The sequence below is a fragment of the Myodes glareolus genome, chromosome 1 (genome assembly GCF_982192425.1).
Source record: "Myodes glareolus chromosome 1, mMyoGla1.1, whole genome shotgun sequence".
NCBI classification, from domain to species: Eukaryota; Metazoa; Chordata; class Mammalia; order Rodentia; family Cricetidae; genus Myodes; species Myodes glareolus.
Window position 1 is genome coordinate 65,919,081 of NC_142026.1, and position 72,089 is coordinate 65,991,169.

At 39.8% G+C, this 72,089-nt stretch overlaps 2 protein-coding genes across 4 annotated transcripts; both read right to left on the minus strand.

The window, feature by feature from the left end:
* Positions 1 to 12,936: 12,936 nt before the first annotated feature.
* LOC125405129 (pregnancy-specific glycoprotein 22-like) lies at positions 12,937 to 18,241 on the minus strand. Of its 3 annotated transcripts, XM_048441480.2 has the most exons (5): positions 18,169 to 18,241; positions 16,686 to 17,045; positions 15,793 to 16,149; positions 14,215 to 14,574; positions 12,937 to 13,220 (listed from the first exon to the last, which is right to left on the minus strand). In XM_048441480.2, exons 1-5 carry the CDS (start codon positions 18,230 to 18,232, stop codon positions 12,937 to 12,939), a joined length of 1,425 nt encoding a protein of 474 aa, XP_048297437.2. In that variant the 5' UTR covers positions 18,233 to 18,241. The 3 variants fall into 3 exon arrangements, with proteins under 3 accessions (XP_048297437.2, XP_085549150.1, XP_085549147.1); XM_085693024.1 differs by lacking the exon at positions 16,686 to 17,045 and having other exon boundaries at positions 18,169 to 18,232; XM_085693021.1 differs by lacking the exon at positions 14,215 to 14,574 and having other exon boundaries at positions 18,169 to 18,232.
* Positions 18,242 to 28,897: 10,656 nt separating this feature from the next.
* Positions 28,898 to 36,623, minus strand: LOC146895973 (pregnancy-specific glycoprotein 22-like). The gene is made up of 5 exons (XM_085692997.1): positions 36,560 to 36,623; positions 34,908 to 35,267; positions 31,690 to 32,049; positions 30,208 to 30,567; positions 28,898 to 29,169 (listed from the first exon to the last, which is right to left on the minus strand). The coding sequence occupies exons 1-5, from the start codon at positions 36,621 to 36,623 to the stop codon at positions 28,898 to 28,900; spliced, it is 1,416 nt and encodes a 471-aa protein (XP_085549123.1).
* Between the last annotated feature and the right edge of the window lie 35,466 nt (positions 36,624 to 72,089).

Here is a 72,089-nt window from a genome sequence, read left to right on the forward strand (position 1 = left end):
TTTTGGAGAAATGAGAAGAAAACTGATAAATGGTATATCCCAGAAATGAAGAATGCTGTCCAGAAAGGCTCCTTTGCCTCCTTCCATGATCACTCTCAGGGTAGCTATTTCTCATTCCCTCACTCTACCTAGCTCTCCCTCATTTTCTCTCTTTTTTTATATTTTTTTATTCCTGCATTGCTTGTGGGAGTACAAGCTTGTATAGCCCCTTTGGATATCAGTATGGCTATTTATCAGAAAATTAGAAAACACTCTTCCTCTATACCTGCAATACCACTTTTGGGTATAAACTCAAAGGATGCTCAATCGTGCCACAAGGACATGTGCTCAACTATTTTCACAGCAGCATTGTTTGTCATAGCGAGATCCTGGAAACAACCTAAATGCCCCTCAACTGAAGAATGGATAAAGAAAATGTGTTACATTTACACAATGGAGTGTTAAACAGCAGAAAAAAGAATAATGACATCTTGAAATTTGTAGGCAAATGGATAAAGCTAGAAAACATCATTTTGAGTTACGTAACCCAGACCCAGAAAGACAATTATCTTAAGTACTCACTCATTAGTGGTTTTTAAACACAAAGCAAAGAAAATTAGCCTACATATCACAATCTCAGAGAACCTAGACAACAATGAGGCCCCCAAGAGAAGCATACATGAATCTAATTTACATGGGAAGTAGGAAAATATATGATCTCCTTAGTAAATTTGGAGCATGGGAGAGGGTTAAAGGGGAGGTGAGAGGAAAGGATGGGAGCATAGAAAATGTATAGCTCAATAAAATCAATAAAAAAGAAAAAAATTAACATGCTTATTGTATTTACACAATTTTCTCCTCTGGCTCTCCCATTCTACTCCTCCTATACCTTCCACTCAGTCTCAACTTTATGACTTCTTCTTTAATGTTTAATATCACACTTATTTATATACAATTAATAAGTATGTAAATACAATCTGTTAGGCCCATCTACTATTGCTCATATAAACTTATGTTTATACCTGACCAATTTTGATTGGATGACATATTGAGGGCCCATTCCTAAAGAATACTGATTATCCCCCTCTCAGCACTCATTAACTGCTTACAGCTCTTCATTTTGGGGTACCATCCCATGAGATTTATTCATCCATAATGGAATCTCAATTGGAATTTGGTGGTATTCTGAGTTATGTGGGACCATAAAAGAAAGAAAGTAACTCCAGAACATAATCTGACTGTGTGGCAGCAGAGAGGAACAGCCTCTGATACACCGAACCTCAAACAGTTATGCAGAAGCATATTTATTGAATGTTACAAAAAACTTGGTTTTTTGGGGGGAGGGGGTAGAACAGATTCCTAATACCAAAGCCCCTGACTGAATCTATGCTTTATGAAGAAAAACACCACACCCCTACTACTTAAGTTCTTATTGTGTACTCTTTGCTGTACCCCGGGTTTGGAACACAAAGTTTTGAGGATTATAAGTGAATTTGACCCATACATCTTCTCCCTGAAAAATAGATATTAGAATAGTTAGAGTTTCTATGAGTCCTAGAAACAGAGGGAAATAATCAGTAGTCCTATATAGTGATATTTATTTTATGTTCTAACAAATAAAACTTGCCTGAATATTAAAAGGGCAAAGCTTTTAATAGAGTTCAGACAGTGGTGACACAACATTTTAGCCCCAGAATTTGGGAGACATAGGCAGATGGATCTCTGTGAGTTCAAAGATACCCTGGACTACACTAGATCAATACAAAAGCAAATCAACATGGTAGTGGCTTATATCTTTAATCCCAGTACTAGGGAGTCATACATCTTTAGTTCCAGAACTAAAGGGAATACAAAAATGAGAGGAAAGAGAGGTTTAGTCTATTTAGTCTACTTAGACTATAATCACTTTGACTTGGTGGCTTGGCTGCTTTGCTTTTCTTATTTTTAGACAAGATTTATTTATTAAAACAAAAATAAAATAGCACTATAGTCCTACTCAGTTCTGATATCTGCAAATCTCAGTAAAATAGCATGTGCAGATAAACATAGTTTCTAGGAAGACACTTATTTCTTGAAGGTAACAGACAGCTATCTATAAGATATGCTTGACAGGAGTGAGATCATTTCTGGTATTGGAGTCCTAGACAGTTTCATTTGGCTAGTAAGGTCATAGACCCTAGAAGAATGCATAGTATGGCCACTTTCCTAAACTAATATAATTTCTAGATAAATCTAAGCATGAATCATTATGCCTACAGCTAATTGTACCCCTCATAATGCTCAACAAAGCCTCTATTTGCACAGATGAAGGCCAACAAAGAATTCCAAAATTTGTCAAAATATTTAGAACTACAGATATTGCAGGTTGTCCAGTCCCAGTGATTTATCTGTATCACAATATCCTTGTTTAGAATCAGGGATCATCTCTCAAGCTGAGATGGAAAGATTGTAAAAGTCAGAGGACCGACATGCCTACTGTGAGATTCTGTGTTCAATATATGACAAGCACTCTATACCTAAGCATTCTCAACTGTATGTCTGATTCAACAAGACCTAAATAATGACAACACTGACTTAAATCCTAGAATGGATGAGGAAATATTCAATGGCTCCACCCAAAAGTAATGTGTTAGAGTAATTAATGAATGCTGAAAGACATAAAATCAGTATTCTCCATGAATGAGCCTCTGATAGATCATTCAATCCTAAATTGTCAGTCATAAGCACATACACACATGAGCAACACTAAGAAGACCCAACAGAATGTATTCATACATTGATAAATTTTATATAAATACATGTACTCTAATAATGATTATAAAAGTGATTTGAATCCCCAGTCTCTCCAACACCTTTATCATAAATGGGTGTTGAATTTTGTCAAATGCTTTTTCAGCATCTAGTGAGATGATCATATGGTTTTTTTCTTTCAGTTTATTTATATGATGGATTACATTGATAGATTTGCGTATGTTGAACCAGCCCTGCATCTCTGGAATGAAGCCGACTTGATCATAATGGATAATTTTTCTAATGTGCTCTTGGATTCGGTTTGCCAGTATTTTATTGAGAATTTTCGCGTCGATGTTCATGAGTGAGATTGGCCTGTAATTCTCTTTCTTGGTTGTGTCTTTGTGTGGTTTTGGTATTAGGGTAACTGTAGCTTCATAAAAGGAGTTAGGCAGTGACTCTTCTGTTTCTATATTGTGGAATACGTTAAGGAGTATAGGTATTAGCTCTTCCTGGAAGTTCTGGTAGAATTCTGCATTGAAACCATCTGGTCCTGGGCTTTTTTTGGTAGGGAGATTTTTGATAACAGCTTCTAACTCTTCGCGACTAACAGGTCTATTTAGATTGTTCACCTGTTCTTGGTTCAACTTTGGTATATGGTATTTATCTAAAAAATGTCCATTTCTTTTACATTTTCCAACTTTGTGGCATATAAACTTTCATAGTAAGATCTAATGATTCTCTGAATTTCCTCTGTGTCTGTGGTTATGTCCCCCTTTTCATTTCTGATCTTATTAATTTGCATGTTCTCTCTCTGCCGTTTGACTAACTTGGATAGGGGTTTGTCAATCTTGTTGATTTTCTCCAAGAACCAGCTTTTTGATTCATTGATTCTTTTTTTTTTTTTGTAATTTTATTAAATTATAAAAAGTTTCCATTTACGCCCCTCCTCCCAATGCCCTCCCACTCCCCCCCTCCCTCTCCTCCTCCCTCTTTGTCCCCTAGGGAAGTCAGGGTCTCCTGCCCTGTGGGAAGTCCAAGTTCCTCCCCCCTCACTCCAGGTCCAGGAAGGTGAGCATCCAAACAGACTGGATCCCAAAAATCCAGTATATGCAGAGGAAACCAGTCCCAGTGTCATTGTCAATGGCTTCTCGGAAAGACTGCAGGCCAGCCACATTCAGAAAATCCGGCCACATTCAGAGAATCTGGTTGGATCACATGCTCGTTCAGTCACGGTCCATCTGGCCTTGGTAAACTCTCATTAGATCCGACCCCTTGTATCAGTGGGTGATAGTATCCCTCGCAGTCCTTCGTCATTTTCTTCCTCCTTTTGCTCCTCGTTTGGATCTTGGGGGGCTCAGTTTGGTGCTCCAACGCGGGCCTCCAGATCTGTATCGTCATCCAACGCCAGATGAGGGATCTATGGTGATAAGCAAAATATTCATCAGTATGGTCACGGGCCAAGGCCGGTTCAGGCACCCCCTCCTCTGTCCAGAGAACAATCTGGGGATCTCTCCTTGGACCTGGGATCCCATATATAATCAAGTTTCCTGTAAACTCTAATATGACTCCCTTAGTTGAAATATATTCTTCCCTGATCCCACATTCATCCTTCCTCCCTGATTCATTGATTCTTTGGATTGTTTTCTCTGTTTCTATTTTGTTGATTTCAGCCCTCAGTTTGATTATTTCCAGTCTTCTAGACCTCCTGGGTGAATCAGCTTCTTTTTTTTCTAGATCTTTCAAGTGTGCTGTTAAGTCTCCAATGTGTGCTTTCTCCGCTTTCTTTAATTGGGCACTTAGTGCTATGAACATTCCTCTTAGCACTGCTTTCATAGTGTCCCATAGGTTTGAGTATGTTGTGTCTTTGTTTTCATTAAATTCAAGGAAGAGATTAATTTCTTTCTTTATTTCTTCCTTGACCCAGGGGTGATTTAGTAGTTGACTGTTCAGTTTCCATGAGTTTGTTGGCTTCCTGGGGGGAGCATTGTTGTTGAATTCTAATTTTAGTCCATGGTGATCTGACAAGACACAGGTAGTTACTAATATTTTTCTGTATCTGTGGAAGTTTGCTTTGTTACCGAGTATGTGGTCAATTTTCGAGAAGGTTCCATGAGCTGCAGAGAAAAAGGTATATTCTTTCCTATTTGGGTGGAGTGTTCTATAGATGTCTGTTAAGTCCATTTGATTCAATACCTCCAATAGGTCTCTCAATTCTCTGTTTGGTTTCTGTCTGATTGACCTGTCCATTGGTGAGAGAGGAGTGTTGAAGTCTCCTACTATTAGTGTGTGTAGTTTGATGACCGCCTTGAGTTCTAGAAGAGTTTCTTTTACATATGTGGGTGCCTTTATATTAGGAGCATAGATATTCAGGATTGAGACATCCTCCTGATGAATTGTTCCAGTTGGGATACAAGGATCATACCTAAATATAATAAAAGCAATATACACCAAGCCGACAGCTAACATCAAACTGAATGGAGAGAAACTCAAAGCCTTTCCACTAAAATCAGGAACGCGACAAGGCTGTCCACTCTCTCCATACCTCTTCAATATAGTGCTTGAAGCTCTAGCAATAGCAATAAGACAACATAAGGGGATCACGGGGATTCGAATTGGAAAGGATGAAGTTAAACTTTCGTTATTTGCTGACGATATGATAGTGTACATAAGCGACCCCAAAAACTCTACCAAAGAACTCCTACAGCTGATAAACACCTTTAGTAACGTGGCAGGATACAAGATCAACTCCAAAAAATCAGTGGCCCTCCTATACACAAAGGATAAAGAAGCAGAGAGGGAAATCAGAGAAGCATCACCTTTCATGATAGCCACAAATAGCATAAAATATCTTGGGGTTACTCTAACCAAGGAAGTGAAAGACCTATTTGACAAAAACTTTAAGTCTTTGAAGAAAGAAATTGAGGAGGATACCAGAAAATGGAAAGACCTCCCCTGCTCTTGGATTGGGAGAATCAACATAGTAAAAATGGCAATTCTACCAAAAGCAATCTATAGATTCAATGCAATCCCCATCAAAATCCCATCAAACTTCTTCACAGACCTTGAGAGAACAATAATCAAGTTTATATGGCAAAACAAAAAACCCAGGATAGCCAAAACAATCTTATACAATAAAAGAACTTCTGGAGGCATTACCATCCCTGACTTCAAACTCTATTATAGAGCTACAGTATTGAAAACAGCTTGGTATTGGCATAACAACAGAGAAGTCGACCTATGGAATCGAATAGAAGACCCAGATATTAACCCACAAACTTATGAACACCTAATTTTCGACAAGGGAGCTAAAGGTATACAATGGAAGAAGGAAAGCATCTTTAACAAATGGTGCTGGCATAACTGGATGTCAACCTGTAAAAAAATGAAAGTAGATCCATATCTATCACCATGCACAAAAATCAAGTCCAAATGGATTAAAGACATCAACATTAATCCGTCCACTTTGAACCTGATAGAAGAGAAAGTGGGAAGTAGTCTACAAGATTTAGGCACAGGAGGCCTCTTCCTAAGTAGGACCCCAGCAGCACAGACAATAAGAGAAACAATGAATAAATGGGATCTACTGAAACTGGGAAGCTTCTGTAAAGCAAAGGACACTGTCAGTAGGACAAAAGGGCTGCCTTCTGACTGGGAGAAGATCTTCACCAAGCCCTCATCAGACAAAGGTCTGATCTCTAAAATATACAAAGAACTCAAGAAACTAGGCACTAAAACTCTAATTAACCCAATTAAAAAATGGGGTACTGATCTGAACAGAGAATTCACAACAGATGAACTTCGAATGGCCAGAAGAAACTTAAGGTCATGCTCAACCTCCTTAGCGATCAGGGAAATGCAAATCAAAACCACTTTGAGATACCATCTTACACCTGTCAGAATAGCTAAAGTCAAAAACACCAATGATAGCCTATGCTGGAGAGGATGTGGGGTGAGGGGAACACTCATCCATTGTTGGTGGGAATGCAAACTCGTGCAGCCACTGTGGAAATCAGTGTGGCGGTTTCTCAGGAAACTGGGAGTCAACCTCCCTCAGGACCCAGCAATACCACTCTTGGGAATATACCCTAAAGATTCCCTAACATACTACAAAAGCATTTGTTCAACTATGTTCATAGCTGCACTATTTGTAATAGCCAGAACATGGAAACAACCTAGGTGCCCCTCAATAGAAGAATGGTTAAAAAAGGTGTGGAACATATATACATTAGAGTTTTACTCGGCGGTTAAAAACAATGACATCTTGAATTTTGCATGCAAATGGATGGAAATAGAAAACGCTTTACTGAGTGAGGTAAGCCAGACCCAAAAAGAGGAACACGGTATGTATTCACTCATAAGTGGATTCTAACCATAATTAAAGGTCTTTGAGCCTATTATTCGTGATCCTAGAGAAGCTAAATAAGAAGATGAACCTGATGAAGATTATTTAGCTATCCACCAGGAGGTAGGAAATAGACAAGAGTCCCAGGTAACCTCGGGTGCATGGGGGGGGTGGGAGGGTCGATGGAGGGGGAGAGGGCTAGAGAGAAGGGAGTAGGGGAGGAACGGGGAAAGCTTGGTGGCCGGGGATGGGGGGGGAGGGAGGTAGGATGAATATGGGATCAGGGAACAATATATTTCAACTAAGGGAGCCATTTTAGGGTTTACAGGAGACTTGATTATATATGGGATCCCAGGTCCAAGGAGAAATCCCCCAGATTGCTCTCTGGACAGAGGAGAGGGTGCCTGAATCGGCCGTCGCCCATGACCATACTGATGTATATTTTGCTTATCACCATAGATCCTTCGTCTGGCCAAGGACGGCTATGCAGTTGGAGGCCCACATTGGAGCAACGGATTGAGCCCCCCGAGGTCCGGAGGGGGAGCGGAAGGAGGAGGAACATGAAAGACGAAATCAGTACTGCGAGGGATGCTATCACCCACTGATACAATGGAACGGATCTGATGAGAGTTTACCAGGGCCAGTCGGTCTGGGACTGAACGAGGACGTGATCTAGCCAGATTCTCGGAATTTGGCCGGATTCTCTGACTGTGGCTGGCCCGGGGTCTTTCTGAAAAGCCATTGGCTATGACACTGGGACCTGTTTCCTCTGCATCTGCTGGATTTTGGGGATCCAGTCTGTTTGGACGCTCGCCTTCCTGGACCTGGAGGGAGGGGGAGGGAGCTGGAGCTTCCCACAGGGCAGGAAACCCTGACTGCCCTGGAGGACGGAGGGGAAGGAGGGGGGGAGTGGGGGGAGTGGGAGGGTGTTGGGAGGGGGGGGCGGAAATGGAAACTTTTATAATTTAATAAAATTTACTAAAAAAAAATAAAAGTGATTTGCATTATAGAGGTTGTGGAAGACTTGGAAAGGGGTAGAAGGTGAGAATGAGGCATGAAAATGGTGTAGATGCAAGAAGCATGCAAGGAAATTATAAAAAATACTTCTAAAAGTTTTAAAAGGGAGGGAAACAAGAGAAAGCTAGTGAGAGTGAGAGAACAAAAAACAGCTGCCATGAGAGTGATCATGGAGGGAATCGAAGTAGCCTCTTCTGTGAGCACTCTCCAGTTCTGGGCATCATCATCAAGCAGACTTCCCCCAATTCCTCGAACATCAGAAAGTTACAGAGGAAAGTTTCACATCATTTATTCAGTTCAGTGTAGTGTAAATGACAAGGAACATGGAGGAGCCAAGTATTGTAAACTGAGAGTATACGGGTCACAGCACAGACAGCTCCTACACTCCTAGAAGGAGCTGCAAGAGATGTGGTTTGATTAAAGCTATGGGGACATGACCTAAAGCTGCAGATTTGTGTCCTAACACAAAGTGGTGGAGATAATGCCTCAACAGTGAATGGGAAACTCAGAGTATGGCAGGAGTCTTCTATGATAGCAGCTTGAGAGGTGACTAAGTATTTGTTCTTACAGCCTAAAGGGAGAGGATGGAGAGTTACAAATGTTTGACAGATGGAAGGCCTTGGGGAAATGGAAACAGTAAGGGGAGGAGGAACCAGATTGTTTTATTGTCAAAGTTTATCATCTTTGGCAATTATTTTCTGAAAACTGTTGTTCTCAACTATGACATGATTTCCCTATAAATGAAAATCAGATCATGGTGGGCCACCAAAATTGCTCAGTGGGTAAAGGTACAAACTACCAAGGTGAAAATACTGAGTTCAATCCCCAGCTTCAACTTGGTGGATGGGGAGAACCAATTCACTCACATATTGTACTTTTATTATATGTAAAGTAGAATTTTTGTACCCAAGCACTGATGTACGCATGAATAAAGATGCACATATTCTCTCACTCTCTCACAAACATACATAAATACATAGGTAACTGCAAATAAAAGTTATGTTCTAATATAATCCTATTTTATTATCAACCAAAATGATAATCCTTTCAAAGTCAGTGCCCTTGTATAATCATTCATTCATTAATTCATTCATTCATCCACAGATGGCTCTGCTTTTTTGAGGTACTGAAGCATCCCAAAACAACAAAAATGTTCTCTCCTTTAAAAGCCCTAGGTGAAATGGACTGGAAGGCAGAAAGTTATTTAGAAGGTGAATTCAGGGTTTGACTAAATCTAAAAGGGAACAAAGACGAGAATGAGAAATGGAGGGTTGAAAGATAATCCAGTGTTTAATAGCACTTGTTGCTGGTCTTCCAGAGGACCTGAGTTCAGTCCCTCCACCTCCTATGTGAAGAGTAATCACAACCTCTCTTAACTCTAACCCCAGGGATTCCACACAATCCCTGGGTACCCAATAGTCAATTGGGCATTTTCTACTCAGTCTCAGCATAAACATCCAAGCTGCACTGGTGTCCTGGCCATTAGTCAATAGTCAATTGGCTTATAAGACTTCACAAGATGGTCATGGTCTCTAAGTGGAGGGACAGAGAACATAGGTTCCCTTGATGATTGCATGTGCTTAGAGTCTTGTGAATTTTCTCCTTCAGGCAAGCAGTAACAGATGTTGCTCATCCATACAGCTGGTCTTTCCAAGTATTAGGACCATGTTTATATGTGAGGCTACGTTATCACCATGTCAACATTCATTAACCATATGTACTATCATTGGGAAACTGAGACACAGAAAACTCATTGTGTAGATCTGCCTCACATGAGCCATAGGTTACAGACAAGCTCTCTGCATATAACATGTGTGCAGTGTCTTCACCCTGGAGACATTTTCAGGTTTCTGTGGAGGAAGACGTGCTGTGTTTCAGAGGTGTTAATCTCAGGAATCAGCATCTTGAGCAAATGTGTGCTCCATGTGTCACAAACAAATGGACAACTACATATGACTTAACTACCTCCCTCAGGAGATTTTTTGCAAAATTCCATGACTGCAGCCTACCTGATGGACAGGAAATCATGTGTTTTCTGGAATGTTATTGCTACTACTACAGAAAGGCAGATAGAAAGACTTTGCTTTATTCCTTCCAATGGATCCTGCATCTAACTTAGGACTCTCTATGCATATGAAGTCACTATTTCAGGCAATTTTACACCTGTCTTTCATCAAACACCCTTGTACTCCTTACAGAAGTAACCCTTTCAGGGACTGGCCTTAGGTAAAGAACAATGGTCTCATATGGAAAATGTTAAAGTTCAAAATCACTAATGTAGTTCTGCCAAACATACCTCTACCTTCTACCAGTAATATTTGCCTGTGTAAACATCCATCTGGGAGTGCTGGAGAGATGATTCAGTGGTTTAAAACAATGACTGTACTTTTAGAGGACTGGCGTTCTGTTCCCAGGACACCCATGACAGCTCATAAGCAAATGATCATTGGATAATTTTCAGGAGATCCAATGGCTCCTTCTTGTTTTGGTGGGTGATGGAGATGGGGAACATCTCAGAACTGACTCCATCCATACATGTACACTGCACAGTGTATAATGAGACTGTGTTTTGTGTTATGCTGAAAATGAATCAGGAATTGTTCATGCTACATGAGTACTCTTCTACTAATTTGCACTCCAGCCCTGGGTCGACCTGTTCAACTAAGGCTATACCAGAGATATGATAGCCTTTTATAGACCAGGACTGGTAGCAGACAAGAATGCCTGACAAAATTTGGGAGCATGGGGGCAATGTGTAGAAGGAAGGGTAGAAGAGGATGGCTAAGGGGAACTTGAGGGAATGGGATAGTTGGGATGCTGGAAAGACAAATATGAGAGCAAGGAAAGAGATATCCTGATTGGGGGCTCCTTTGCAGGGTTAACAAAAAACCTGGCTCAAGAAAAATGCCCAGAAAACCACAAGGATAACCCAAGCTAAGACCCTAAACAATAGAGGAGAGGGTTCTGAACTGGTCTTGTCCTGTAGTCAGACTGATGGTTATCTCAAATATCACCATAGAACCTTCATCCAACAACAGATGGAAACAGAGGCAAAGTCCCACATCAGAGCACTGGACCAAGCTCCCAAGATCCAGTTGAAGAGTGGAAGGAGTGAGAGTATGAGTAATGAAGCCAAGACCATGAGGGGTTCACCCACTGAAACAGTTTACCTGACTGTTGTTTAGCTAACCAACTCCAAGTGGACTGGGAGTGAATGGGCACGGGAACAAACTACTCTCTTACTGCTCTTAGGTGAACCTGGACTAGTATTTGAATTTGTACGATGCAATCCTCCTAAGAGAGAGGAACTTCCCAGGCAAAGAGTTTACTTAAGGTCAAGTACATATTTCTGTTCCTAACTCATGTTTTCAAGTTTCCTCCATTTCTTTTCATGATCATCATGACACAGAGGATAACCCAAAGCTCCTGTAGTCCAGTCAAAGAGAGGGAGGAGGGATTATATGAGCAAGAAGATTGAATATCATAATGGGGAAACCCACAGAGATGGCTTACCTGAACTAGTGGGAGTTCATGATCTCTGGACTGACCACTGGGGAGACTGCGTGAGAATGAAGTAGACTCTCTGACTGTAGATGACAGTTTTGTGACTTGGTCTTCTTGAGGGACCAGGATTTATTCCTGGTGCATGAACTGTCTATTGTAGCCCATTCTCTATGGTAGAATACGTTGCTCAGCCTTGATTTAGGAGGGAGGGACTTAGTCATGCCTAATTCAATATGTAAGAATAGTTAACTTCTCATGGGAGGGTTTACCCTCTCTGCAAAGTGGATGAGGAATGGGGGGATGTAGGGAGGATGACAAGAGGTGAGAGAGGGGGAACTTTGATATGTAAAATTACTAAGAAAAAAAAAGAAAAGAAAAAGATTAATAATACAAGTGACAGCTCATGCTGGCGATGATGTGGTGCAAAGGGAACACTCCTCTATTGTTGGTGGGAGTACAAACTTGTACAACCATTATAGAAAACAATAAGGCTTATACTCAGATAGCTGGGTATCATTCTACCTCAATATTCATCTCTACCACTCTTGGGACAAATTATAGTCAACCAATGTCTGATTTCACTTAAGATTCACTTCACAAGAAGGAACTCATACCTATCACTGCTTGGGTAACCTAGAACAAGAGACTGGATAGCCAAAAGGTGTAGGATAAAAACAAGTAAGACTGCTAAAATTAAAAAATAAAAAATCATAAAATAGTTCCTAATGATACTCTGCTGTCCTCAAAGATCATTTTAAAATCCAGCCATCATCAATGAGGCTTTTCTCTGGCAGCACATGAAAACAGAACAAATGCAGAAATCCCAGACAGACATTATGCAGAGAGAAACCAGTTATGTCCACAGTGAAGCATTGACAAATTCTTCTTTTGTCACTCATCCTCACTGAATGGATTGCTTGTGGCCATGCAGCATCAATGTTAGGTGAATTAGTTAAACATAAAATGTATCTGAGCACATGAGAAAAAAAACATTTATTTCTATGCAAACACTGCCCCATTTTTACAGCAGATTCAGAGCATCAAAAAGGTTGAGGGTTCCTGATATGATTTCCCAGGTATTCTGAGGGTTGGCTATATATTTGATACACAACATAAGCTCTTAATGACTTTACATTTTTGTTTACTTTATTTATGTCCTTATTTTCCTTTAGAGACAGAGTCTCACTTTAAATCTTTGCCTGCCCTTATAGATATATGTATCCCAAGAGTAGAGGCATGAGTGAACTTTCTGGCTGTACCTGACTGAGAGTAAACTGATCATTTTCATCACAAAGTTTTTTTCCTTGTTGTAACCCATTGATAAATTAATGCCCTCATTTACTGTGGGAGGAGAGGGAAGGTCATTTATTCCTCACAGATAGGGTGACTGGGAGACTTGTCTTCGAACTGACTGGGTTGGAGACCTCACACTGATACTCTCCAGCATCCTCCCTCCTGACAGGATCTATGCTGAGTTCACACTTGGTTGGGGACAGTGACATCCTCTCTGTCAGCTGAAGACTCTGATTATTGAAGATCCAACGGATGAATATCCCTGTGTCAGTTGAGAGGCAGGTAAGGATCACAGAGCTCTCTACTGTAACTGTGGTGTTGGTGACTCGAATGAAGGGCTGTGTCACGGGCTCTGAAAAGAAACAGAGGAGACCAAATGATAGCATCCGTTCAGAGAGCTCAATCACCTCTATAATTCATGCTTAATAAATCCTCCAGGATAGATAAGTTAGTTCTGTGATTATATACATAACTTGTGCTTTTGATCTATCACACATGGTCTGTGTGACCCTGATTCAGTCACTGTTTTCCCTGAGTCTCAATTTTCCTATATCATGACAAATTGTAAATGATCACTGTTGTATCTAAGAGTTAAGCTTAGTTATGAGCAGTGCCCTGATCTTGGGATGTAGGAGCTGCTCAAATCAGCAGCATCTGTAACTGTTTACATGTAGAAGAGAATTCCCTAGGTTGGGCTCCGGACATTGTCTGAAGTAGCAAGTTCCTCCGTTTCTGCCATGAGACCACTGATCTTCCTTTAAGTTTCCTAAGCCTGGAAGAAAAATAGGCTATGACCTAGGCACCTGTCTACTGAAACCCAGGAGAAAGAGATGCTCAGATGTTCTACCTAACTGCACCTGTCATGGCAGTGCACAGCGTGTTGCACACTCTATGGGACTTGGAAAGTCAGTAAAGCCTTGTTCTCTGTCAGTTCTAACATGAAGTGAAAACCAAGCACTGTTAACCTGGAGTCAATCCTGGGAGAGAGTTCTGGAGTCGGGGCTTTCTAGTGCTCTCTGTTAGAACCCCATGGATTCCTCAGCCAGGGTCTGACTGAAAACCATAGAGTTTCTTTTGGGACTGTATTCATAACCACAAGAGCCTGTGGCGAGGCTGACATCCTTGTGCTGAGTTATCCAGCACACATTCTCCTCTGTGCAGGTGAAGACTGGTGAAGGATTCTACTCTACTGCAGTTTGTCTAGCACATGTGTGTCACACAGTAAGGGATCCAAACTCCACTGTGGGGACCCAATGCAATGGGGAGCAAACAAGCATAACTCAATATTGATAGTCCAGTGTATGAAGTAGCATAAGCCACACCCAGCAGGTGGAAAAATTACTTACTGCTCACATGAAGTTTAACATCTACTTTTTCAATTTTGAAATCTCTACTTAAAATTTCTAGTGTGTACAATCCTGCATCTTTCTCAGTGACATCCTGGAGCATCAGGGATCCATTGGTGTACACCATCTCTCTTCTGCTGTGTTCGCTCCCCCAGGTGGTGGAATTCATGGCTCTGCTGTATTCTACAACTTTAAGGACCTGGGTCCTAGACATCGATTTGTACCAGGTAAAGGCTTGCATTTCTTCCGGAAGATTATGAACTTGGAGAAGAATGCTTTCCCCTTCAGCAGCATACCGAGGTATTGTTTGGATCATGAGTTGGGAAGAGGTGAGAGGGTTACAGCAAGGAGAAAGGGAGGCTGTAAGGAGAAAGAGAAAAACCATTACATGAGGATAATTGTGCTTTGTGTAAAGATAATGACCTCCATCTTGAGGAGACTAACTCATCACTCAGCCTAAAGTTGCAAGTGTATAAATGTCTGTTCCACTTAATTAAAGTTAGTAATGTGACCTACTCCATTCCTTCAGTGCCCCTTAAAGTGTCATTTCCTAAGGATGGAAATCTCCCCTCAAGTATCTACATACCTGCTCCCTCACTGTCCTCAGCCAGACACTGAGCACACTGCACACTGGGGTGTTTGAGAGGATGTTTTCCCTGAACTTCCAGGGTTTTTACTATCTGTTTTTAATGTTCATGTTTTTTTTTACTTTGGTTTGTTTTCTTTATGCTTCCATTCAACTCCTAAATTCACCTCCCAGATGTTCTTTCTTCTCTGCTCTGCACACTTCAGGACTGGGACTGAGTGAAAGCCAGGAACAGTCTGATCTTTGGGGTTCATGTCTTCAAAAAGGCTCACATAGTAGGCTAGTTAGTGTAACATGAACTTGACACTATGTAGAACCCTCTTGATAGACAATGTATTAATTGAAAATGCTACTAACAGTTTGGCCTATATATAGGCCTTTTCCTACTGCTGCCCACTCAATCTTCATATATACATTGGGGATTGATGTGGAAGGGTTCAGACCATTGTATGCATCCCCACCCCTGGGCTAGATGTACTGGGTGATATGTAAGAGCGGACTTAGCAAGTCATGTGAAGTAACCAGTAAGCAGCATACCTCCATGATCCCTGCCCCAGTTCCTGGATTTTATTTATGACACTATTAACTTGGGGTTAATAAATATACCAGTTTGATATAGACAGCCAAAAACATTGTTCCCTATCTGTTATGCAAGAAAGTAAGATTTGAGTCCTAGCAAAATGCTCCTCTCTCACAGTAGTCCAGCCTTGAAAGATGAGAGTTCAGCGCTCCCTGTTCTACATTTCCTAAAGAGACTGGGCTAACTCTGACTTCTTAGGCTAAGTTATTTTCTATCAAGGTCTTCCTTGGCATGTGTGGGGTATAGTTAGAAGATACAGTCTGACATATAATCATTTATCTCTAACATGTGTCATGCATTTAGTGCTCAAACACCAACATTGGGACAGAGGGAAGGGAGGTATATGCCAGGCATCATAATTCTGTGTGTCTAAGCCCCACCCTGCACTGAATGATCACAGAGAATTACTTACTGTTCACCTGCAGTTGCACGTGTGCTAATTCTGCTTTCATATCTGTACTTAGAGTTCGTAGGGTATATAATCCAGCATCCTTCCAGGTGACATTGTGGATCAGAAGGGATCCATTGCTGTACACTGTCTCTCGACCATTGTGTGCAGGACCCAGCACACTTGAATTCATGGTTATTATGTGTCTTGCAACCTCAAGATCGTTGGACACAATCATCCCCTTGTACCAGAAAAGGGATCGAATATTCTCTGGGAGATTGTGAATGAGTAGAACACTTCCCCTCTCAGCAATTATGGGGGGCACTGATTCAATAGTGACTTGGGAAGAGGTGGAAAGGGGTCCACAGGTCCAAAGGAAGGCTAGAAGTGAAGAGAGGGAGATCCATAAGTAGTAAGAACTTTGCATTTTGGTGAGATAAAGCCCTATATCCTGAACAGGTGTGCTCATTGCTCCATCTAGCTGTGTAGGTAAGTATCTTATCATCCTAATTTGTATCCCTGCACTTGTATGTTGCTATTTCACTGCTGTCAGATCTCTGCTCAAATTTACAGTAGAATGGTTTTGTCATGACCTCTTCTCTTACAGATCCTACATCTTCACTCTTTGACTCCTCTTGTTATTGTGCTGTGCCTTCTGTGGTTCCAGTCAAGTTATCAAAGCTAATGAGTATCCTTTTGACCCAAGACAACAGCAGCTGACTTTGGAGCTGCTCTCTGCTGTATCCTGTGTCTCTAACCACCAAAAAAGGAAAGTCTGCACTGCAAGTCACACACTAAATGCCAGAATACAAAAATGGGGATGCAATGCAGAGGGAAGGTAGGCACAGGCCACTCTCCTGTGTGTATCCAGTGCAATGAACCCACCCAGCACTGATAGTTCACATAGAATCACTTACAGTATACATGCAGGTATATAGATGTTGTTGATACAATTCCTTTATGCCTATTTAAGGATCGTAGAGTGTAGAATCCTGTGTCCTTCTGGGTGACATTTTGGAGGCTCAGAGATCCATTTCTGTACACAATCTCTCTACCACTGTGTCCAGGCCCCATGATGATTAAATTAGTGGTCAGTGAATAAAGTACAATTCCGAGGTTCATTTTTGTCACCCCTTTATGCCAGACAAAGGCTACAAGATCCTCTGGAAGATTGTGGGCACGAAGAAGGACATCTTCTCCTTCAACAACATGGGGTGGCACTAAATCAACAATGACCTGGACCGTGATAGGCAGATGCCAGCAGGCTAACAGATAGGCTAAAAGGAAAGAGAGAAAAGCAATCAATATTGAACAGGTGACATCATAACTCAGCCTAGGTGTGTGAGTAGGGCTTTCTCTACCCTCCTTTACACATGAGCAGCTTGACCCCCATAACCTCAGAGCCTCTGATTGAAATTCATCCTTAAGGAATTCTCTGATCAGGTGTATGGCTGGTTTTCCATTTACTGTTGCCCCTAATTGGTGTGAGGAAGCCTCTCTGAACTCTACCTCTAGAGAATCCTCACTTTTTAACTTTTATTTCTGTATACTTTGTGGTATCAGTCAAACCCTGATAGCATTTTCTATATATGCTGATGTCAGATTCACTACAATCAGGGCTTTGTGAGGACAGAGATTAGTCTGATCTGTTTGGAGGTTCGGTTCTAGGATAAGACTTAGATACCAGTGGATAAGGGAAAGAAAGAAGGAAACAAGGAAGGAAAGATGGAAGGAAGGACAGAATGTAGGCAGGAAGAAAAAAGGAAGGGATGGTAAAGGGAGGAGTGATGGATGAAGAGAGAAATTGAGTAAGGGGGAAGGGGAAAAGGAGAGAGGGAGAGAAAATCGCTTCTACATGGGTTTATCTACATGGCTCCAGGTTTGGAGGCAACAAGAAAAACCATACTCAAGTGTGATTTAAATGGTTTTACATTTCTTTATGTATTTTATTGTGTACTTGTGAAGGTGTACTTCTCAGTGTGTGTATGTGCACATTCATGCTCTGAAATATTTTAAGGCAGAAAAAGGCCAGCAGGAGTTTGTTTTCTCTACCTACCATGAATGAGCTGAAGACTGAGATCTGATTCTCATGTCTCCATACATTAAGTTGTCTTAGTGGCAGACCCCTGTTTAATTTCCATTTGGAGAGTCATCCTGTTATGGTGATATGGAACACCATGCTTCACAAATGTCAGCCAATGTGATTGACTTTGAATAGGGAGTAGATGAGGCTTTTATCATTTATCCCCTCCTGTCCACAGACAGCTACAAGCAGCTGAGCTTCTCTCCCTCACTGTATTTTTGTCCTATGAATACAGAAATCTTGACTCTTCTCTCAGAATTCCACTCTCTTTAGAGACTACAGGAAAATGCTGATTTCTCAGGGAGCTGGTATCTTACCTGTGATCAGGAACCCCTGCCATGGGGTACGCCACTTACAGAGAAGCACAGAGAACATCTCCATCTCTCTTCTCACTGTGCCTCTCTTCCTCTGACAAGAGCTTCAGTTCCAACCCAACTCCAGCCTCTGCTCTCCTTCCTCCCTCTGATCTGAGCTTCCCTCAGGCAGAAGAACTTCACAGAATCAAGTGGGCTTCAGGTGGTGAGATCTGAGTCTAAGGCACTGCTTTGTTCCATCCACTCTCACTGCTGTCCCACATTCCTCTCAATTGTTCTCTCTTTATATTTCACCTCCAAGAAACACATTAGCAACAATGCTGATAAACATCCCCATGCCCTCAGAGAACGATAGCTCATCCCAGGCCTGACATCTGCTGTGTCACGCTCTTGGGTCTGTGTGAACCAAAGAGTGAGCCTCTATATAGCCTATGTGCCTCTTTGACACAGAGGCCCTGCTGAGTACCCAATGTGCACTGTGTTCTCAGTGCTCTGGGAAGGTGGGATTTACTCCCAGAAGGAAGGTGACAGAGATGTCTCTGAGGGATGGAAAGGGGCCAGCTGAGTGATGACAAGGGATTAAGAGAAATCCTTTTTCAATAATTTCACCAATCAAATTCTTGATCTAGAAAAGAGTTCTGGGAGAACTATGTGAGGAGCTTCATGTCCTCAGTGTTGGGGAAGATGTGACTTGTGTGTCCCTGAAAGGACTGTGGGCTCCCTCTTTCTATAAAGAACTTCAAGCCAACTTTCAGCATTACGTGTTGGCTGAGCTAAGTATTATATTCTCTCCAATATTCCTGAGCCTCCTATGGCCTTTGTCTAGGTAATTCTCCAGTGAAAATCCTGTCTTCCCTTAGAGAGATGCCAGGAGGGATGAAGCTTTAAGGTTGCCCCGCAGAAATGTGATTTCAGATACAAGAAGCATCCAGAAGGTGAGAGTAGGGTCTTGGGAGAGAGCTTTAGGTTAGTATGGACAGAGATGAAAACCAGTCTGCTAGGCAAGGTTAAAGTTCAGGGAAACATTTTCTAAGTGTTGAGCATGTGTCTTGATATCTCTCCCTGAATATCTATGGGAGAACTGAAATTTCATGTGTGGGGCTACAGCATGGATTGTCAACAATTCAAATGATAAGTGACCTGATACCTTCAGCACAAGTGGATGGAGGGCCTGTCATCAAGTTCACTGTGCTCTTCAGTAATTCCATGTAGGGTTTGTCTATAAAGGGCCTCCGATTTTTCCTCCAATGCCATATACTAAAATTGAAACGCTCTGTATCCAGAGAATAGGCACTGTCTGGAGGAGCTTTATGCTCAGAAAATTTCAGTCCTAGGACATTTCTCTTGAGACTCAAAGGAGAAGACACTAACTCAGCAGCTGCAATGAACTTTTTGGTTCATCTCTGGTATCTAAATCCTTCCTTGTCTTTACATATAGGGTGCTGAGGGGATCTGATTTGGGGTACAGAGAACATTGATTCAAGTGGATGTTTTGTCTGCTTCTCCTTATACAAAATTCTAGATTTTTTAACCAAAGATCTTCTGCCTAGGAAGGGTGCTTCCCACAATGGCTTGGGTGCTCCTATATTAATTAAGACAATCCCGCACAGACACGTCCACAGACTGAATGAATAAAGAATTACTCAGGTGAGACTCTGGTTTCCACCCACTTGACTTTGGGCTGTATCAAGATAAAAGTTGATGATAGCTACAATCCTGTTGTAAATGGTTAAGTCCTCCTCCTCCACAGGGAGCTTTCCAAGGAAGTACCCCATTCTCCAAGTGAGTATCCCTCTTTGTTTGCTGTGGTCCTCACATGTGTTGGTGTCCACTGCACCACACAGCTGGATCCTAAGAGACAGCAAACAGCTCAAGAACATCTACCTTGTATATTACTTTTCCTTCTTCCCAGATTCTGAACCCAGGGGCACTCTGATATCTACCACAAACACTGTGAAGAGTAAGTGAAACAGCATCACTAAACATTTGTTTCATCCTGATTCAGGACTGGCCTCCTATCCTTGTTCATCACCTGCCTCTTCTGGCTCCATTGGGATCAGAGCAGAAGCCAATTACCAGATGAGACAAGACAGGATCTGGGAGAATTTGGGGTAAAGAAACATGAACATGGCTCAGAGTTCTGAGTGTTCTTTCTGGATCATAGAAATCGTGTTAGCAAATAGGGGGCAGGAAGGAATGAGTGACAGAAAGAAGCTTCTTCTTGACCTTAAGTAAAGTCTCCTTACCTTGGAATTTCCTCACACCTGGAAGGTGCTCACCCCCTCACATCTCCAGACCTATCAAAAGTCACTTAGGAGAAATCAGAGATTCAAGGAAAGGAGGACAAAGAAGATCTGGAATCTCATAAGAGTATTGAGATTTGTTTCTTCCCCTCAGGACAAGCTGTGAATTAATTTCTATATCTACACAAAAACCAAGTCTTTGTCCCTATTGATGCCAAACACAATGTACTAGACAAGGAAGATACAGGATTAGTAGTTACATTTTAGATAAAGAGACTTTTGTAGGATTACTGGGGTTTCCCATTTCCCATTGATAAGTCAAGAGTTTTATGCGTATTGGTCAGTTGATGTGTGGCATGAGATGTAGAGGTTTGCCCCTAGATGGAAATGACTATCTGAGGGGACATGATTGGAACATTCAAACTATCTGGAGCAAATAATAAAACCACATGTAATGTCAGCATTGGGAAGGGAAAATTTTTGTATAGAGAAGACAATAGTGTGGTGATATTTTTTATACTATAACATATAATGCTTGCATGAAGATCAGAGTGCAGACTAATCCAATAGTTATCCCTAGAGGCCAGGCATTGGTGGCATATATCTTTAATCCCAGCACTTGGGAGACAAAGGCAGATAGATCTCTGTGATTTCAAGACCACCTTGTGCTACATGAGATAAAAGAGAAACAGAGATCACACAAAGGTGATTCCAGCACTTAGTATCACATTTCTTTAATCCCAGCACTAGAGGGGTGGTGACAGGAGTGATGTGGCTGGGCAGAGATAATAATATAAGGCAGGAGGACACAGGATCTCATGCAGTCTGAGGATTTATAGAGATGGATGCAGTCTGAGGCAGTCTAAGGATTTGTAGACACAGGATCACCCCTTTGGTGATCATTGGTAGAAGTAAGAACTCTAGTGACTGGCCACTCTGCTTCTCTGATCCTTTGGCTTTCACTCTCTATCAGCTGACTCTGAGATTTTATTAAGACCAATTAGAATTTATGCTACACAATAGCAACTTTTTGACTTACAGTATAACCTTAGATAAGGAGTTCCCAACCCCAGATTATGGTAGAAGATTTCTTATGTAGCATGCACAATCACCTGATCCATTAAGAGTTAAATGTATAATGTATACCCACTGTGTAATCATGAGTGCACTGAGCTGAGTCTGAGATATCCCCTGTCTCCATCACCCTGAGTCTCTCTAGGCAGAAGTCCTTCCACCCCATTGTACCTCTTGGGCCTTGCTATATGTGCTTGGTCTAGACCAGGGCAACTTGCTCAGCCAAGTCATCTGTGTAATGGGTGAGTGTCACAAATCCAAGAGGTACTGAGTATCCCACCTCCAGACTTCTATATAGAGGCAGTTATAGTCATGAAGCAATAGAAATTACTCCCAGGCAGCATTCAGGTTGAATGGGTCACTTCAGGTGGCAGATAGTCATTGCCAGATTGCATACTAATGGAGTCCTTTGTGAGTTGTGACACTGAATAAGTGAGAGTACAGTAGCCCTCTGCAGGTTCAGCCTATCACCTTTTGCAGACATTGACCATTTTACACCCACAGGTAGCTTGTATTCTTTTTTTTAAATTTTATTAAATTATAAAAGTTTCCATTTCCGCCCCTCCTCCCAACACCCTCCCACTCCCCCCACTCCCTCTCCTCCTCCCTCTCCATCCCTAAGAGCAGTCAAGGTTTCCTGCCCTGTGGGAAGTTCAAGTTCCTCCCGCCTCCCTCCAGGTCCAGGAAGGTGAGTGTCCAGACAGACTTGATCTGCAAAATCCAGTATATGCAGAGGAAACAAGTCCCAGTGTCATTGTCAATGGCTTTTCAGAAAGACTACGGGCCAGCCACATTCAGAGAATCCGGCCACATTCAGAGAATCTGGTTGGATTGCATCCTCGTTCAGTCCCAGTCCAACTGGCCTTGGTAAACTCTCATTAGATCCGTCCCCTTGTATCAGTGGGTGATCGCATCCCTCACAGTCCTTATTTCCTTTCTCATTTTCTTTGTCCTTCTGCTCCTCATTTGGACCTTGGGGGGTTCAGTACGGTGCCATCATTAACCTCCATGAGGTTAGAATGGCCAGTTTTGGTATTGGCCTCAGGCAGCAGTGCTGTGCATACACTGTACAGAAGATGCCTCCTCTGGAATCACTCATCTTTGCAAAGACCTTTTAGTAATCAGCATTGAACTTTTTAAACCGTATGTCAATACTTTGTAAGTCAGACATTGGAAATAGTACATAAAACATTTCCTAAATCTGTAAGTTACTATTACATGGATGACATTTTGCTATCTGATTTAAACACAGATACTTTTAAAGAAGTAAAGACAGTTTTGCAAAAATTAGGATTACAAATTACTCTTGGAAAAAATACAGAGAGGAGATTCTGTCCATTTCCTAGGTTATAGAATAGGTTTACATAAAATTAGAACTCAAAAGTCAAAAATTAGGAGAAACTGGTTTCAGAGTCTTTTTTTATTATTTTTTCCATTCAAAAATTTACACTTCCTCCCCTCCCATTCCCCTCCTGTTCTCCCACTCCTCCTACCTCTTCTTCCCTCCTTAAGAGAGGGCATGGTATCCTGCCCTGTGACAAGTCCAAGGCCCTCTTCCCTCCATCCAGGCCTAGGAAGGTGTGTATCCAAATAGACTAGGGTTCCCAAAAAACAGTATATGCAGTAGAAACAGATCCTAGTGCCATTATCGATGGCTTCTCATTCTGTCCCCATTGGCAGCCACATTCAGAGTCCGGTTTGATCACATGCTCATTCAGTTCCATACCAGTTGGATTGGGTGAACTCCCATTAGGTTAGGTATACTGTCTCAGTGAGTAGACCAATCCCTCACGGTCTTGACTTCATTGGTCATCTTCTCCCTCCTTCTGCACTCCAAACAGACCTTGGGAGCTCAATCCTTTACTCTAATGAGGAACTCTGTCTCTAAACTCACAGTGGTTCCAAACAAAAACTTCACTGATTTTTACAAATATTGACTTTATCTATAAATAGAATGATACCAAATTCAGAAGCTAGATGAATAATAATTGAATGTCTGCCTTTTAAAAAGTGATAATTCACAATGTAAAAGTATAATTAGGCCTTTAAAAGCAAGACCAATACTCATAGATGAATGAATATGAGATATAGTCAATATTGAATCTTATACCCATGATGATGCTTGGATAGGAGATGTGATTTTCAGAGGCTTGAAGAAAAATAAAATATTAGGTGTTTTAATTGTGACTAACAAGGTCACATAGCAAAGAACTGTAGACATGGAATTTCTAGAAACAATGTTTCTTCAAGAATAATCAAAACAGAAGGCTGTTGCAAGGAGAGGGTTGTTTGTTTGTCCTGACTGTCCAGAACCAAAATAATCACACTGAAACTATATTAATTAAAACACTGCTTGGCCCATGAGCTCTAACTTATTGGCTGTAGCATGAGGGCCGGCTTGTTGGGGTTACCGTCCCGCCCGGTACCCCAACAGCCAGCAAATCCCAAAGAGAAATTACACACAGGACTCCATAAGGTTATAAACTGATAGGCTCATTAGGTCAGGCTACTTATTAGTCCTTGTAACTTATATTAATCCATTATCATTATCTATGTTAGTCATAATGGCTCAGTACCTTTTCCAGCTGGGCAGCTTACATGTTACCTCTTCGGTGGTCTGCGCAGGAGTGGCTGAGGAACCTTTCTCCTCCCTAGCCTTATCCTATTCTCATTACTCCGCCTCTACTTCCTGTCTTGTTGACCCGCCTATACTTCCTGCCTGACCAATCAGCGTTTTATTAAAATACATGATTGATAGAATACAGATAATTCTCCTGCACCAATTGGCTAACTCTTACATCTTAGTTTAACCCATTTCTACTAATCTGTGTATTGTCACATGGCAGTGGCTTACCAGTTAAGTTTCAGCAGCATGATTTACTCTGGCAGCAGATCCATAGTGTCTCTGACTCTATCCTTCTTCCTCCCATCCAACAGTTCCATCTTCCCTGCCTACCTAAGTTTTGTCCTATCAACAGGCCAAGACAGTTCCTTTATTAACCAATGAAAGCAACACATAGACAGAAGGAACTTCTATACCAGAAGGCCCTTGACTTCTGGAGTGTGCAGAAGTAGCATCAAAGGCCAACATAGGAACAATGAATGCAGATCAACAAGGAACAGACAAAGCAACCCTTTAACTGTGAAACAACTTGGGAGGCCTCTTAAAAATTTGATTCAATTGTTCCCTATCACTGTGGGGAAATCTCTTTCCCAATGCAGTTAAAGGAACTAATGACTATTATTTAAAAAAGACATACTGCTGATGATCAAACAGTTTTAGATAACAAAATAAAAATTTCACAAGAAACCATAAAGCAAATATTATAAAGATTAGATAAGCATAAGAAAAACCTCTTGATTAGAAGAGGTGATGGTTCATCAAAGAAGGTGATCATTCAATCTAGACTAACTTATAAAACTGGAAAATGCTTTCATTTGACCAAATGTAACTTGCCAAAAGGAAACCTTCCCCTAAGTTAGGGTTGGGCCAGGTTTTGTTTTTGTCTTACCAGGAGAATGAAGGCATCCTGATAAGAAATATAAAGATCACTGGACAAATGAGACCTCTGCAGAAAAGGGATGAATCATCCAAAGAGAATGTCCTTGGAGAAAGAGTGAATTGGCCTATTGGTATCTCACATTTCCAATATTATAAAATGTCATAAATCTTTCCAAATATTTGGTTCTACTGTTATCTACAGACACATAAGTAAATAATCTTTTTTGTTTGTTTTTCCAGGCAGGGTTTCTTTGTGTAACAGTCCTGGCTGTCCTCAAGCAAGCTCTCATAGACCAAGTTGGCCTCGAACTCACAAAGATCTGCCTGCCTCTGACTCCCAAGTGCTGGGATTAAAGTTGTACACCATAAGCACCCAGCCATAAATGATCTTTTGTTAAGTCCAAGTTCAATTTAAAATTAAAGCTGGCTTTAGATTTGTAGTGTGGCTTTCTTCCTCTCTAAACCTAAACATGCTTTATAAAGTAAAATACAAAATCTCTGTTTTATGTCAGAAGAGCCAGCTGATATTAGACAGAAGAAAAACCAAAAATAAGGGCTATTTATTTTTACTAATCTCATAATACTTTGGTTTTGTTTTATCTATTGAAAACTTTTCTTGAGGTATAAATATTATCTCAAAATTTGTAAGATTAGTATATATATTTGTGTGTTTATACATCCAATTATATACATATATATTAAACTTTTATCTTGATATTAGTGGTCCTGCTGGATACTAACTAATTCTAGAAAAAAAGCATAATATAGCTTCCTGTAAATGATTTCTGATTTGAGTCTCTTAAAAGGTAACTAGGAATTAAGATTTTGTACTCTGTTTGTTCATAACAAATTATGGTTCTTTAACCTCTTTGAGATCTGCTGTATATGACATTTAGAATGTTTAAGTCTTATGTAGTGAACAGTGACCTTGCCTAACAACAACCTTTGAAGTCTCTGAAAAGAGGATGGGACCCTGCAACAATTCCACCAGGACTATGATAATGCCACTAAGCTGACAAATGCCAACCAAAGATCAGCTTTGGACTGCAAACTGTTCAGGACAATTTCAGGTTGGCTAGCTGAGATGGTCCAGGTTCGCAGACTGTTTATTATAGGACTTGAGGTAAGCCTTGTACTTTCCAATTATACAAAAACTGGAAAACAATTGATACAGCTAGCTCTCCCAGATCTTGATAAATATCCCAGTTTTTTTCATTGTCCCCTAAAGATTCCATAATCCCTAAACAACAGAAAGTAATTTTAATAGCAAGACACCCACATTCTCAAGAGGTGGGGTGGGTAATTTTCGGTCACTCAATGGGTTATGGATATTTGTCATCATTTAGGGAGGTTGGTTCCAATTTACTATTAGTAATTATTGGGCAAAATGATTGAACAAATGTGATAGAGTCAAAGATATTGCTCTGAAAAGAAAAAAATATAGAAATTATAGAATACAGGGGCAGATATTGAATTGATTCTGAGTAAGGGGGATATACACATGAAAGGATAAAAGGGTAAATTTTTGAATCTACTTCTTCACCAAAAATAACAGCTACTAGTCTTAACTATTTTTCACTGGTAAGGATTGCTTTTATTTTAATAAAAAATTGAGGTTATTTTTGTCATACTCAATATATGCTTTTTTTCTCTTCTTTAATATATTGTTGTGTATTGATTCAAATATGAGGTTATTTTTATTGGAAAATAGAGAACATGCCTTTCTACTCTTGTTAAAGTTATTGTACCTATATAGCTCATTTAAAAATGTCATGAAAATTTTGAGTACTTGAATGCTATTATTACAAACTATTTATGATAATAAAGAAATGCAGGCAAGTAGTTAGTCACCTACTGTAGTCAAACTTCTAGTTACACTAGGTATGTTTTAACAGTCAAACAAATATATGTTAGATAGATTGGTGATCTTCAAACACTTCAGAGATCTATACAATATGGCATTTCAGATGTTTTAATAACACATAGTTCTTTTTTAAGACATGTGTGCTCTGGCAACACTAATCTACTTCAGAGAAGATGATGGACATCAGAGAAACTTCAAGTGGAGTTTTCTTTTGGGGGGCAAAAGTTAACCAGTAGGAGAAAATTACCTTTGCCTTTACCACTGACAGTTTGTTTTCCAAATAGGACAAGGAGGACACAAAGAAAGTGACTGTCAAACTTTGCCAATGCAAAGTCGGACATCCCTTCATAACATCCTACTTCACAGAAAAGGCTATCAAATATTTTAGGCCTGTAGGCAAAATATAAATGCTTCAATGTTATACAAGAACCTTGGGTGACTTCCAGGAAGCCAGCTGTTTCTGTCACTTTTCACATTTTTGAAAGTTGCTTGCTTGTATTCTTTTTTACTCAGTTAATATTATTTCCTTCTCAGGTCTCTGATGGAGTTGAAGTTGTAGTTACATTTTTCCTTGTTAACAATTTCAGAAAAGAAATTCACACAAGATGTACAAAATGTATAAGACTGAGAAATATAAAAATTAGTTTTGGGTTTATAATACAAGCTAAGATAAAAAGTTAATTAGTATAATACATTGAACTCACCTATATAGAATAGACAATGGAGTATTTTCTCTGAATTTGTCAAATGAATCCTTAATGTAATTATTGCCTGTGTATATTTGTATATGGATATTTTACTTATTTTATATAGTTTTTTTCTGCTATTTAAAACTCTCCCTTATTATTTAGAATAATGGGAGAAATTTGTAACATATTGTTTGTTTTGACAAATAAAGCAACTGATGGGAGCAGATGCAGAGACAGAAAGCCAAACACTTGGTATCTGCACAGAGGACAGATTTTAGGTATCAGGGGGTTCAAGGGCATAATAAAAATATGGAACACAGAATGAATAGTAGGGATTATAGAGAATTACAGAGTCTAAAGTGACAAACATAGAACCTATATGGGTCTGAACTCAATTCTCTTCATATAAGTTATTGTAATGTATCTGGGTATTATTGTGAAAGTCCTAAAAGTGGGATTGGGAAAGATCTCTGATCATTTTACTTGCCCTTGAGACCTTTGTCTTCACCCAGCACTGGTATGAGGGATTGTGGTAAGTCTACTATAACTTGTCACGTCATGTATTGTTAACATCCCTGGGGGCTGCTCACTTACTGATGGAAAAGTAAAGAGTAGATCTGAGGGAGAGGGGATGTGGGGGTTAGTGAGGAGTGGAGGGAGGGGAAATTGTGGTCTGGATGAATACCTGAGGGGAGAATATAAGTGGAAGAAATACATATTAAAATAACCATGTGTAAGTTCCCTCTGTGAATGCCACTCTCATAATGAAAGTAGCATGATCTGTCCTTATGTGAAGGACTTTATATTTGTACATCAAACAAACTGTAGATCAAATCTATTTAGAAACCAGCTATGTCAATAATGAAGCATGGACAAAGCCTTCTCCTGTCACTCTTCCTCACTTTACATGGATGACTGATGTGCTGGCAGCATTCAACTTAGTTAAATTAGTGAATCAGTTAAACACTGAATGTATTTTACCATATGAGAAGATGATTTTCTCTATTCAAATATTCCACCATTTCTACAGGAGATTCAGAGCACCAAAATTTTGTCAGCTCCTGAAATTAGTACCTATGAATTCTGACAGTTGCCTATATTTGATTCAAAACCTAAAGTTTTAACTTTTTTCGTTTCTTTTTACTATACTGGTGTCTTTATTTTCCTTTGGAGACAGCATCTCATTTTAAATCTTGTACACATATGCATCCCACTATTATAGATATGAGTCACCTTGCTGGCTATACTTGACTGATAACTGACAATTTCACCATAAACCTTTTCTCCATTTATTCCCCCAGTGATGAAGATAGAAATTCTGGAATTATGTTATAGAATGGAAGGAGAGGTCAGTCATTCATTATCGAAACAAGACAGGGAGACTGGTCTTTGAACTAACTCGGTTGAAGACTTCACATCTATACTCTCCAAAATTCTCCATCCGAACAGGATATATTCTGAGTCCACATTTTGTTGGGGACAGAGTCATTCTTCTTGAGAGCCGCAGAGGTCGGTTATTGAAGATCCAACGGATGGAGATAGCAGTGTCAGGTGAAACACAGGTGAAGATCACAGATCTGTGTGATGAGACTACGCCGTTAGTGATCCGCACGAAGGGCTGTGCCACATACTCTGTGTTGAAAGAGAGGAGAGTAACAAATGATAGTAGCCCAGAGAGTTCAACCAGACCGGTCTCTCCTTAGTTCATTCTTAATAAATAAAATAAATAAAAACTCTTCAGGGTGGCAGAGTTTGGAGCTGTGACTGTAAACATATCTTGTGTTTTGAATCTGCCACCCAGGGACTCAGTGACCCTGATTCAGTCACTGTTTCCTTTGTCACTGTAATAGGACACACAGTATATTATCATCGCTGTGTCTATGAATTAAGCTAAGTTATGAGCAATGGTCTGACATTGGGAGGGGAGCTACTCACATAAGCAGCATCTGTTATTATTTACCTGAAGGAGAAAACTCCCTAGGCTGGACCCATGAGGAAAAGGAACAATTCGGAGGAGTTGTATCCTCTGTTTCTTCCTTTGGTGCCTTGACCTTCCTGTGAAGTCTCATAAACCCATCAAACAATAGGCTAATGGTCAAGACACCTGTCTACTAAGCCTCATGAGAAGAAAACACACAGGTGACCTACCTAACTGTAACTGTCATGGCAGTACACTAATGGTTTGACACTCTTAAGGGATTTATAGAGTAGTAAAGACTTCTTCCCTGAAATCTCTAACAGGAAATCAGAACTGACAGTGTCAAAAATCTCCCCAGTTTAACCTAGAGTGCAGTCAGGGGCAAAGTTTTGGAGTCATGGCTTCCTGGGGCTCTCTGTGAGGACCCCATAGCTTTTTTATCCATTGTCTGCCTGAGTCTCAGAGTCTCTCTTGAGGCTATGTGCATGGTGAGAGTCACAAGAATATGCATTGACACTGAAATCTTAGTGCGGAGTTATCCAGAATACATTCTTCTCTGTACATGGAAAGACAGGTAAGGGATTCTAACCTATTGTTTGTTTACCCAGTGTATGTCCTGGGGTAAGTGCCTAAACCCTATTGTGAGAACACAATGCTGCCAGGAAGAGAGCAAGAACAGCTGTCCTGACAGCTTGGTGTATGAATTAAGATAACCCATGCCCCGCAACTAGAAGCCATAGAGAGTCACTTACTGTTTACATGGAATTGCACATATGCTTTTTCAATTTTGAAATCACTTTTCAAAATCTCTAGTGTGTACATTCCTGCATCTTCTTCAGTGACATTCTGGAGCAGCAAGGATCCATTGTCATACACCAGCTCTCTTCCAGTATATTGATCTCCCCAGGTGACTGTATTCAAGATTTGGCTGCATTCAACAATTTCATAATATGGAACCCTATATACTGCCCTGTACCAGGTAAAGGATTGCATATCTTCTGGAAGATTATGAACTTGGAGAAGAACATTTTCCCCTTCCTTAGCATACAGAGGCATTGATTGGATCATGAGTTGAGAAGAGGTGAGAGGGTTACAGCATGGAGAAAGGGAGCCTGGAAGGGAAAAGAGAAAAAAGCTGTCACATGGGGATTATTGTGTGTGGCGAAAAGATGGTGACCTCCATTTTGAGCAGATGGGTTTGTTACTCAGTCAACAAATGCAGGTGTGGGTGTGTCTATACCACCTAATGAAGGTCAGCAACATGACCTGCTCCATTCCATTTCTGCCCCCAAACCGTCATTTCCTCATCTTAGAACTCTCCCCTCAGGTATCTTCAGGGCTGTTCCCTCACTGCTCCCAGTCAGACACTGCACACTGAGGGTTAATATGATGACTTCCATAAACTCATCATCACTGAGATGTTTACATTATAGTTTTTTTCAGTTTCCTTTGTGGTTACACTCAACCCTTAATGTCACACTATAGATGCTATTGCTTCTCTGCCTGCCAGCCCTCAGGACTGGGTCTGGATGGAATCTGGGAGAAGGCTGATCTTCAAGGCAGGCTCAGGCATTCAAAAGGCTTGGGTACTACTTGTCACAAGCAAGAGTCACTTTTTAAAGACAAAGCCTTAATTGAAAATTCCACCACCAGTTCAACCTGTGGGCAAAACTATAGTACATTTTTTAGAATGGGGATTAATATGAAAGCTTTGAGACCACTGAAGGAAGTGGTGCAAGAGTGCAAGTTGAGCAAGTCACGAGGAACAAGTCAGTAAGCAATATTCCTCCATGGTATCTCTACCAGTTCCTGGATTTTAATTATGACATTCTCCAAATGGAGATAACACATGCCCTATTTTGACATTAATAACCTTAAATCATTGTTTCCTATCAGTTCTGACAGGAAGTAAAAGTAAAGTACTGGGAAAAGTGCTGCATTTGGTCACTTTATTCTGCCTTGGAAAGATGACAGGGTTCAGAACTCTCCAGTCTAGAACCCTACAAGACTGGACTGGCTCTGACATTTTATGGTAAGTTATTTTCCATTATGGTCTTCCTTGATGCAGGTGAATCTGATCTATGGCCATTTGTCTCTACCAAGTTTGCCCTGCACTAAGTGCCCAAACTTCCACATAGGAATACTTTGCAGAGGGAAATTAGGCTAGGCCAGCAATGACAGTTCAGAATGTGTAAGCCCCACCCAACACCAAACAATCACAGAGAACCACTTACTGTTCACCAGGAGTTGCACGTGTGCTTCTTCACTTTTCATATCTGCACACTGGATTCGTAAAGCATACAATCCAATGTCATTCTTAGTGACATTGCGTAGCACCAAGGATCCATCACTGTTCACTGTCTCTCTGCCAGTGTTTGCAGGCCCCATCACACTTGATCTTGTGTCTAATGTGTATCGGGCAACCTCATGGTCCCTGAACACAGATATTCCTTTGAACCAAACAAAACCTTGAAAATTCTCTGGAAGATTGTGAATAAATAGACGAACATTTTCCCCTTCAGCAACAATGGGTGGCACTGATTCAATAGTAGGCTGAGCCGAGACAGGAGCACGTCCACAGTTCCAAAGGAAAGCTAGAAAGGAAAAGAGAGATCCATCTAAATTGGAACTTTCGTATTTAACTAAGATGAGGCCCGGTGTCCTGAGCAGCTATGTCCATTTCTTAGTCTAGTTTTGTGGGTGAGTGTCTCCCTGTCCTACTTGGTGATGGTAAACTCACAGTCTTCCTTTTTTTATATGTCCCCATACTTGTGATTTCCAATGTATGACTCCTTATCTTCAGTTGTCAACATTGTTCCAGTTCACGACCAACAGACTCCTGCTGACATGTACAGTGGATGGTATTGAGGTGATGCATGCCCATCCTCATCCCCTACAGACCCTGTATCTTCACTCTCTGACTTTTGTTGTTATGTTCCTCATGTGGTTGCAGCCAACACCTGAACTTAATTTTATAGCTTTCTTTGCTTCAAGTCCACTTGAAATGGGGCATCATAAGAACTATCTTCTATTTCTTAGAAAAAACTGCCTTGAAAAAAAACAGATACATGGAAAAACTGAATGAATTAATGATGTCTGGGAAACCTGTATGCCCATGGATTTATTTAAGAAGCTGAGAGGATTAGGGAAAGAGTATTGGATCATTCCATTTGCTTTGATTTTTTACACTTGTTTGCAAATTATACTTGTGTGTAAGTAGTGTAAAGGCTAGTGTAGTGTGTGTGGGTGGGTCCACGATACAGTGTTTAGATGGAGGTCAGTGGACTTCTACTCATTGGTCTCAGCTTGTCAGTCAATAAAACAAATTCCTATATCCATTGATCCACATCAGTGAGCCACACCAGCTTGATTATTTTACTTGGGATATCAAGCTGAGAGTATCAGTCTTCATAATACTCTACTCATGCTTACAAAATTTGTGTAAGAACAATGTACCCCACCCTGAAAGGTTAATATTCAATGAGAGCATCCTAATAAGGAGCCTCCCACCCATTCTGTGTCCTCTTCCCTACAAACAAGGAGATTCCTCTTATGTATGCGTGCCAATCAGGAGGCTCCAGACAGAATACCAGTTCTCTCCTATCACACACTGACAACTCCTGCTCTTCTCATAAGTGAAAAGAATCCCCTGAGATGTGGTGAAGTGGAGGAGAACAGAGGGGGCCTCCATTGCCTTAGTAAGATGATCTGTCATTCTGAGGTACTTTTGCCCCAGCACAGCTCCAATCTCTGATGTCCTTCGCCCATCTGAGCTGAACCTCTTCCTAGGAAGGATAACCTCCCAGAGTCTGGTGGACTATAGGTATATTTGTGTTCAAAATACTGCTCTGTATTTCCAGTCTCAGTGCTGCCTCAAGTTCCTTTCCCATCTTCTCTTTATGCTTCTGTCCTATAGAACACAAAGTGAGAGTCAAGGGTAATGAACTTCCCTGTGATGAGATAATAATAGTTGACCCTGGAACTGCATTCTGCTTTGTCCTGACTTAGGTTAGTCAGCACTGGGAAGGGAAAGACTGCACAACTGTGTGACACAAAACTCAGCCGGGCATCCAGTCAGACCTGTGTTTTCAATGCTCTGGAAACATGGAATTTGCTCCCAGTAGGAAGGTGAAAAAGTTGTCTTTGAGGCTCCAAAGGACCAGGTATGTAATGTGTCAGGAAAAGAACAAATCTTTTATCATTAGAGTCACCATAAGACTGGGTTCTGACTGAGGTCAAAGGCCCAAGATGTGACAGGAGTCTCATATCTTGGGTGTGTAAGAGGAGGTGGCCTGATTCCTAGAAAAAGGTTGTGAGCTCTTTTATCCTGTAAGACTTTCAAGACCGTAATACTACTTTCTCTGTTGTTGAGTAATGTAATGGGTCTACACATGTGCTCCATAGTCTTTTGAGAGGCCTTGAACCTTTACCTAGTTGATTCCCCTTGGATACCATGAATTTTCCAAAGGAAACACATAAAGTGGGAAACAGAAAATGATCTCTGGCAGTGTAGCAGACACATTAAGGAATCAGTAAGTCTGAGAATGCTTTGACCAGGATTTCTAGGTATGTAAAATCAGGGTGGTACAAGGTTACTAGTTAACTTCCTGGTTCAGACAAGTACTTTTCTGCCATTTCATTCTGTGCCCTGATAACATTCCTGGTGATCACCAGGGGGACAACTGTTCATGTCTGGGAAGCTGTCAAATCACCATAGCCTGTAATCATTTACCTGCACAAGAGAATTTCCCAAGTGGGACCCAGAGGAGGAGCTCTTGTCAGAACATCTTTTATACTTGGTCTGGTTCCTAATAGACCATGACCTTCCTGTGAAATCTCATATGCTGCCAACAAGACAGTGAGTTAATGGCTTGGATACTTATTGAGCTAGATTCCCCTGCTGACTCTCTGAAGAAGATGGTCAAGGGATGTACACCAATCAAGTCTCTCATGACAGAGTACTGTGTGATTCCACATATAACAAGAGTTTACTAAAGAGTACTATTCCCTGCCATCAGGAAGTCAAAAATCCACCACTTATAAAATGCTTCTCATGGACACCTGGAGTTCAGTGTAGGACAGAGTTCTGGAGGTGGGGCATCCTGATGCTCACATCTCCGTAAAGAGATCATGTATTCCATAATCAGGCACAATGTTGATTCCCTTGGAGTCTTTCTTAAGGAAACATTCCTAGTTAGAACCACTAGAGACTAGACAGAGGCTGATATCCTTGGCATGTTACCCACTACATATCTACCTGTGTTCTAGGTGAAGTCAAATGAAGGATTAAAATCTATTGCTATTATTCTAAACCATATCTGTCCTGCACTAAATGCTCAAACCCCAATACAGGGTCACAATGCACAGAGAATGTAGGTACAGACCACAGTCCTGTGTGTGCCCAGTGAAGTAAACCTCACCCAGTTCACAGAGTTTCCAGCAAATCACTTACCTTGCACATGGAGGTAGGTGGATGTGGTTGCTACAACTCTTCCTCGTCTATTATAGGCTCGAAAGGTGTAAAATCCTGTGTCCTTTAGGGTGAGTTTTTCAATCAACAAGGATCCATTGTGATATATTGTCTCTCTGCCACTGTGCACAGGCCCTGTAGCACTTACATTTTTGTGCAGTGCATATAATGCAATTCCTTGTTTCATATCTGTTAGCCCCTTGAACCAGGCTAAGGCTAAAAGATTCTCTGGCAGAGTGTTGACAAGGATAAGGACGTTATCTCCTTCAGCCACTAGGGGTGGCACTGATTCAGTCGACAGTTGAGCAGTAGTGGGGAGATGCCAGAAGGAGAAAAGGAAGGCTAGAAAGGAATTGAAAAAAACCACCAATATTAAAGAGGTGTGACCATCACTCAGTTTTGCTGTGTGGGTAGGTTGTGTCCACCCTCCTTTGCAGGCATGAGCAACATGACTTCCATTCACTTAGAGCCTCTGAGTGTGTCATTACTTCTTAGAATTTTTCTGTTCAAGTGTCTACCTGGTTCTCCAGTCAGTGTACCAAATCCCTCCTTATAGAGCATTTGGAGTGAGGAGCAACGTCTCTCTGAACTCCTCTTCTTGAGAGTCCTTACTTTCTGAATTTTTTTTTGTTCCCTTTGTGAGCCCTACCAACCCATGGTTTCATTTTTTCTATTTACTGACATCATGTCCACGAGAACTAGGGAATTCTGTGTTTGTCTGGTTTTTGGTTTTGTTTTGGTTGGGTTTTGGTTTTGTTTTGTTTTTTTTCAGACAGGGTTTCTCTGTGTAGCTTTGGCTGTCCTGGAACTTGTTCTATATAGCCAGACTGGCCTTGAACTCACATAGATCACCTGTCTCTGCCTCCAAGTGCTAGGATCAAAGGCTTGTGCCACCACTGCCTGGAACAACCAGGGATTATGACTCAGGGTAAGTCTAACCTTTTTGTCTGGTTCAGTTCCTGGAAAAGACTCAGACACAAGTGAATAAAGGCAAAAACGGAAGGAGGAAATGCATCTTCATGGATTTCTCTTCTTAGTTCCTAGGTTTGGAGCTAACTTATGACAATAATTACATAATTATATTTAAGTGTGAAATAAATGACTTTAGATTTGCTTATATAAATATATGTGTGTAGTTGTGAAGGCTGGTGTCTCCTTGTGCACATATGAAGATATATGCCACAAATCTCTGTGGGATGTATGTGTCAGGGAATGCAGGTGGGTGCTTGCCACAGCACCTATGTTGAGGGTAGAGTAGAGCCTGCAGGATTCAGTTCTTTCCATGTACTGTGTGGGAACTGAGGTTTGGCTTCAGGTTATCTTATTTTCCCAAACTGAGACATCTTGCTAACCTTCCCGTTTGATTTCATTTGAAGGGTCATGATTGGGTAAAGCTGTCTACATAACATTGTAGCTAATATAATTTGCCGCGAATATGGATTGTTTGAGCCCTTTCCCTTATCACCATCACCTCTTGTCCTCTGAGAGCTTCAGGCTGCTGAGCGTCTGTCTGTCCCTCACTGTACTTTATGCAAACACAAGCCTTGAAACTCATCTTAGTTTCCTGTTTTCTTCAGGAGACTCCAGACTCCTTAGTTCCCCTTCCCACACATTCAGGGAGTGGGTACCCTTACCTGTGAGCAGAAGCCCCTGCCAGTGGTTGCATCCCTTGCAGAGAAGCACAAAGAACCCCTCCATCAATCTTCTCATTTGCTGTCCTCTGAGAAGAAGAACCTCAGTTTCAATATAAAGCTCAGGCTCTAATGTTCCTCCTTTCTGGCTGAGATCTTTCTCGGGCAATAGCACTTCCCAGAATACAGTGGGCTTTCAGTCCAAGACACTTCTCAATCCCTTCCACTCTCAGTGCTGTCCCACACTCATCTTGACTTCCCTTTATAGTTCTTCTCCAAGCAGCATATTGAGCAACAAGGCTGATAAACATCCCCATGCCCTCAGAGAACTACAGCTTATCCCAAGGCTGACACCTGCTGTGTTCTAGCCTTGCATCTGTCAGTACCAATGAAGGAGCCTCCACCATGTCTATGTGTCCTTGTGACATAGAAACACAACTGAACCCTCAGTCTACCCTGCGTTCTCTATGATTTGGCAAGGTGGAATTTATTTAATCCTCGCTGTAATGTCTCTGATGGCCAGAAAGAGGCCAGCTGAGTGATAACTAGGAATGCAGCTCAATCCTTTAGCACTAATGTCACCAGTCAAATTAGTGATCAATGAGAGAGGCCCAGGAGAAGTTGTGTGAGGAGTTCCATCTATTCAGTGTTGGGGAAGAGGTGACTTGTGCATTCTTGAAAGGATTGTGTGCTCCATATTCCTATGAAGAGTTTCAAGGCTACATTCTAACATTATGTACTGGGTATACAAGTGTCCTCTTCTATATTCTGAGTCATAATCTCATCTTCCCCTATGAGAGAGGTGAGGAGAGAGGTGACCTTCATGGTTCCCATGCATAAAGGTGTCCTCAGTCCAAGGAAGAAGCTCTTAGGACAGAGCAGGGTCTATGGAAGGAATTCGGGGTTTAGTAGGGACAGAAATGAAAAGCAGTATACTCAGGGGAACCACTTTTGGAATATTGAGAATATTACATTTTTATCACTCCATGAAGATCACTGGGAGAACTGCAGTCCCATGTCTAGGGTTACAGCAAACCTGGTCAAGAAGCCAACTGTGAACCTCACTGATGTATTCAACACAGGTGGGTTGCAGTGCCTGTCATTCTGATTACTGGGCCCTTTAGCATTCATAATTCCTTGTACTGTAGGAAGAGTATAGACAGGGATCCATATTTGTTCTGGGAAGGCCCACACTGAAGTTGGAAGTAGTGTGAATCCAGAGGAAGAGCATTCTCTAAAAGAGCTTTGTGCTCAGGAAATTTCAGAGAAAATTATTAGGATATTTATCGATATTAAAGGGCAGGAAACAGCTGGACATGGTGGTAAATGCCTTTAATGCAGAGCTTTCATGAGGCAGAGAAAGTTGAATCTCTTAGATCTAGGCCAGCATGGTATATGGAGCAAGTTCCAGGATAGTTGGGATTACACAGAGATATTCTGTCTGGGGGAAAGAAAGAGAGAGAGAGAGAGAGAGAGAGAGAGAGAGAGAGAGAGAGAGAGAGAGAGAGAGAGAGAGAGAGAGAAAGAGAGAGAGAAAGAGAGACACTAATATAGGATATTTCACATGCATTTTCTGCCCAATAACTGTTGTCTAAATCCTACCTTCTCTTTGTACAGAGGGTGCAGAGGGGGTTTGCTTTTGAGTACAACTCACATTGTTTCAAATAGAAGTATCTTTCCACTACATTGTTTCATGTTTATTTCTCTTGGTGTGATAAAAAAACACCCTGAAAAGGGGAAGTTTAGGAGAAAGAGTACAGTCCATTTCCCTTCTGGGACTGGGTTATATGGCAACACTGAAGGAAAGTGACGGGAGAAAGCATGTTGCTTAATGGCTCATTTGCAGGCTCGCACACTGGTTCACACTTAGCTAGCTTTCTTATATAACCAAAGACCATCTGCTTAGAAATGATGCTGCCCATAGTGGTTTGGGTCCTCATGTATCAATTAAGACAATCATTCACAAAAATGCACAGCCTTACCTGACTAGGTTGATTGAGACTCTGTTCTCTTTTTCATTGATGTTATTTCTTCTGTTTGTTTATTCATTTATTCTTGCATCTTGACCACACTATCCCCTCCCTCCTCTCCTCTCAGTCCTTCTGCCCACTTCACCATTTCCGTTGATCCACCAGTCTGATTTTATGAGAAGATGATACAGCTTATTTTTTACTATGGTTCTATAGTAGATCTTGAAATCAGGTAAGGTGATAGCTCCAGAAGTTCCTTTATTATAAAGTATTCCTTTAGTTATCCTGTTTTTTTGTTGTTGTTTTGTTTTTCCATGTGATGTTGAGTGTTATTCTTTTGAAGTCTGTGATGAATTGTGTTAGAATTTTGATGGGAATTGCATGGAACCTGTAGATTGCTTTTGGTAAGATGTACATGTTTACTATATTAATCCTATGTACCCAAGAGCATAGGAGATATTTTCATTTTCTAATATCTTCCCCAATTTCTTCTTTCAAATATTTGGAGTTCTTGTTATAAAGGTCTTTCACTTGCTTGGTATCTTAGGGTTTCTATTGCTGTAAAGAGAAACCATGATTAAGGCTGCTCTTATAAAGGAATATATTTAATTGGGGTACCTCACTTACAGTTTCAGGGATTCAATCCATTATCATCACGGTGGAGATCATGGTGGCATGCACACAGATATGTGGCTTGAGAGTTAGTTAATAGTCCTACATAGTCCTTCTAAGTTTCACTGATTCTTTATATTGTTTATACTTTTTTCTTTGCTTCTATTTTATTGATTTATCCCTCAGTTTGATTATTTCATACTGTCATGTACTCATCTTGAGTGTTTGCTTCTTTTCATTCTAGAGCTTTCAGGTGTACTTTTATGTCACTAGGATGATATCCCATTAATTTCTTTATGAAAACATTTAGTGCAATGAACTTTCCTCCTAATACCACTTTGTGTCCCAAAGCTTTGGATATGTTCTGCACCCAATTTTATTGAATTCTCTAAATTCTTTAACTTCTTTCTTATTTTTTCCTTGACTCAGTGGTAATCTCATGGAGAGTTGTTCAGTTTCAATTAGTTTATTGACTTTCTGTTGTTTCTGTTGTTGTTGAAATTCAGCTTTAATCCATAATGATCTGACAAAAAACAGGAGATTATTTCAATTTTCTTGTGTCTTTTGAGACTTGCTTTGGTGACCAAGTATATGACCAGTTTTGGATAATATTCCATGAGGTTCTGAGAAAAAAAATATATTCTTTTGTGTTTGGGTGCAGTGTTCTGTGGATAGCTGTTAAGTCCATTGTAGTCATAATGTCTGTTAGTTCCTTTGTTTCTCTATTTATTTTCTGTCTGGACTACATGTCCATTGGAGAGAGTGGAGTCATGAAGACTCCCACTAGTAGTACATGGGGTTCAGTTTGTGATCTAATCTTTAGTACTGTTACTTTTATAAATGTGGATGCTTTTGTATTGGGTGCATAAATGTTAGAAATTGAGAGATTATCTTGATGGGTTTATTCTCTTGAAAGACCACATTAAGGGTCTTAACCATATGGAGACCCTTGCACAAGAACCGAGTCCGAGCCAATGGATGCAAAAGCAAGAGGCAATTTTTTTTTATTGCTCACATAGGGCCTATGGGTGCTGCAGTCACCTGGAGAACTGAGCACCCCAGGCTGGGTTGTGGGGCAGATTATATAGGGAAGGGGCAGGCAGAAGCGAGCATACAAAAGCGAATGCATAGTTACAGGGGTCTCATAGGTCAATTTTAATGAGGCCATGAGGTCATGTCTAAGACAGCTGTCAGTGTTCTGCTAGGTGCCTGACAGTTGGGGACTTTCCATTCCTCCCCCTTAATCTTGTTCATGTGAGTGGCATAACTCTTGGTGTCAAACCACAGGCATCCTGTTATAAAGACTTGACAATAACGTCTGTGCCTTTGTTATGAGCCCCAAGACCTTGTTATGAGCCCCCAGTGTTTGGTTCAAGACTTGCTTATAATGGCGTTACAGCAGCTAAACAGCCAGACGGGGGTCTTTCACTCTGATGAATATGAAATGGCCTTCTCTATCTTAATTGATTAATTTTGGTGCGGCAGGGTGTCTCTATTCTTCTTCCTAGTGTGGTCTTCACTTTTTCTTCTTCCTTTTCTTCCTCTTCCTCCTGCTCCCCCTTCTGTTCTTCTTGTGATTGATGTGTCCTGTTCCTAAACAACAGAAGTCAGCCAGAATATAAACAGGGCCCAATAGCAGTGCAGTTGATAATATGGGAGTGCATACTCCATGGGACAGGTCTTTGGAAACAGAATCTAGTAAGTGGTGTATTTCAGTTGGCTCATAGGTAATTCATCTGTTCTTCTAAATAGTCTGTGCCTCAAGACTTTATTTCTTCTAAGGTGATTTTGGACAGTCTCAGCATGATAATTAATTCTAACTAGGATACTGTTTCAAACTGTTAAGTCCCCCTCCTCCATGGGGAGATTCCACAAAAAGTTCTGCATTCTTCAAATGAATGGCCATCTTTGTTTGACATGGTCATCACAGTTGTTTGTGTCCAATCAGAGCCAGAACACAGCTCAAGGACATCCTGAGTGTTACTTTTCCCACTTCTTAGATACTGATCTCAGGGACACTGAGAAGCCTACAACAGACATTGGGGAGAGTTAAGGAAAGAACATCAATAAAACATAAGTTTCATCCTGAAACAGGACATTACTACCAAGCACATGAATTTTCTGTCTCTTTTGGCCCCACTGGAATCAAAGCAGAACCAATTACCACATGAGACAAGGCAGAATTCAGGAGCATTTGGGGGAAAGGAACATGAGCACAGATCAAAGTTCTGGGTGTTCTTTCTGGGTTACAGAGATCATGAGAGAAAATGGGGGTAACAAGATTGCATGAGTTAGTTACAGAAATAAAAATCTAGTTAACCATAAGTAAACTCTGCCTGAGAAGGTTCTCCCTCTTGGGAGAACCCTCCAATTTACATTCCAATACCAGTCTGAGGGAACCAAGAGAAATCATAGATTCAAGTAGAGGAGGAAGAATTGTAGATCAATTCTCACAAGATGATAGGATTTTTTTTGTGACCATAACAAAAGCTGGGAATTAATTTCTATATCTATCCATGAAATCAAGGCTTTACTCAAAACTCGATGGTGTCATTTCAGGAATCCATGTCCCAAGCCTTGTAATTTTTTTTCACTTTAGGCCTATATATGCCAATGACAGAGTTCTAGGCAAGGGAGATAAAGAAGCTACAAGTATTATTAATGATGTTGGGGATAAAGAGTTCTTAATAGGCTATCTAGGGCTCTCCATTGACAAGCCAAGAGTACTGTAATGGTAGGTGAGACACAACATGCAGAAAAAGTTTAGGTTTGACTTTATAAACAAATGATTAGCTGAAAGGAATATTATCAGATCATCTGAACAATATGGAGCAAACCAAATAAAGCTACATGTGATACCTGCAAAGAAACAGGAAAACCCTTGTGTATACAAGGTTCTAGTATCGATCTGTTTTACTCCCTATGTTGAGTAGTTCCCAATTAGAGCTCAGGTGCAGATTACTAGAAGAGGATTCATGCAGCATACATAAACCCTTGATCTATCACTAGCCCAACACACAAAAAAACCCACTTGACTCTCATGTGTGTACTGAACCTGAATCTGAGATGTCCTCTATGTCCATCTCCATGAGCCAGTCAAGGAAGGGAAAGTCCCTCCAGCTCAGTCTAGCTCAGTGATGGGCATAGCTGCTTGGGCTTAAGCAGGATTCCCTGGCCAACCTAGGTATCTGTGTGGTGACTCGGTGTTACTATCCAAGAGTCACCAATCTTCCAAGCACTAGCTCTCTGTATGTAGCCAGTTATGGTAAGAAGAAAACAGAATATTATGCATAAGTAATATTCAGGCTGAATGGGTCTCCTCAGGTGGCAGTCAATCATTTCCAGATTATACACTCAAAGAGTACTGTGTTATTTATGACATTGAATACGTGAGAGTACAGTTTCCCTCTGAGAGTTTCAGCCTGTTACCTTGTGAGAGACTTTGACAATTTACCACCCACATATAGGTTATATTCTGACACTCACATGCATTTTCTAAGACTACTGTTCTCAACCTCCATGAATTGTTGTTTGCAATAGTTGCCGTGGGAGCAGAGTTGTGCAGATAACAGAAAGAAGATGGTACTCTGTGGGACTTATGACCTTTGCAAAGGCCTCTTTCAACCAGTGTTGGTCTTTCTTACATCTACCCCCGATACTTGTCCTTAGAAGACAAGGCAGAAGATGACTCACAGTTATATGCTGGTGGACCTTAGTACTCCTGTTATTGTGGGTCTTCTCTGCTGTGTGGAAGAAACATTCTTTGTTATTTGTGATCTGAGCTGCAGAGCTTGATGATACACTTAGGATCTGGAATCAGATGTCTGTTGTCTCTTTTGGACCTCACTAATTCACTGCTTACCTTGCACCAAGGAGTGTTGTGTCCCTCCTGCTGTACTGATATCTACTTCTGGGCCTGGGCCAGTGACCTCCAAGGTATTAATGTTTAAAGAAGTCCTACAGATGGGATATAATAAGACTTCTTAATTAGCTTTCCCTCACAAATAGTCCTCAGCACTTTTGTGTACAGAAATCGCACATGATCATGAGTATACCTGCTATTCAGCTAAATAAACAGACTGAATCATAACATGGACCAGTCTTCTGAGGTGTTGATATTGACTTAGGTGAGGCATGGATCCCAGAATTCAAAGGATGAATCACAGAATGATCTATGAGAGGGAAGACTATGGGTTAAAAGGGAACTTGAAACAGAATCATTGTCTTGGCTTGTAATGCTCTGTTTTCCACAGTTAAAAATTGTAGCAAGATATTTTCTGGAATGCTGGTTGTTGTTTTCTTTCTTTTCTTCTTTCTCAATTTCTTACATTTCAGGTGTATAGTTATTTTTACTGTATATATCTGTGGAGCACAGATGCCCACAGATATATATATATATATATATATATATATATATATATATATATATATATATATATATATGTCCAATGCTCCCAGAAGCCAGAAGAGAGCATTGGATAACCTAGAAATGGGGTTATGAGATGTCATAGGTGTTCTGAAAAACTCTACAAGAGCAATTAGAGTTCTAAACCACTGAGCCATCTCTCCAACACTCCCAGATGAATGTTTTCAGAGACAGATCTGACTATAACTGTGACTGGAGGGGACAGGTGTTTTAGGCAGATCTGGATTAAAAATTTAGGGCTCTAACTTTCTCTATATGACACCACTGTTACTAGTACCCAGGATTTAAGGCCAATTTCTGAAAACATTAGTTACTCTAAAGAATACAATAAGTTATGATAAGAGACAACTATTATTGTGTTTGAAATCAGTGACTGCCTGACCAAACAGATGCCTGTGTCAGATGCATGATCTATTGGAAGGGTCAACGCAAAGCCATATTCTTTGCCTTTCTGGAGTAATGAGCATGGCATGAGAGAAATTAAATGTCCAGTATGTGAGCTGTGAAGTCCTGGAATTTGAAGAAATCCTGCACCAGTGGGTAGTTTAGTTCTAGAATAAAATCTAACTCTCCATTTGTTTTCACTTCATAGGGAAGACATCTCCAGAAGCTGCCAAGAGTCAGTATTAGCATCTGTGAAACAGCTACTTCTGCTCACATACACCTGAGAAGACCTCAGGAGGAAGACACCAGATATGTGCTTGTACACAGACATCCTGTCTGTCATCCAAGGCCTGTGAGACAGATGTATACACTGTGGTTTCTGTGTCTCTTTTCCAGTGATAGCACACATTGCTTATGAATGTTGCCAAGGTATGAGTGACCTCAGGTATGAACACAGGCCCGACAGTGGGGCAGGACAGCTCTCCAGATCAGCATCATCTGTTGCTACTTGCCTACAGGACATATTTGGCTAGACTTAATTCCTGAAGACATGCAGTCACCAGGCGGACTTATGACCTTTGTCCCTCCGCTAGGACTTCCTGATTTTCCTGTAAAGTGTCATAAGTCCATCAGAACAGTTGGCTAAGGGCCTGGGCATTGGAGTAGCAGAGCTTTCCATGCTGAGTCTCAGAAAAAAATGCCCGGGTGATTAGTGGATACAGAGAGGTTGTGCATAGTCCCCATGGAGCTGGAGTTAGGTAACCTTGGGAAGCCTCTTCACATAGATTCTGAGAACTAGACTCAGGTTCTCTGGAAGAGCAGAATGTCATATCTTCAACCTCCCTTTCTCATTCTCTTCTTTTCTCTCCTTGTGGTTCTAGTCAGCTCCTGAATTCACCTTCTAAACACCTGCCTGCCTTCTGACCCACTGCAGTTAGGGCTTTGGGATGACAGAGTGCCCTTTCTGCTTTGGAATATTCCAGTACCTGGAAATGGCTCAGACACCTGTGAATGAATGAATGAATCAATCAATCAATCAATGATGAATGATATTACAAGGACACTGATTTGAAGGAATCTCATGTTGGTAGATAACAAAATAAAATAATGCCACAGTTTATTTCTAACTTACAGTTACTCATGTATTTTTAGATATGTGTATGAGAGATAAAGAGGACATGTGTGTTTATTTATGTATATATCAGTGTATAGATGAGAAAATGCTATTGCACTTTTATTTAGGTTAGATGACATGAGGAAATTGATTTTCTCCTTCTACCAATTTGGATCTAGGAATTGAAACTGGCATGACACTCTTGGCAGGATGTGCTTTTACAGACTGGACTACCCTTCTCTGATTTTTATTTAGAGGGTGTACACTGCCATTGTTGGGAACAACAGTCTTTAGACAATAATGGCCAATGATAATAAAATTTGAATAGAAAATTATCTGCTTTCCCCAACCCTTAAGGCTTCTTATTGCTGAACACTTGTCCCTCTCTACCCTCTCCCTTTGTGATAAAGAACAAACCCCAAGTACCCTCTTAAGCACCTATCTCAGAAAAGCCCAGCTATACTCTGAGTTCTTATCCAATGTCAAGCCACAGTCTCTACAACTTTGTGTTAGGACACAGGTTTGCAACTGTAGCCCAGATTCCCACATCCTTAGTCAGGCCACATCTCCTGCAGCTCCTCTAGGACAAAGAGTGTAGGGACTGTCTGTGGTGTGACCTGACAACTCTCAGTGTACAATACCTGGCTCCTCCATGATATTTGTCACAAACACTACACTAACGTAAACACATGGTATGTAAGTTATCTCTGTCCCTATAAGGTTATAGAAGATCCAGAACTGTCCTTTGTGTGAGGAATCTAAAGACAGTTCAGCAATGTTGAGCAGAAATGAAGAGCGCTCTTAGAAGTGGCTTCTTGACCTCGCTAAATAATCTGTCTCGTGGCAACTATTTATTTCCTATTCTCTCACTTTCCCTTGCTCTCTAGATAGAAATGTGTTTAAGCAATTGGCAAACAGTATTGCAATTGGATTTGGACTCCACATGTAGTGGGTGGACAGTCTAAAGGCCTAACCAATTCACAGCCCAGACAGTCTCTCATCCCTGCTCCCTTGGTTTGCTCTTACCCAAGCACTTTTTTAAAAAACCCCTGCCACAGCAGAGCTAACTTCATGCAGCGACTTGGAAATTTCCCAAGCCCATGAACATCTCCTCCCCCACTGCCACATTCCTTGCTGAGTGGCATCTCTTGTGTAACTTACAGTTTGTGCTCCCTGTCTGTGAATTCTGGGATTCTGTTCCATGTATGAAATTTATTTAATTGCTTTAATTTGTCAAGCAAAGCATATGTCTCAGTATTTAACAAGTACCAAGGCAGGAGACTAAATCAGCTCAGGACTGTTCATGTTGCCACTGGTTGCATCGCTGCTAGTCACAACTCTGCAACCATGACACCCACTGGACAAAAAAGATTATTACACCTAAAACAATTTACCAGATCTCATAACCAGCAATTAATAAATCAATATGGCAGACTACATTAACATTGAAACATTTGGTTACTTTTTTGCTAATATTATGGATTGTATTCTGCAAGGCTTATATGGTTAAGGTGGTACATCCATTTATTGGATATTGGGACTCGGTTTTTTTCTTCATATTATATCCTTAAGAAAGAATGAGGCACTTTTAGAAATGATACAGTCTTTACAGAATAATAATGAACAGCTAGCTGAAAAGATTAATACCATCAAAATTCAGAAGTTACCTGAAAAAAAATAATATCATTTAAAAAGTTAGCATTAATTTGACAGACAGCATTGAATCCATGTCTAAGGGTACTGAGAAATTATCTGAAATAATTCATACTGTTGAATTTGACAATCAAAATTTGTTAAAAAGTTATGATAAATTAGCAGATAGAGTATCTCTCCAGGATGGCAATCTGTACACTATCTAAGTAATGTTCAAGGATGAGGTGTTATCTTTAAAGGAGAAACTTAAGACCTCGGAATCACATGTGCAGAAAGAGGACCAGAGGCTAGGTGCCTCAATAAAGCCACTAGAAATATATACAGACCAAGAGATTCAGGCTTTACAAAAGACAATATTTAAAAAATTTGAAATAATTGAGGAAAGTATTGGAGTTAAAGAACAGAAAAAGAAGGAACAAGGACAGAATTCAACATCGCCAGTAGCATCTAATTACTTCTGTATCTGAGAAACTGAGGCTATGTGTGGATAATATCACAGTAAATTTATGGGGTCATGAACTGTTGCAACAATGGAATACCCAGATTAACATTCCAGCAGTTCCAGAAACTCATACTTCTGGGAAGTGTATATATATAATTATATATATATAATATATAATAAGTATTATTATATATTAATATAATATATTATAATATATAAAATATATTATATAATAATATATATAATATATAAATATAATAATATATATAATAAGTATATATATTATAAGTATATATAAGTATATATATTTTAAGTATATATAAGTATATATATATATATATATTATAAGGTACTATACACAAAGGTCACCAGCCATTCAGACTGTACAAGAACACTAAGCAACTAGTAAACCTTTAGAAGTACCAGCAGCCCTAACTTTAAAATGGTTAACTGAGAAACTGATATGGGTTAAACCATGACCTTTAACTGAAGAAAAGCTGCAGGTTTTAGAATGGCTAGTACAAGATCAACTATATGCTCGCCATATTGAAGAAACAATCAGCCCTTGGAATTTTCCTGTATTTGTTGTTAAAAAAAACTGGCAAATGGAGAATAGTGACAGGTCTAAGAGCTGTCAACAAGATAATTCAATCTATGGGCCCTCTACAATCTGGAATTCCTCTGCCTTCTTTATTGTCAAAAGGATGGCTTCTTATAGCTATTGATTTGAAAGAGTGTTTCTTCACTATACATTGACAAGAAAAGGATAGAGAAAAATTTGCATTTACAGTGCCTACTTATGATAATTCCCAGCCTATTAGGAGATATCAATGAACCATCCACCGACAGGGAACGTTCAATAATCCTACTCTGTGCAATACTTTGTAAGTCAGCCATTGGAAATAATATGTGAACAATTTCCTAAGTTTATAATTTTCCATGTAATGGAAACCTAGATACTTTAGAAAGAATGTTTTAAGAAGTAAAGAAACCATTGCCAAAATGGGAATTACAAATTGCTCCTGAAAAAAATACAGAGAAGAGATTCTGTTAATTACCTAGGTTATAGAATAATTTTACAGAAAATTAAAACACAAGAGGTAAAAATCAGGAGAGATCAATTGTAGACGATTTTATATTGATTTTTATTGAGCTCTATATTTTTCTCTGCTGCCCTCCCTGCCTCTCCCCTCCCTCCTCCAACCCTTCCACAAGGTCCCCGTGCTCCCAATTTACTCAGGAGATCTTGTCTTAATGACTTTCAAATATTGTTAGAAGACATTTCCAGTCTATGACCAGCTGTTGGAGTAACACCTACTCTAATAATTCATTTAAACAAAACCTTAGATGGTGACAAAGACTTAAATAGACCCAGAGAATTAACATCTGAAGCAGAAAAGGAATTGGCAATTGTTGAGGAGAAATTGCAGAAGGTACATGTGGATAGAATGAATCCAGATCTTAATTGTATTTTAGCCATATTGCCTTCCAGAATTTCTCCTACAGGAATTTTAATACAGAGGGATGATATTATCTTAGAATGGATCTTGTTACACACATATACCAAATAAAAAATTAAAAACTTATGTGGAAAAAGTCCTGAATTATTTATAAAAGCTAAATTGAGACTTTGTCAATTAGCAGGTATAGACCCAGCAGAGATCATAGTGTGTTTTGCTACTGATGAAATAAAAAAGTTATGGGAAGAAAAGGAACCATGGCAAAGAGCTTGTGGTGAATTTCTTGAGAGAAATTAATAGCAATCATCCCAAAAAGTGATAGACTTAACCTTATAGTGTGAGCTTTCTCACACTAATAATAATAGTGAGTAATAGAGTGAATATATGTGAGTTATTATTTATAGGCAATTTATATTGGTATAAATTCTTATATATTGATACAAACTTAAATTATATTGAATATATTCCTATCTTCTTCTACAATATTTGTATATCCAAGCAAAGTTATTCTGTCATATTGTCTGAATGCATGCTTCTGCCCCTGATTAAAACATTTTTGTATATTGTCACACTTTTAGGATATATTTATCATATGGCAATGTACATTTCTATCTCTGATAAAGATACTTACACATTGTTTACATTTCGAGGTCATTGTCCTCATTTGTTTCACAGCTATTTATTATAAATTATTCTAATATGAAATCTTAGTCTTTAAGTTATATAGGTATTAAGAATTATAGATCATTAATTATCACTAATTATAGATCATATAATTATCTATGTTTTTTATACTTATAGTTAGACTAATCAGGTTCTTTAGATACATAGACATTATTTTCTACATAGATAGGTAATGTTCAGCCACTTCAAAGTGCTATAGAATATGGCATTTAAATAACTTAGGGTTCTGTTGAAGTGAAACATGCTTGCTCCTGGCAGCACCAATCTATTCCTGAGAGAATGTTGAGCACTGAAGGCACTTCACTTGAAGCTTGTTTTCTTGACAAAACTGCCCTTTGAGCAAGGAATGACCCATGCACCAACCACTGACAAAAAATGCACAATATCCAGACAGTACAAGCAGAATACAAGAAAAAAGACTGTCAAATCTTGCCAAGACAGGGTAAGATGGCTTTAAAAAATATCTTGTCTCTGAAAATGGTCTGAGTTACTCTAGGCCTTAGCCAAAGTTGGTTGTTCCAATGTTCCAAATGAGACTTTGGGTGATTGCCCAGGTAGCCAGTTGTCTCTGTCATCTGTTGTACACTTTTGGAAATTGCTTAATTGCACATCTTGCTTACTCAAGTAATATAATTTCCCTTTTGTCTTCGACGGGGTTGAAGACTAGATAGTTGTAGTTACTTTCCTCTTCTGACTTGAACAATTTTTTTTATTATACAAGACTTAAACCCATTAGGATAGAATAATTATTGAAATATTTATCACATGTTTCTTGCTTGATATATTTGTTTTTATTGTATATAACATTGTATTAGGCTTAGCACTCTTGTGTTTAAACATAACAGGGAGGTGCTGTAAGAACTCCTACCACCAGTAACCTTTAAGTTACCTGACCACTGGAGAAGGGCCTCTTATACTATTTATGCTGATGTAAAGGGTGTGTCAGGCCTCCTCCAACAAGTTTCTTTGTGAATATTTTGAGTCTGAGAGTTTGGGAACAAACAAACAGCTTCCACCAACACCACCATATTTATTAGCAAAGTGACTGTGCAAGTTTGTGTTCTGACCAACAATGGAGGAAAGATTCCCCCTACTCTGCATCCTTTACAGCATAAATTATGGTTAGTGCTTTAGATTTTAGCCATTGTGACTGGTATATGATGGCATCTCACAGCCGTTTTGATTTGCATTTTCCTAATTGCTAAAGATGTTGAAAAATTCCTTCTTAAGTGTCTTTCAGCCATTTGAGATTCTTCTGTTGAGAGTTCTCTGTTTAGATATCTACCCCATTTTAATTGGATTATTTGGTATTTTGATATCTAGTTTCTTGAGTTCTTTATATATTTTTGAGATTAGTCCTCTATATGATGAGGGGTTAGAGAAGATATTTTCACAATAATTTAGCTGTCATTTTGTCTTATTGACTATGTCCTTTGCCTTGCAGAAACTTTTCTACTTTCAGGAGGCTATGAGACATAAAGTAAAGTATAAACCAGCCTAGAATCCATTACCCCACAAAAGCTAGGTAACAAGGGGAACATAATGGGCCCTTCTTGTATAGGTAAATACTAAAGAACTCCTGAGAAAATTGGGACCATGTGGGGGTGGTGAAAGAAGGCAGGTAAGAAGATGAGATGGAGGGGAGTAGGGATAGAGGGAGGAGAACATGAGGGAATGGAATGGCAGAGAAGGAGGAAGAACAGAGAGGAAGAGCAAAGAAAGAGATATCTTGATTGAGGCTGCCATTATGGGGCTAGCAAGAAACCTGACACTAATGAAATTTTCAGGAATCCACAAGGTTGACTCCAGCTAAGACCCTAAGCAATAATGGAGAGGGCACCTAAACTTGCCTTTCCCTATAACCAGATTGATAACTACCTTAATTGTCATCATAGAAACGTCAGCAAGTGATGGAAGCAGATGCAGAGATACACAGTTAGCTCTAGGCTGAACTCCCAGAATTCATTCGAAGAGGGGAAGGAGCAACAATGTGAGCAAGGGCATCAGTACCATGATGGGGATACCCACAGATGCAGTTGTTATGAACTAGTGGAATCTCACTGACTCCAGACTCACAGTGGGGGAACCTACATAGGTACAAACAAGGCCCTCTGGTAGAGGGAGAAAGTTGTATGGATGGGGCACTCTGTGGGGCCCCTGGAAGTGGGACAAAGATTTTTCCTTAGTGCCTGAAGTGGCTTTTTGGAGTCCATTCTCTTTGCAAAGATACCTTGCTGAGCCAAGATATATGGAGGAAGGCCTTGGTCCTGCCTCAAAATGATGTGTTACACTTTGTTGACTTCCCATGGGAAACCTTACTCTCTCTGAAGAGTCAATGGGAGTAGGTTGTATAGAAGGTGGGAGGACCAGGAGGAGGGAGGGAGAGGGAACTGGGATTGATATGTAAAATGAGAAAATGAGAAAAGACTGTTTTAAAGATAAATAAAAAACAAAACAAAAAATCTCTTTAAATGATTATTGTGTTTATAATTGTTATTGTGATTACAAATCGTTGTCATTGTAAATTGAAAACTAACACTAGTATTTATCAAATAAGCTTATGTAAATAGTAGAAAAAGAAAAGTACTCAGATAAAGATTGAGGAAATAGACAAGAAATTACTGCTTCACTGCATGATGAAACTGAAGAAGGGTGACCCAAGTTTGTTAGAAAGCCAATTTAGTTTATCCCCATACTAAGTAAAAATGACCAGAAGACAATATGCACCCACAAGGTTATGAAAAAGTTAAACAGAATGTTGTAGAAATATCAGATTTGAGGAGATTTAGTGAAGCAGTTCTAAACTTCGTTAGCAGCTGAGAGCACAATTATCTCCCAAGACTGGAAAGATTTAGTAATAGCAGTATTGGAAACTGGTTCTCAATTACAATGGCTAGGATGATAGAAAGAGGAAGCCTAATTACATAAAGCATTAAAACATGGCTAGAAGTATTAATAATTCCCACGTTCAGTTTCTTGGTGAAGGTCATTACACTGAGTCACAAAGGCAAGTTGAATTTGGTGATCGCACCTTGGTGCTATGTCATTTGACAGATTCAAATTCTTGGGACAAGTTTGAAGAAACAGAAAAGCTGTTGGAGTCATTTACTGAAATTATAGAATACTAAAGATAAGCCTTCACAAACCTTTTGCAAAGAATGACTTCAGATGTAAATAAATAGTACCAGTTTCAGAAGTCAGACAAATATTAATCAAATATTTGACTTTTGAAAATGATAATCCAGAATAAAAAATGACTTTAATGGCAAGATCATCATGACTAGATGAATGGATTTGAATTATACCTGATGTAGGCTCTCATGTTTATGACACTACTCTAATATAAGAAATAATTTCTAAAAGTTTTAATAAAAATAAAAACATCAAATGTTCTATTTGTGTGTGGTAAGCAAGGTCATTTGAAAAGTGACTATGGGCAAGGCATTCATAGAAGCAATCCTTTTCTAGAGGCAATCCAAATAAAAGGCCTCAACTTTCTGGAGTATGCAGAATGCAAGGCAAACACCAGCACTGAAATAATAAATGCAAAGCAGCATGGGACAGGCAGGGTAAAACCTTACTATCAGAAAACGCCATAAAGTATCTCCTGCAGAAACTGGTGTCAAATCTGATTGAATCATGTCCTGACAGCTTTATAAAAACTAATTCACAGAGCAATTAAAAGATTCATTGTCTGTTGTTAAAATCAATACTGAGTTACATGTGATTAAGGATTTAACAACTTCATTAGGTCAAACAAAAAATTCAAGACAGGCCACAAAACAAGAACATTAGCAACTTCTCTACATGATCATAGACCAACACTAAAAATACAAATGAATGGCATTGAAAGTGAAGGATTAGTAGACATAGGAGCAAATATTTGGTGAACAATAATTTCACCAATATACTGGCACCAAAACTGACCCCTTCAGGAGGTAAATATTCACCTTCTAGTAATTGGAACTTTCTCTCAGGTAAAACAATGTGCATTATTGGTGGAATATGTAGAGCCATAAGGACAAATAGGAAAAGCAATGTCATATGTGACTAATAAAGTCATGAATTTATGGGGACATGATTTGTTGTATCAATGGAAAGCAAAATTAGCATTCCTCCAATCTTAGAAACAAACTATGACATAAAGGATTCGTCTGAGAAAAATATTAAAAGGTATTATCTAAACCAGTCACTGATTCTCCAGGTAAGCAGGACACAATAGCTATTGGTCTTTCGAAGGTCCCAACTACCTTGTCTTTAAAATGCTTAACTGACAAACCTATCTGAGTGAAACAATGACTTTTGATATCAGAAAAATTATAGGTTCTAGGATATCTGGTAGAGGATTTATAAATGTGGATCCTCTTGGATTTGAGGCATAAATGTTCAAAATTGAGACTTTATCTTGATGGATTTTTTTTCTTTGAGGATTATGAAATGTGCTTCTCTATACCTTTTGATTAACTCTGCTTTGAAGGCTATTTTGCTAGATTTTAGGAGAGTAACACCAGTTTGTTTCTTATACCCATTAGATTGAAAAAGTTTTTCCAAAACCTTTACTCTGAGGTAATGTCTGTCTTTAAAGTTAAGGTTTCTTGTACACATTAGAAGGATGGATCATGTTTAGATATCCATTCAGTTAGCCTGTTTCTTTTTATAGGCAAATTGAGTCCATTGATATCAGATGTTAATAACTAGTGATTGTTAACTCCTGTTATTGGTGGAAATAGTGATTTCTTTGTGTGTATGCTTCCCAACTTTGGATTTTGATATTCTGAGATTATCTATCATCTATGTTTTTGTGAGTGTAATTGACTTTTTTTGGTTGGAGTTTTGCTTCTAGTACCTCTGTAGAGTGGCTTTATGTGTAGATATTCTTTAAATTTGATTTTTTAATGAAGAATCGTGTTTCCACTATCAAATGTGAATGAAATTTTTGTTGACTGTAGTAGTCTGGACTGGCATCTATAGTCTCTTAGAGTCTGTAAGACATCAGCCCAGGACTTTCTGTCTTTCAGAGATTCCTGTTGAGAATCTGGGTATAATTCTAATAGGTTTGCCTTCTTATGTTACTCATCCTTTTTACCTTGCAGCTTTTAAGATTACTTCTTTGTTCTGCATGTTTAGTGGTTTGATTATTATGTGAGTCAGTGATTATCTTTTTGTTCTAATCTATTTCATGTTCTGTATGGTTCTTGTATCTTCGTAAATCTGTCCTTCTTTAAGTTGGGATAATATTTTTCTATGATTTTGTTATGGTATTTGACTTCTTCTACTATTTCTAGAATTTTTAGGTTTTATCTCTTCATTGTACACCAGGTTTCCTGGATGTTTTCTGTGAGTTTTCTTAGAGTCGATATGTTCTTTGACCAATTAAGCTATTTCTTCTATCATAACTGGAATATCTGGAATTCTATCTTCCAACTCTTGTATTTCGTTGATGGTATTGTTTCTATATTTCCTGTTCACTTATCCAGATTATGCATTCCCAGAATTCCCTCAGTTTGAGTTCATTGATTTTATTTCAATTTTCAGAACCTGAGTTTTCTTCATCTGACTATTTTTTTTCTTGGATGTTGACATTCTTTATAGGATTTATTAAATTCTGTCAGTTTTTTATTATCCTTTTCTAGGTTTCATTAAGGCAGTTCTTCATTTCTTTTTAACTTCTTCATAAAGTTGCTTTTAAGGGCATTTTCTTTAGCTTTGGCAACAATGGAGCATTCAGTTCATGGTGTTGTATCACAGCTGGGGTCTCTTGGTACTATATTGCCCTGTCTGTTGTTGATTGCATCCTTAGACTGGTGTATAGACTTCTAGGTCTGGGATGATTAGATTTAAAACTTCATTCCTGAGTGTGTATTTGTGTTTGTTTCATTGTTTCTGTTTGCTCTTTGTTCTTCTAGACTTTGTGATGTGGATTTCTCATCACTGAAACTTCTCCAGTCTCCAAGTGAGTGTCTATGTTTGCCACAATCATCACAATTGCTGGTGTCCACTGAAAGTCTAGGGTATACCTCAAGAACATGTACCCAGAGTGTCAGTGTTCCCACTTTCCAGATCCTGATCCCAAGAACACTGTGATATATGCCACAGAAATATGAAGAGTTAAGGAAAGAGTTTCATCCAGACACAGAACAGGCCTCCCAGGCACATTCATCACCTGCCTCTTTTGCCTCAATTGGAATGAGAGCAGAAGCCAATCACCAGCTGAGACAAGACAGAATCTGTGAGTATTTGGGGTAAAGGAACATCAGCATGGCTCAGAGATTTTAAGTTGTCCTTTTGTATCACGATGATCATGAAAGCAAATGGAGGGAACTTGAGAGTAGGAGTTAGTGACAGAAAAATCTGCTTGAATTTAAATCAAGGATCTGCCTAGAAATTTCCTCTTTCTTGGGAGGGTTACACACTAAAAATTCAAAATACCAGTTCAGGATCACCCAAGAGCAATAAGAGATACAAGAACAGAAGGAAGAACCATAGCAAGAATCTCATGAGAGGATTGGGATTTGTTATGTTCATGACACAGACTAGAAATTAATTTCTGTATCTGTCCACAAAATCAAGACTTTGATATATCTTCAAGAATTCACTTCCCGTGAATTGTAATTATCTTCACTTTGGTGCTGTTGATGTCAATAGCTGAGTTTGGTAGAAGGGAGATATAGGATCTTTAATTATTAGCAGTGATGTTGCCAATAAAGTGCTCTTGGCAGGTATCTAAACTCCAAATTGAGAAGACAAGAGTTCTTTGCATTTTGGTAAGAGGAAGGATGGCAGAAGAGGTTAAGGCTTGATCCTGGATACAAGTGAATACATGTGAAGGATATGATCAGGTCATCTGAACAATAAGGAGCAAACAAAAAAAAAAGAATATGTGGTTTCAGCAGAGGCAAGGGGAAATCCTGACTTACAGAAGCCTATCATATCTCTGGTATAACCTTAGTTGAACAGGTCTATTCAGAGCTGAGGTGTAGATTAGTAGAAGAGCACTCACATAGCATGCACAATCCCTGAACCATCTCTACCACAACATACACCACAGTCTTGCTGTACATTGTACAGTGTACATGTGTGCAAGGCGCCAATTCTGAGATGTCCCTCATCTCCATCACACACAGGAGGAAGAAGGGGCCATTTAATCTTCTGGAAATGGAATAATAATTTATTTTTGAACTTCCATGGTGTCCTGGGAACAGAACATCAGTCCTCTAAAAGTAAAGTCATTGTTTTTAACCACGGAATCATCTATCCACTACTCCCAGGTGGATTTTTACATAGGCAAGTATTACTGGTAGAAAGTATAGCTGTGGAGCTCAGCAACATTCCTGGCCAGCAAGAGGCACTGATCTTCTAGCACACATCCATCAGAGGGGTGAGTTTGCTCCTGGCCCGCGGCAGAAGCCCGGCAAGGAGGAGTTCAGATTTTCACTGACCCCCTTGACTCCCTGAGCACCCTGCAGTGGTGGCTTCACCCTGCTAAGCTCTCCCGCCTCCCATCCCAGCTTTCATCCAGGTACACCTACCTCTCTTCCTCCCTTCCCTCTGGGGCCATAAAATCTCCCAAGCTCAGCTGCCTTGCATGCTGGGCCTGGGCTGTAAGTGCAACCCGACAGGAGGGAGTGCCTGTGTTTCAATAGTCTGCCTGAGGAAAGGTAGGCCTTCTGTCAGTGAAGTCCCTGCCCAACAAGGGAACCTGACCCGGTACCAGAAGATCCAATAGAGAGCATTTGAAGGAAGAGGTGGGCAGACGCCAAGGCAAGAACTCCTCCAACAGTCTGAAAAACCACATGAAAACACCAGATCCCAACGACCCTACAACAGAAGGACTTGGACACCTTAATCCAGAAGAAGTGGAAAAAAGTGCCATTATGAAAGCAACAGAGTCCCTTAAACAGGATATGAATAACTCCCTTAAAGAATTGGATGAGAGGTATAACAAAAAGTTTGAAGAAATAAGTAAATCTGTGCATGATACCCTGGGAAACCAAGAAAAAAAAAACAATCAAACAGGTAATGGAAACAGTTCAAGAATTGAAAACTGAAATGGAGGCAATGAAGAAAACACAAACCGAGGGCCAGCTGGATGTGAAAAATCTAGGTAAACGAACAGAGACTACAGAATCAAGCATAACCAATAGAATACAAGAGATAGAAGAACGAATCTAAGATTCTGAAGATACCATAGAGAAAATAAACGCACTGATCAAAGAAAACAACAAATTCAATAAATTCCCATCACAAAACATTCAAGAAATCAGGGACACAAATAGGAAAGAATATATCTTCTCTGCAGCTCATGGAACCTTCTCAAAAATTGACCACATACTCGGTAACAAAGCAAACTTCAACAGATACAAAAAAATATTAGGAACCACCTGTGTCTTGTTGGATCACCATGGAATAAAGTTAGAATTAAATAACAATTCGAACACCAGAAAGCTTACAAACTCATGGAAGCTGACCAGTCAACTACTGAATCACCCCTGGGTCAAGGAAGAAATAAAGAAAGAAATTAAAGTCTTCCTTGAATTTAACGAAAATAAAGACACAACATACTCAAACCTATGGGACACTATGAAAGCAGTGCTAAGAGGAAAGTTCATAGCACTAAGTGCCCAATTAAAGAAAACGGAGAAAGCAAACATTGGAAACTTAACAGCACACCTGAAAGCTTTAGAAAAAAAGAAGTAGACTCACCCAGGAGGAGTAGAAGACTGGAAATAATCAAACTGAGGACTGAAATCAACAAAACAGAAACACAGAAAACAATCCAAAGAATCAACGAAACAAAAAGTTGGTTCTTGGAGAAAATCAACGAGATTGACAAACCCCTAGCCAAACTAATCAAACGGCAGAGAGAGAACACTCTAATTAATAAGATCACAAAAGAAAAGGGGGACATAACAACAGACACAGAGGAAATTCAGAGAATCATTAGATTTTACTATGAAAGTTTATATGCCACAAAGTTGGAAAATGTACAGGAAATGGACTGGTTTTTATAAGTACCATTTACCAAAGTTAAATCAAGACCAGGTGAACAATCTAAATAGACATGTTAGTCACGAAGAATTAGAAGCTGTTATCAAAAACCTCCCAACCAAGAAAAGAACAGGACCAGATGGTTTCAAAGGAGAATTCTACCAGAACTTCCAAGAAGTGCTAATACCTATACTCCTTAATGTATTTCACAATATAGAAACAGAAGAGTCATTGCCAAATTCTTTTTATGAAGGTATAGTTACCCTGATACCAAAACCGCATGAAGACACAACCAAGAAAGAGAATTACAGGCCAATCTCACTCATGAACATCGACGCAAAAATTCTCAACAAAATCCTGGCAAATGGAATCCAAGAACACATTAGAAAAATTATCCATTATGATCAAGTAGGTTTCATCCCAGAGAGGCAGGGCTGGTTCAACATACGCAAATCTATCAATGTAATCCATCATATAAATAAACTGAAAGAAAAAACACCATATGATCATTTCATTAGATGCCGAAAAAGCATTTGACAAAATTCAACATACCTTTATGATAAAGGTGTTGAAGAGATTGGGGATACAAGGATCATACCTAAATATAATAAAAGCAATATACAGCAAGCCAACAGCTAACATCAAACTGAATGGAGAGAAACTCAAAGCCATTCCATTGAAATCAGGAACACGACAAGGCTGTCCATTCTCTCCATACCTCTCCAATATAGTGCTTGAAGTTGTAGCAATAGCAATATGACAACAGAAGGGGATCAAGGGGATTTGAATTGGAAAAGAAGAAGTTAAACTGTCATCATTTGCAGATGATATGATAGTATTCATAAGCAACCCCAAAAACTCAACCAAAGAATTCCTACAGCTGATAAGCACCTTTAGTAATGTGGCAGGGTACAAGATCAACCCAAAAAAAAATCAGTTGCCCTCCTATATACCCAGGATAAAGTAGCAGGGAGGGAAATCAGAGAAACTTCACCTTTCATGATAGCCACAAATAGCATAAAATATCTCGGGATAACTCTAACCAAGGAAGTGAAAGACCTATTTGACAAGAACTTTAAGTCTTTGAAGAAAGAAATTGAAGAGGATACCAGAAAATGGAAAGATCTCCCCTGCTCTTGGAATGGGAGGATCAACATATTTAACATGGCAATTCTACCAAAAGCAATCTATAGATTCAATGCAATTCCCATCAAAATTCTTCACAGACCTTGAGAGAACAATAATCAACTTTATATGCAACTAGAGTTTTGATAGAACAGAACATGCCTGCTGTTTTTGGATGTTCCACTGCCTAGACATCATGAATGGATAGATGGATGGAGGAATGGATGGATGGATGGATGGATGGATGGATGGATGGATGGATGGATGGATGGATGGATGGATGATTATACAAGGGCAATGTCTTTGGAAGGAATATCTTGGCAGATAAAAAATAGGATAATATGAGTGCTTAACTTTTATTTAGAGTTACTTATGCATTTTATAAATGTATGAGAGAGAATGTGTGTGTGTGTGTATTGTGTGTGTGTGTGTATGTGTTTATTCATGCATACATCAGTATATGGATAAGAAAATTCTCCTTTACACCTAAAGAGTAAATTGGTTCTCTCCATCTACTGAAGTTGAAGTTGGGGATTGAACTCAGCATGTCAGCCTTGGTAGCTCATACCTTTACTCACTTAGCCATTTTAGAGGCCCACCATGATCTTACCATGATTAGAGAGAAACTCTGCCATAGTTGGGAACATCAGTCTTCATAAAATAATCACCAAAGATAGTAAACTTTGACTAGAAAACAATTTGATTCCCCCTGCAATTACTGTTCCACTTCACCAAGGACTTTCTTCTACTGAACATTTGTAACTCTCTATCCTTGCCCTCTAGGCTTTAAAAACAAATGCACAGCCCCATCCTAATATCCTAGCATGGAAGACTTCTGTAATACTCTGAGTTCCCTATCCACTGTCAAGGCATATCCCCACCACTTTGTATTAGGATACAAATCTGCAGCTTTAAGTCGTTTCCTCACAACTTTAATCAGATCATATCTCTTGTAGCTCACTCTAAGACAGAGAGTGTAGGAGCTGTCTCTGCTGTGACTCACATATTCTCCATTTACAATACCTGGCTCCTTCGTGCTTCTTGTCATGTACACTACACTGAATGGAACAAATGGTGAGAAACTTCCCTCTCTAACTATAAAATTATAGATAAAAACTTTCCTACATTCTGAGGACTGGAGGAAAACTGCTTGATGATATTTTCAGAAAATGAAGCATGCTCCCAGATGACTACTTCCTCCATGATCACTCTCATGAAAGTTATTTCTTGTTCTCACACTCTCCAAAGCACTCTCTTATTTTCACTCCTTTATAAAGCTTTTAAAAATATTACTTCATGATTGTTTATGTATTGCAAGGAGAGGGCCCACTTGTTCATCCTGGTTGCCCCACTAGCTTAGCCATGAAATAATCACACAGAAACTTTATTAATTAAAACACTGATTGGCCCATTAGCTCTAACTTCCTATTGACTAAATCTCAGTTTAACTCAGTTCTATTAATCTGTATATTGCCACATGGCAGTGGCTTACCAGGAAAGACTTGGCACATATGTCTCTGGTGGTTCCATAGTGGTTCTCTCCTACTCTACCTTTCTTCCTCCCAGCTTTCAGTTCTGTCTTGCCCGCCTACCTAAATTCTGCCCTATCAACTAGGCAAGGCAGTTTCTTTATTCATTAACCAATTAAAGCAACACACAAACAGAAGGAACTCCTACACCATGTCTCCTTTTCTGTTTAAACAAAAAGGAAGGCTTTAACTTTCAAATAGTAAAACTACATATAACAAAAGAGTTATCAAGCAAGAATTACAGTTACAATATTTATATCTTCTTTATCTTTTATCATAACTAAGGAAAACTATAACTATAAATTCTTCAACTCCATCAAAGACTCCAGAGGATACAATATTACCTAAGTAAATAGGAACTGCATTACAAGCAGCTTCCAAAACTTTAGAAATGACAGAGACATCTCGCTGCCTGAACAGTTACCCAAAGTTCTTCTGTACTTTTGGGGCATCTATTTTCAGGTTACAGGCCCATAAGATCCAGCAGACTTTTTCATGAAGCAGAAGATTTCAAAGACAGGTCTGCCTATACTGGCAGTTTGTCAGTCAGTTTGTTTTGTATCCTGCAGAATGTCTCGTAGACTCTTTCATGAATCAGGAACCCTGAAGTATCATCTCCCCTTTAGACAAGTTCAGCAGTCATTTCTCTGTAACATGAGGGCCGGCTTGTTGGGGTTTCTGTCCCGGCCAGTACCCCAACAAGCCAGCAAGTCCCAAGGAAAATCACACGGAGTCTACATTAGGTTATAAACTGATTGACCCATTAGGTCAGGCTACTTATTAGCTCTTATAACTTATGTTACCCCATTATTCTAATCTATGTTAGCCTTACATGGCTCCGTACCTTTCTCAGCTGGGCAAGTTACAGGCTACCTTTTCGGTGGTCTGCTCAGGAGTGCTGAGGGAGCTCTGCTTCCAGAATACTCCCAGTCTCTTTGCTCCACCCCTACTTCCTGTCTGGCTTTCCCGCCTATACTGCCTGCCTGGCCAATCAGCATTTTATTAAAATATGATTGACAGAATACAGATAATTCTCCCGTATCATTTCTCTACAGGTACTACATGCCCAGTTATGCAATCCAGGCAAGATCAGTTTCTTGCCCAAATGGCTAACCAACTCCATAAGGAATCTCTTCGATGCCCATGGTATCTCTCTGCCTTTGCCTCCTTTCTCCTAGCATTCCATTTAATTTTCCCCACCTTCCTAAGTTCTGACCTATCAACAGGACAAGGCAGTTCTTTGTTTGTTAACCAATAAAAGCAACACACAGACAGAAGAACCTTCCACACCACTTCATTGTTTACTAGAATATGAAGATAGGCCCTTATTATGTGAAGATACCCTGAACTTATAGAACAAGGCTTTGATGAGTCTAGCTGGATCTGTCCCAGAAGACTCAAAGCTGTGAACTAAAACATGTAGAAAACATGGTGTTTCTATGTCAGCTAACAACTGAGGTAAAGAATTAGTAGTCTTACTCAGTTGTGATATTTACAAACCAAAGAAATGACCAGAATGGCATGATATCCCTAAAGGTCCAAAAGTGTCACTTATATCTTGTAGGTAACCAACAACTGTCTAAGTAGACTTAGAAGTGCTTGCTAGGAAGGAAATAATTTCTAGTATTGGATCCCAAATAACCTCATTTGGCTAGTAAGTTCATTGATCCTAGAGGAGAACATACCATGGCCAATTTCCTAACATAGTATAATTTTTAGGTAAATTTTAAGCACACATACCTATGACCACAGCTAAATATGGTTCTCATAGACATCAATGAAGCCTCTATTTTTACAGATAGAGACCAACAAAGAAATCCAAAACTGTCCAAATGCATAGAACAACAGACACCACACAGGGTGTCTAGCTCCAACTTATTTATCTATATTGACCCCATTGTTTGAACTCATAGAACACCTCAGAAGAGCAGGTGGAAAGAATGCAAGAATCAGAGAACTGGGATGTTTATTGTGAGATTGTGTGTTCTATATATGACAAGGAAGCTGCATCCAAGAATTTCCAACTATATGGTTGCCTAAACAAGACCCAAACACTGCCAACACCATCTTAAATTCCAGCATGAAAGAGAAAATCTCCCAGGTCTCTATCCATAATTAAAGATCTACAGTAATTAATGAGGGCTGAGGGAAAATCAGTATTCTTCATGGATAATCCTGTGATAGATTATCCAATTCCAAATGGTCAGCCATAAAACCTCAGACCTTTATCCTAAACACACATGGACAATACTAAATGGGTCCAGCATATTTTATTCATATATTTATCAAAAATTTGTATTTATAAATAAAAGTATAATAATAACAACATTTAAAGGACAGACATGAATTTGAGAGAGAGAGAGAATAGGAAGTATAGGAGGAGGTAGAGTGTGAAACTGCGGAATTCAAATGATATAAATAGAGTGAGCATGTAGAGTTCTAAAAAAACTTTTAAAATCTTTAAAAATGAATAAAAATAAGAGTCAGCAAGTGATAGTGAGAGAACAAGAAACAGTTGCCATGGTTGAGATCATGAATGGATATTTAAGGAACATATTCTGAAGACTCTCTCCATTTCTGGACAACATCATTGGACGGTCTTTTCCCAATTCCTTACACAAAGAAATGATCTGATCTTTAATTTTATTGGATCAGAGGGAAGTTTTATAACATATATTTAGATCTGTGTAGTGTAAGGGACTAGGAGCATTCAGGAACTTTTATGGCAGAGTGAGAATAGTCAGATCCTAGCACTAGCACAGACAGCTCCAACACTGTATCATAGAGTGAGATGCAGAAGATAGGGTCTGATAAAGATTGTGGGAACCTGGCCTAAAACCTCAGACTTTTATCCTAAAACAAGTTGAAGAGTCCATGTTTTCACTGTATATAGTAGGAAGGAAACTCAGTGTGTTGCTGAATTCATCTAAGATAGGAGATTGAGAAGGAACTAGGAGTTTATTCTCACAACCCAAAAGGAGGGGACAGAAGGGAACAGTGATTTAGTAGTAGGAATCTCTTGCTGGACTGGAGGGGAGGGGGAACCACATTGTTTTCTTCTCAAAGTTTTTCTCATTGATCATTGCTTACTGAAAATGGATGGTCACTAGTATGGCAAGGTACCCCTTTAAATAAAAATCAGGGAAGGGTGGGCCACCAAGATGGTTTAGTGTGTAAACCATCTTTGCTGCCAAAGATGAAATGCTGACTTAAATTCCCATATCCAACCTGATGGAATTAGAGATCAATTCCCTCATATTTTCTTATCTCCATGTTTATACAATAGCATGTTCTTACCCATACACTGACATAGGCATGACTAAACATATAAACGTTCCTTTTATGTCTCTCTCCACCTCTTTATACATAAATAAAATGCATAAGTAACTGTAAATTAAATGTCAAACTGTGGCTTTAGCCTATTTTGCTATCTACCAACATAATATTTCTTTAAATCTGCTCTCTTATTATATTTACTTATGCATTTATTCATCCATTCATTCTTCATCCACAGGTACTTGAGCCTTTTCAGACACTGGAACATTCCAAAACAGTGGGGACATTCAGACCTCCAAAGCCATAGTTGCAATGGACCAAAGGGAGACAGGCATCTAGAAGATGAAACCATGGGTTGACTGTAACCACAAGGGAACAGGGAAGAAACCAAGAGAGAAGGCATGGTAATTTGTCTCAAGGTTAATTAGCATATGCTGATCTTACAGAATAAGCAAGTTAAGTTTCCAGCATCTATGTGAAGTGGATTTAAACCCTTACCTAAAACTAGTTCTAGATGATTCCCCATATCCCCCGGGCCTCTACTAATCACCTGGACATCTTCTTCTGAGACTCTATATGGTACAAAGGTGCTCAGGATGTTAACCAACTGTTCTGATGGGATTAAGAGTTGTCACAAGACAGTCAGGATCCCCAAGGGGCATGACAGGATACAGTCCCTGCTGATGACTCAGTGTCCTCAAGCATTAACTCTAGGCAAGTAGGAACAGATGGTGCTACAGCTGGTGAGAGGTAGGGACAGCACTCCTCCCCTTATGATCTTAGTCAGCTCTACTACCTGTCTCAGGTGTTATTGGGCAGGAGGTAGGGGAGGGCAATGCTCCAGTGCCCATGCTACCAGATATCTGATAAAAAATGTGGACAGCTCTTCTTTGTTCATAAAATCTGGGCTGTGTTATCCTCAGCTCCAACCACTGGGCAGTTCTGCTATGCTGTCTTGGTAATGGGCAGGGCCTGTTTGCTCTAATGCTACAGCTGGAAAGAGGAAAAGTCTAGTCTCTCAACTGTTGAACATAAGTAGTCATAGTAGCATCCTTGTGTTGATGCTGGTATTAAAGGGAAAACAAACACAAACACAGAGTTGGCACTGTGTTTTCACATGCACCCCTACTGCAATGGTGTAGTATTCTGTTTCTAGTTTGCCTGTTCATTTTTTAAAAAACTAATCACTTTAGTTGGGCATTGGTGGTGCTTACCTTTTATTCTCAGACATCCTATTCTATTGTTCTACAGAAGACAGTTTGTGAACATCCAGTGATACACATTAAAACTGTGTTTTGAAAAACAAAACAAAAAGACTGGTTTTTTTAAAAAAATGTCTTCATTGACTCAGTTGTATTAGTAATTCATGAAATTAGACTTGTTCTTATTCATGTTTCTAGGTTTTGTACTTCTAAGAATGTGTTTGTTTCATCTGAGTCACTCAACATTTAGATAATAAGTATTGAGTACTCATGGAAATTTTAGAATTTTGAAGAATGGACTTTAAGGTGACAAACTATTATTATTTATTTCTATCATTTTGCTAACCCACTGGAATTCAGTTAGAATTTATGGAAGAATGTTGTTTCCTGGCATATTCTGTATGGTTTGCTTAGTTACCTTATTCTTGTTAGCCTAGGACTACCTGCCTAGCAATGGCAATAGCCACAGTGAGCTGGGCCTTCAAAATCAATGACAAATAAATTCTCCCCATACATACCCACATACCAAGCTGATAGAGGCAATTCCTTGAGGTTCCCCAGATGTCTCTAGCTTGTGTCAAAAGACACAAAGTAAACAGAACATCTGTCAAACACATCTGGGCCATCAGTCTAGTTTCATCAAGTTATTGACCCTACGTTTTATATGTCACATAGTCAGTATACATGTGAAACTCAAAAATACTCTTTATATAGTTCAAAAATATGTGAGAAGAGACTATAAAAGGAGACAGTGTGTTCAATTATTGGTCACCCAGACCCAAATAATTACACAAAACTACATTGATTACAATATTTTTGACCAATAGCTTAGGCATATTCCTAGTTAGCATTTACATCTTGAATTAACTCATTTCTATTAATCTATGTATAACCATGGAGCTGTGGCCTACCAGTAAGGTTCTGGAGTTTTTCCCCTTTGCAAGCCTACCAGTAAGGTTGTGGAGTTTTTCTCCTTTGGCAACTACGTGACATTTGCCTGACTCCACCTTCTTTCCTCAACTATCTCTGCTTGAATTTCCTGCCTTGCTATATTCTGCCCTGCCATGGGTAACTTATTTATTAACTAATGGTAATAAACCATATTCATAGCATACAGAGGGGAATCCCACATGACCTCCCCTTTTCTATCTAAAAAAGGAAGGTTTTAACTTTAACATAGTAAAATTACATGTAAAAAACAACTATCAAGCAAGAAATACATTTACAATATTTAGTCTACTTGTATCTGGCAAAATTAAAGAAAATATTCTACCATCTATTTGTCCTTGTGAGTCTAAGGTTTTATATATAATTTATCTTTTATCATAGCTAAGGAAAATTATAGCTATAACTATCTGTCTTCTACATCAATGACCTCAGAATGATATAGTATTACATAAGTAAACAGAAAGTACATTGTAAGCAACTTCCAAAACTCTAAAATTGACAGAGACATGCCACTGCCTATAAAGCCATGCAAAGTTCTTATGTGACATTGGTGCATCCATCTTCAGCCTTCAGGTCCATAGTATCCAGCAGACTTTCCCATGAAGCAAGAAATTTGAAAGACTATTTGGCCTATATTGGAAGTTTGTCAGTCACTTGTTTCTGTGTCTGGCAGAGTGTCTGACAGACTCTTTCATGATGCAGAAACCCTGAAAGAGTAACTCATCTTCTTTTGGCAAGTCCAGCAGTCATTTTTCTGTGGGTCTTCTATGTCCAATATATACAGTATACAATCAATCAGCCAAGGCAAGGCCAGTTTTTTTCCCCCAAATGAATAACCTTGTCACATGGAAGGCAAATTCCATAATGTGTTTCTTAAATGCCAGTCAACATCTGTGAAGTAACTGGTGCTGCCAGAAGCAAAGATGTCTCACTGTTGAGAAAAGTGTAAGTTCTTAAAACCTTTTAAATGTTACATTATGTAGTATTTGATATGTTGAAAATTATCTATCTAATTGAAATATACCTCTGTATATCTAGAAATCATAACTTGGCTACAAGTTTGACTATTATAAATTACTATAAATTACTATTAATCCGATCCCTCTCTCCGGCAACGCCATCCCAGCTTTCTGCCTGGAACCCATACCCTCCCCTCTCCTTTTTTCGGGGCTTAAATTCCTCCATCTCAGCCGGGGTGGGCACCGCGGGCCAGGTTTGGCGGTGAGTGCAAAGGGGCTGGAGTCCCTTTGTTCCAAAAGCCGGCCTGCAGCAAGCCAAGACTGCAGGCAGGGGCACCTCTGACCAGCGAGGGGCTCTGTTCCTGTGGAGGGGTAAGTGTATTGTTCCTGACCGCCACACAAGGCCGGTTAGGGAACACACAATACTCCCGCCACCCTTATCTCCCTGACTACTCCAAAGGGGCAGCTTCCCCAGCTAATCCCTCTCTCCTGCAACGCCATCCCAGCTTTCTGCCTGGAACCCATACCCTCCCCTCTCCTTTTTTCGGGGCTTAAATTCCTCCATCTCAGCCGGGGTGGGCACCGTGGGCCAGGTTAGGCGGTGAGTGCAAAGGGGCTGGAGTCCCTTTGTTCCAAAAGCCGGCCTGCAGCAAGCCAAGACTGCAGGCAGGGGCACCTCTGACCAGCGAGGGGCTCTGTTCCTGTGGAGGGGTAAGTGTATTGTTCCTGACCGCCACACAAGGCCGGTTAGGGAACACAAAATACTCCCGCCACCCTTATCTCCCTGACTACTCCAAAGGGGCAGCTTCCCCAGCTAATCCCTCTCTCCGGCAACGCCATCCCAGCTTTCTGCCTGGAACCCATACCCTCCCCTCTCCTTTTTTTCGGGGCTTAAATTCCTCCATCTCAGCCGGGGTGGGCACCGCGGGCCAGGTTAGGCGGTGAGTGCAAAGGGGCTGGAGTCCCTTTGTTCCAAAAGCCGGCCTGCAGCAAGCCAAGACTGCAGGAAGGGGCACCTCTGACCAGCGAAGGGCTCTGTTCCTGTGGAGGGGTAAGTGTATTGTTCCTGACCGCCACACAAGGCCGGTTAGGGAACACACAATACTCCCGCCACCCTTATCTCCCTGACTACTCCAAAGGGGCAGCTTTCCCAGCTAATCCCTCTCTCCTGCAACGCCATCCCAGCTTTCTGCCTGGAACCCATACCCTCCCCTCTCCTTTTTTCGGGGCTTAAATTCCTCCATCTCAGCCGGGGTGGGGCACCGCGGGACGTACAGGCGGTGAGTGCAAAGGGACGGAAATCCCTTTGTTCTAAAGCCTGCCTGCAGCAACCTAAGGCTGCAGGCAAAGTGATTCCTGGATAGCAAGGGGCATTAATCCAGTAGCAAAAGACCCAGCGGAGGGAAGAGCCATTGGAGAGCATCTGAAGGAAGAGATGGGCAGGCGCCAAGGCAAGAATTCCTCCAACAATCTGAAAAACAACACGAAATCACCAGATCCCAGCGATCTTATGACAGAAGGACTTGAACACCCTATACCGGAAGAAGTGGAAAACAGTGTCATTATAAAAGCAATAGAGTCTCTTAAACAGGGTATGAATAACTCACTTAAAGAAATAGAAGAGAAATATAACAAAAAGATGGAAGAAATGAGTAAAGAAATGGAAGACAAATATAACAAAAAGTTTGAAGAAATAAGTAAATTCGTAAATGATACCCTGGGAAACCAAGAAAAAATAATCAAACAGGTAATGGAATCAGTTCAAGAATTGAAAACTGAAATGGAGGCAGTGAAGAAAACACAAACCGAGGACCGGCTGGATATGGAAAATCTAGGTAAACAAACAGAGACTTCAGGAACAAGCATAACCAATAGAATACAAGAGATAGAAGAACGAATCTCAGATTATGAAGACACCATAGAGAAAATAAATGCCCTGACCAAAGAAAACAGCAAATCCAACAAATTCTCATCACAAAACATTCAGGAAATATGGGACATAATAAAAAAACCAAATCTAAGAATAATAGGAGTAGAAGAAGGAGAAGAATGTCAGTCCAAAGGTCCAGAAAATACATTCAACAAAATTATAGAAGAAAACTTTCCCATCCTAAAGAGTGATATTCCTATGAAGGTGCAAGAAGCATACAGAACACCGAATAGACTGGATCAGAAAAAAACATCCCCTCGCCATATAATAATCAAAACACAAAGCATTCAGATTAAAGAAAGGATATTAAGAGCTGCGAAGGAAAAAGGTCAAGTAACCTATAAAGGTAAACCTATCAGACTTACACCAGACTTCTCTATAGAAACCATGAAAGCCAGAAGGTCCTGGATAGAGGTACTGCAGAAACTAAGGGACCATGGATGCAAGCCCAGATTAATATACCCAGCCAAGCTTTCATTCACTATCAACGGAGAAAACAAAATATTCCAGGATAAAAACAAATTTAAACAATACGTAACTACTAATCCAGCCTTACAGAGAATATTAGAAGGAAAATTACATCCCAAGGAATCCAACATTGCCAACACTGACTACAATAACTCAGACATCTAGCGACCCTTCACTAGCACAACCCAAAGAAGGAAAACACATACACTCTACTACCTAAAAAAAAAAAAAAATGACTCGAGTCAACAACCACTGGTCATTAATATCTCTTAATATCAATGGACTCAATTCACCTATAAAGAGGCACAGACTTAGAGATTGGATACGAAAACAGGATCCAACATTCTGCTGTTTACAAGAAACACACCTCAACCACAAAGACAGACACCTACTCAGAGTAAAGGGTTGGGAAAAGGTTTTCCAAGCAAATGGACCTAAGAAACAAGCGGGTGTGGCCATTCTAATATCTAACAAAATCGACTTCAAACTAAAATCAATCAGAAGAGATGGAGATGGACATTTCATACTCATAACAGGAACAACTCATCAGGAAGAAGTCTCAATCCTGAATATCTATGCCCCTAATATAAAGGCACCCACTTATATAAAACAAACTCTTCTAGAACTCAAGGCAGTCATCAAACCACACACACTAATAGTAGGAGACTTCAACACTCCTCTCTCACCAATGGACAGGTCAATCACACAGAAACCAAACAGAGAATTAAGAGATTTATTGGAGGTATTGAATCAAATGGACTTAACAGACATCTATAGAACACTCCACCCAAATAGGAAAGAATATACCTTCTTCTCTGCAGTTCATGGAACCTTCTCGAAGATTGACCACATACTCGGTAACAAAGCAAACTTCCACAGATACAAAAAAATATTAGTAACCACATGTGTCTTGTCAGATCACCATGGATTAAAATTAGAATTCAACAACAATGCTAACCCCAGGAAGTCAACAAACTCATGGAAGTTGAACAGTCAACTACTAAATCACCCCTGGGTCAAGGACGAAATTAAGAAAGAAATTAAAGACTTCCTTGAATTTAATGAAAACAAAGACACAACATACTCAAACCTATGGGACACTATGAAAGCAGTGCTAAGAGGAAAGTTCATAGCAATAGGTGCCCAAATAAAGAAAACGGAGAAAGCACACATTGGAGACCTAACAGCACACTTGGAAGCTCTAGAAAAAAGAGAAGCTGATTCACCCAGGAGGAGTAGAAGACTGGAAATAATCAAACTGAGGGCTGAAATCAACAAAATAGAAACAGAGAAAACAATCCAAAGAATCAATGAATCAAAAAGCTGGTTCTTGGAGAAAATCAACAAGATTGACAAACCCCTATCCAAACTAATCAAACGGCAGAGAGAGAACGTGTAAATTAATAGGATCAGAAATGAAAAGGGGGACATAACCACAGACACAGAGGAAATTCAGAGAATCATTAGATCTTACTACGAAAGTTTATATGCCACAAAGTTGGAAAATGTAAAAGAAATGGACATTTTTTTAGATAAGTACCATATACCAAAGTTGAACCAAGAACAGGTGAACAATCTAAATAGACATGTTAGTCGCGAAGAATTAGAAGCTGTTATCAAAAATCTCCCTACCAAAAAAAGGCCAGGACCAGATGATTTCAATGCAGAATTCTACCAGAACTTCCAGGAAGAGCTAATACCTATACTCCTTGACGTATTCCACAATATAGAAACAGAAGAGTCATTGCCTAACTCCTTTTATGAAGCTACAGTTACTCTAATACCAAAACCACACAAAGACACAACCAAGAAAGAGAATTACAGGCCAATCTCACTCATGAACATTGACGCGAAAATTCTCAATAAAATACTGGCAAACCGTATCCAAGAGCACATTAGAAAAATTATCCATTATGATCAAGTCGGCTTCATTCCAGAGATGCAGGGCTGGTTCAACATTCGCAAATCTATCAATGTAATCCATCATATAAATAAACTGAAAGAAAAAAACCATATGATCATCTCACTAGATGCTGAAAAAGCATTTGACAAAATTCAACACCCATTTATGATAAAGGTGTTGGAGAGACTGGGGATACAAGGATCATACCTAAATATAATAAAAGCAATATACAGCAAGCCGACAGCTAACATCAAACTGAATGGAGAGAAACTCAAAGCCTTTCCACTAAAATCAGGAACGCGACAAGGCTGTCCACTCTCTCCATACCTCTTCAATATAGTGCTTGAAGTTCTAGCAATAGCAATAAGACAACATAAGGAGATCAAGGGGATTCAAATTGGAAAGGATGAAGTCAAACTTTCGTTATTTGCTGACGATATGATAGTTTACATAAGTGACC

Coding starts and splice junctions, on each gene's coding strand:
- LOC125405129 (XM_048441480.2), bottom strand. CDS start 18,232: ATGGAGATGTTCTCTGTGCTTCTCTGTAAGTGGCGTACCCCATGGCAG. Junction 17,046..18,168: donor GCAGGGGTTCCTGATCACAG/GTAAGATACCAG, acceptor CTTTCCTTTTAG/CCTATCTGTTAGCCTGCTGG. Junction 13,221..14,214: donor TGTTAAACTTCATGTGAGCA/GTAAGTAATTTT, acceptor GTTTCTTTTCAG/AGCCCGTGACACAGCCCTTC.
- LOC146895973 (XM_085692997.1), bottom strand. CDS start 36,623: ATGGAGGGGTTCTTTGTGCTTCTCTGCAAGGGATGCAACCACTGGCAG. Junction 35,268..36,559: donor GCAGGGGCTTCTGCTCACAG/GTAAGGGTACCC, acceptor ATTCCTTTCTAG/CCTTCCTTTTCTCCTTCTGG. Junction 29,170..30,207: donor TGTGCAATTCCATGTAAACA/GTAAGTGACTCT, acceptor CTTTCAACACAG/AGTATGTGGCACAGCCCTTC.